A 63,088-nucleotide genomic window follows, 5' to 3' on the forward strand; every position below is an offset into this window, starting at 1 on the left:
ACCATAAAATTATACAAATACATACATTTATTTTTTTGTACACCAACGGTCATAAACGGTAACAAAACGGCTAGTTTTTGCCCAATAAATATGATCTCACAAACTCTTTTAATCACTCCAACTTTCTCCTATTATCTAACAATTATTCTTCATCGAATTTTCGAAGAAAAAAAAGATGGCTTTCTCAAGGTTATTTTTAATTATTTTGGTTATCATACTCACGTGTTTTTATTTATCGGAGAATATCCTCCTCGTGTGTTTTCTTTATTTTTACAAATGCTTGTACTTGTTGTTTATCCATTACTTTGTATTGCAATATTCATTAACTAATAAAATGCATCGTAATTTTTTTAGTACCACCATGTCAAATTTGACAAAGCTCGAATTCGTTGCGCTCGACATCACGGGAAAAAATTATATGCCATGGACTCTCGATGTAGAAATGCATTTTGAGTCATTGGGTCTAAGCGAGACCATTAAAGAAAATGATATATCTTCATCACAAGAAAAAGCAAAAGCTATAATATTTTTGCGTCGACATCTCGATGAAGGTTTAAAATGTGAATATCTCATCGAAAAAGATCTCATGGCTCTGTGGAAAGGATTGAAAGAAATATTTGAACATGCGAGGGAAGTTATACTTCCGACCGCCCGTGATGAATGGAATATGTTAGATTCCAAGATTTTAAGAAAGTCAGTGATTATAATTCAGCGATGTATCGAATAATCTCGCAGCTAAAATTTTGTGGACATGAGGTTACAGAATCGGAAATGCTTGAAAAAACATTTTCCACGTTTCACGCATCAAATATAACTTTACAACAACAATATAGAGTGTGTGGATTTGCGACATATTCTGAACTCATCGCCTGTCTTCTTGTGGCGGAAAAGAACAATGAGCTATTAATGAGAAATCATCAGTCCCGACCCACTGGATCAACAGCATTTCCAGAAGTAAATGATGTGAGTAAAAATGAATTTAAACCTGGAAACCAAAATCAAATCCAGAGACAAGGTTTTGGTCGAGGTCGAGGTCGTGGTCGTGGACGTGGACGTGGAATTGGTCGTGGTCGTGGTCGAGGCCGTGGTTTTGAAAATAATAGAGATAGTTATTTTTATAACTCATCTCAAAAGGGCGTCACGAACCATCCACAGAAAAGGCATCATGAAACATGAGTGTTAATGAAAATCACTCGAAAAGATTTGAAAGTTCTTGTTTCATATGCGGCACTTCAGGACATTGGTCTCGTATTTGTCGAGCCCCTGAGCACCTTTGCAAGCTCTATAAAAAATCGATAAAGAGGGAAAGAAAAAGAGACCAACTTCACTGAACGAAGTGACCGTTTGAGTGATTCAACTCATTTTGATGCTGCTGATTTTATGAATGATTTCTCTGGAAATGATCAATATGTTGGTGGGATAGAAATGAACAATATTGATGCTACAGATTTTCTCAATGATTTCTCTGAAAATGAACAATATAATGGTAGAATATAAATGTACAATAATTTATTTTTCATGTATTCATATAATAATGTTTTATTGTACAATTATGATATGTGTTATATTGTCAGTAATTTTATTTCATTGCATATTTTTTTTTGAAGTTCAAATATGGAAAATGCTATGAGCAAAGCTGAAGTTTGCATACCCGATAGTGGTACAACGCACACTATCCTCCTAGATAAAAGATATTTCTTGGAACTAAAACCAACAAAAACAACGGTGAATACAATATCAGGTCATGTAGACTTGATTAAAGGATGTGGTAAAGCACAATTTTTGTTACCTAATGATACAAAATTTTTGATCAATAATGCTTTATATTCACCACAATCGAAAAGAAATTTGTTGAGTTTTAATGATATATATTCCCATGGTTATGATACTCAAACAATGAATGAAGGGAATGAGAAATATATGTGTCTTATCACATATAAATCAGGAAAGAAATATGTGATTGAAAAACTACCAATGCCCCCTACTGGATTGCATTATACACATATAAGTCACATTGAATCAAACATGGTAGTTGATAATTCTTCAATATTAACCAATTGGCATGATCGATTAGGACATCCTGGTTCAACAATGATGCGAAGAATTATAGAAAAATACACATGGTCATCCGCTGAAAGACCAGAAGATCTTTCAGAATAATAAGTTTCAATATAAAACATGTTATCTTGGAAAACTTATTATAACACAATCACCACCCAAAATCCAAACTGAATCACCAATGTTTCTTGAACATATTCAGGGTGATATTTGTGGACCAATTCATCCACCATGTGGACCATTCAGATACTTTATGATATTGATTGATGCCTCCAACAGATGGTCACATGTATGTTTATTGTCAACTCGAAATGTTGCATTTGCAAGATTACTTGCTCAAATAATAAAATTGATGAATCAATTTCCCGATTATACAATCAAGAAAATTAGACTTGATAATGCTGGTGAATTTACTTCACAAACTTTCAATGATTATTGTATGTCTATGAGAATCATTGTTGAGCATCATGTTGCTCATGTACATACACAGAATGGATTGACTGAATCATTGATTAAACGTCTGCAAATGATTGCTAGACCAATGATTATGAAAACAAAGCTCCTTATTTCTATATGGGAACATGCAATTTTACATGCTGCTTCATTAATTCGCATCAGACCAAGTGCATATCATAAATACTCCCCATTGCAGCTTGCATTTGGTAAAGAACCAGACATTTCTCATCTGAGAATTTTTGGATGTATGGTGTATGTGCCTATTGCACCACCGCAACGAAAGAAAATGTGACCTCAAAGAAAGGTTGAAATTTATATCGGTTATGATAGTCCATCAATCATTCGATATCTTGAACCTCAGACAAGCGACGTGTTCACAGCACGTTTTGCTGATTCTCATTTTAATGAGAAAATCTTCCCAATGTTAGGGGGAGAACAGAAACATACCGAAAAAGAAATTACATGGTATGTATCATCATTGTTACATATGGATCCAAGAACAAAACAATGTGAAAAAGATGTACAGCAAATTTTGTACTTGCAAAGAATAGCAAATCAAATACCAGATGCATTTGTAGACACAAAAGGAGTAACTAAATCATATATACATGCTGCAAATGCCCCTGCTCGAATTGAAATTCCGAAGAAACAAATTGAAGATACTCATGATGTCATTAAACGCCTGAAGCGTGGAAGGTCAGTCGGTTACAAGTATAAAAATCCTCGAAAAAGAAAATTCATAGAGAAACACGATGATCACAAAATAAAGATTGATGTTCCTGAAGAAACACATGATGATCACAAAATAGAGAATGTTGTTCCTGAAGAAACACATGATGATGAAAATGTTCTGTCATAACCACAAACTGAGAGAATCATGAAATCTCTATCAATTATATTAATACTGGAAAAATATGGAACCGAAAAGATATAGATGAAATTGATGATATATTTTCTTATAATGTGGCAATCGACATCATAATGATAACTGAAGATCATGAACCAAAATCTTTTGGTGAATGTAAAAATCGGCAGGATTGGATAAAATGGAAAGAATGCCATCCAGGTTGAATTGAATTCGCTAAATAAACGTAATGTTTTTGGACCTATAGTCCTTACACCTGAAGGTGTAAAACCTGTTGGATACAAATGGGTTTTTATTCGAAAGCGAAATGAGAAAAATGAAATAGTAAGATATAAAGCTCGACTTGTTGCGCAAGGTTTTTCTCAAAGGCCTGGAATTGATTATGAAGAAACGTATTCTCCCGTGATGGATGCAATTACGTTTCGGTATTTGATTAGCTTGGCGGTATCTGAAAATTTAGAAATGCGTCTTATGGATGTTGTTACAGCTTACTTATATGGATCACTTGATAGTAATATATATATGAAAATCCCTGAAAGATTTAAGATGCCTGAAGCACAAAGTTCAATACCCAGAGAATGTTATTATGTGAAATTACAAAGATCATTATATGGGTTAAAGCAATCCGATCGAATGTGGTATAATCGACTAAGTGATCACTTGATGAAAAAGGGATATATAAATAATTCAATATGCACTTGTGTTTTCATTAAGAAAACAACATCCGGATGCGTAATTATTGCTGTATATGTTGATGATTTAAACATCATTGGAACGAATAAGGAAATTCAAGAAGTTGTGTCATACTTGAAGTAAGAATTTGAAATGAAGGATCTTGGAAAAACCAAGTATTGTCTGGGTTTACAAATTGAATAAAAAGAATGTGGAATATTTGTTCACCAGAAAAATTATACAGAAAAGATCCTTAAACGTTTTAATATGGATAAATCAAATCCTTTAAGTACTCTAATGATTGTTAGATCATTAAACATAGAAAAGGATCCATTCCGTCCACTGTGAAGATGATGAAGATATTCTTGGTCCAGAAGTACCATATCTAAGTGCTATCGGTGCCCTTATGTATCTTACAAATTGTACAAGGCCTGATATATCTTTTGCCGTAAATTTGTTGGCAAGATTTAGCACATATCCAACAAAGAGACATTGGAACGGAATTAAACATATATTCCGTTATCTACGAGGAACGACAGACTTGGGACTTTTGTATTCAAAAGATGCTAATCCAAGTATAATTGGTTATGCCGATGCTAGATACTTATCTGATCCACACAAGGCACGTTCCCAAACTGGATATGTATTTACTCGTGGAGGCACTGCAATTTCTTGGCGTTCACAGAAACAAACGCTTGTAACAACTTCATCAAATCATGCGAAGATTATTGCACTACATGAAGCAAGCTGTGAATGTGTGTGGTTAAAATCAATGAGCCAACATATCCAAATTTCATGCGGATTATCATCTGACGAGAAGCCTGTGATACTCTATGAAGATAATGCTGCATGTGTAGCTCAAATGAAAGAAGGATACATAAAAAGCGATAGAACTAAACATATTCCTCCTAAGTTCTTCGCATTCACCAAGGAGCTTGAGAAGAATAAATGTATTGATGTTCGTCACATTCAATCAAGTGAAAACTCATCAGATCTCTTCACAAAGGCACTTCCTACGACAATATTCAGAAAGCACATATATAATATTGGGATGCGCAATCTAAGAAATTTGTGAAGAATTGTTCATGTCAACATGAGGGGGAGTTTACGTGACTGCACTCTTTTTCCCTTACTATGGTTTTTATCCCAATGAGTTTTTTCTAGTAAGGTTTTTAACGAGGCAGTACAAAATCACGTAATGAAGACATCATCGTATCATGATCATCATCACAAGGGGGAGTGTTGAAAATATGAAAAATATTTGTGTTGAAAATTATAATGTTGAATGTTGAAAATTAGGTAAAATTAGGTGTTGAATATTGAAAATTAGTGTGTGATGATGTATGTAATGATAAATTGTTTTTGGATTGTTTTCCAAAGAAATCCTATAAATATGTCTCCATTTGTAAAGATTTGATACAATTGAGTAGAGAGAAAAATATTATAAAGTGCGTAGTTTGGTAAATTTTGAGAGTTTGAGATTTTTACTTTTTACCATAAATTTTTACTTTTTCACAACAGTATAGTCCTTTTTATAATTAATAATTGCTACTTTATTTAAAATCGTAAACACGTGCTTAATAGTTTTTATGGTCTGATGTGGTTAATATTCTAATATTTAACGTTGTAAAATCGTAAACACGTGCTTAATAGTTTTTATGGTCTGATGTGGTTAATATTCTAATATTTAACGTTGTATTTGGATTGAAAGATTTATATAAAAAGAGTTTCAAATGATTCAATTTCGTGGAAACTTGAAATCTATTACATAATCGATTGATAAATAAGTAATAAAATGTAGAGGAAAAGATTTCGTATCAATGGATTTCAAGAATGCCTAAACAAGTGCGAGTGATTTAAATCTTGGGAGTTGATATCCTTTTATTCGAAATCATATGAATTCGGAATTAAATGGTTTCAAATCTTTTGAAAAATTCAAACACAAGGATTGATTTGAGAAATATTTTAAAAGGTGAATTTGAAATAACATTCATCTTGGATGTATCTATTTAAATTACACATATATGTATTAGCAACTAATGAATTTGAAATCAAATCGATATATGAAAAAAGTCAAATACCCTCATAAAATTCATCAATGAAATCAATTTGATTTAAAATCTATGGATTTGAAACTCAGCTTCAAATCATCTCAATCAAGCATAACTCTAGTACACATTTTAATCACAATTTTGAATTTTAAATTCCTACTCCATCTAGTCATTTGAAATTGAATATGAAATACATGATGAATATATAAGCTTTAAGGAATGAAAATTAAGATGAGAAAATAAGGAAAAAAAACCTCAAAACAAAAGCATCATAAGAAATTTGGTGCTCCAAAGGCAGTATGGGAAAAAGAGGCGCTGGACACCCTTGCTCCCCAAGTGATGGTTTCGGGTGTCCCGGTGCCCCGGGTTCTGCCTAGAACTTCAAGGCAGAACATGGGAGGGTGGGTGGGTGTGCCCAAAATGGGCGCCCCTGCTCTCCAGCTTCTGTCCAAGAATTTTTGGAACATAGCAGGGAGTTCGGGGAAGCCCGCTGCATGGCGCGGGGCATCTCTGGTCCTGTTTCATGAACATGTGTGAATTTTCAGCATATTTTCTGAATCTTTTTAGTTCCAATGATGCCCTTTGATTATATTCTTAGGACTTTTGGACCAAGAGACACTTCGTATGATTGAAACAGACAAACAACACAAATAAGAGAATCAAACTTTGTTTTAAACACTTTTTCAGATTCTCTTAGATCTCATACTCATATTCATATTGAATTTCTTCTTAAAACAAAGAGAGTTTAATTATATCATTTTTTTGCTATTGAATTTGTGTTTTTCCGGGCAGTAATCACAAGTGAAGTTATTGTATCTTGACTAGAAGATTGCCAAATATCAAAGCATCGAGAGCTTAACATCCAAAAATATATATATTTTTTTAAAAAATATTGTTAAACATTAACCTGAAATTATTTTGATTATTATCATCTTCAAGATTTTCTACCAATAATCAAATCATCGGATACTAATAGAACCCAAAATATTAGTAAAGTCTCTCATAATTAATTAGTAACATAGATATAGATAAACTAAAATTCTGGAAAAATTTAGGATTTTGATACAGTAAGTCTATTTTGGAATTTGATCTTATAAATTATCAAAGTTTGATTTTGATCCAGTAATTTGCATTTTTTCGTTTAATTTTTCTCTGAAATACTAAATCAGATGAATATTTTTTGTTTAACATTGATTCTCTGTCACGTGACTCATATGACGCAAATAAAACGCATGATATACATTAAAATTCATCTAAGAAAAAATAAAAGAAAAAATAAAACAAAACGATACTTAATATTCAAAATGAGAGTAAATAAAGCTTTAGAGTAGATATATTTTAATATATATAATATAAATTTTATTATCGTCACTCGTGTCATGTAGGAGAGCATCAATGTCGAATATGTAATATTTGTTGGATTTAGTGATTTAAGACAAAAAATAACAAAAACAAATATAAAATTATTTTACTAAATGAAAATCAAATTTTGACAAGTTACAAAACTAAAATTCAAAGCATGTCAACTTAAACGACCAAAATCCTAATTTTCCCAAAATTATACTTTAAATTTATATTAAAATTTAATGTATTAGCATTCTTTACGTGCTGACAGGTACTTTGCCAGTAAAAATAACCTTCTACACTGAAGTAAATAATTATATATGTAACTTCAACAAAAATAATAATTGTATTTGTAAAGTTGAAATAAAATATTTGTGTATTCATAAAAACAAATTTTTTAAAGAAAATTGAACACTCAAAATTCCAAGCACATAAAAATGGAAATTATTATAATTTATTATACATATTAAAGTGAGGAGCAGGGTTTCACGTTAATCACAGGCGAAACAGTAGCAACATTTACAGAAAACAAGATAAATATTAATTAAATTTAAAAATGAAAAATTAATTCAAACTTAAAGTTGGGAAGCTTCGATAAATGGAAAAATGATTAAAAAGTCCCGACCTATCGCTATCAAGTCACCAAGTTATGTCACTAGGACGTCTTATTGTGTCCCGTACATATAATTCGTACATATTTCGTAAATTAAAAATAACAAATACTTAGAAAAAAGTTTGCTGCCAAAAATCAAATTATGATATTTGGACCGCTAAGATTCGAAATATTGAAATTCATACGCATCAAGACTGCGTTTGGTTGAAAGATAAAATAAACTAATGATTATTTATTAGTATGTAAATGATAAGAAAAATGATTGTGATAGAAATGTAATATATGATGTAAAATAGTATTATGTTTGATATGATTTTTAAGTACGAGATAATTTTGAATTTTTTGATTAAATGACAAAATTGTCTTTCCCCTTTGACGGCGGCGGCGCGAGTGGTGGTCGGCCGGCGGCAGCGGCCGGCCATAAATTGTTGGACGGCGCCGATTGCGGGATGCCGTCGGCGGTGGTTGGCCGGCATCGGTGATCGGCTGTTGGTCGGCTTGCGGCGGTCGGTGGCGGTGGTGGTTGGTGGGCGGTCGTGGCGGGAAGTGGTGGTGAGTTTGAATATAGGAAAAATGTAAAATTGGAAAAATATGATGAATTAAGAGTTGGATAAATAATCCTAGGGGTGAGGAATGATTATTTTATCCCATCTAATATAACTTAATCATTCATAGTAGAGATTGAATTGGTTAAATAATCAATCGTACCAAACAAGGGATAAGGTGGGTTAAAATTCATAAACCCACCTTATCACCCCTAACAAACACTGCCTAAAACATTTAACAATGTAATATATGATAATATTATTACAAATTTAACATAAAAATTAAATCCTCAAAATGAAGTATTTTAGGAGAAAAAAACTCCATATTCATCCATATCAAAAAATATCTCCTATTAACTAATAAAAATAAATAAATAAATAGATTTAAGAAAGAAATAAAAAAAATTACAAAAAATTTATTTCTACAAGTAAAATATTTCTAAAATTATATATTTATAAAATTGGTTTGGTTTTTATTTTAAACTTTGAACCAAACCAGTATTTTTCAATTTGATTAATTTTAAAATTGATCCAAATTGTGATCAACTAAAATTCAATTTGGTTTAGTTTATGTTCACTCTTGCCACAAGTTATAATTTCACAAAAACTCTCGTGAGACGGTCACATATCAATTTCGTGAGACGAATCTCTTATTTGTATCATTCATGAAAAAATATTACTTTTTATGCTAAGAGTATTACTTTTTATTGTGAATATCGGTAAAATTGACACGTCTCAAAGATAAAAATTCGTGAAATCGTTTCACAAGAGATTTACTCTTGTAATTTTTGACACACGGTTCTATAATTGATAAAAAGCTAATGTCATATATTTGTTTCTCATATGTGACAAGAAATGCAATTGGAAAGGATGGTGGAGCAGTAATTGCCCTACTGGATAACAATCAAGAAATTAAAAAAAGTGAATTTTTTTTTCTTGAGGACTAATTCACATATCCAGAAAATTTGATATTTGGTCAAAAATCCTATTTCTATATATATTTTTTCATAATTAAAATATAAAGTTAGGAATTTTTTTTTAAAAAAATTAATGATATAATGCAATGATTGTCCCAGTGTCCACGGGCTTGTTTGTATGAAAACAAACACCCAACGAATGAACAGCCTGTAATCCTGCATCTGTCCAACCTTCAATTTTGCTTTTTCGATATTTGACATCAATTTTCCACAAATTTTCTAACAACCAATTATTGCACTAAAATATATAAACCCATTTATGATTTTCAAAAGGTAATATTTTCCCACAATAATGATCTTTGATTCCTGCTAGCAATAATATGAATTATAAATCTCCACCCGACACACAATGCCGAAAAAGAAACCACCTTTTAAATTTCCCATCTTTCGAAATTTTCGTTTCTTGATTTTGCAATCCAGTTCATGTGTGCTGCAACATTGAATTTTTCTTGGTTTTCTCACTGGGTTTTGTTTATGAACCCCCGTTTTCTATGTGGTATTTACAGCTAGTTTGCTAAACTTGGGGGGTGCATCGGGCTTCGTATGTGGGGGAAATTTGACTTAGGATCGTGTTGCACCTCCATATAATGCGCGCGCGCGCGCGTATATATATCGGCAGCATTGTAGTGTTTCGCCACTAGTGTACTCCTAAAATCCCCAAAATACCACTTCACGCTTCACAAATCTCAATGCCCATTTGTTGAATTTTCAATCTTTTGTGGATTGTTTATTGTGAAGGTTGAATATTTTTGTACATTTATTTAAACCAAAGATTGCTTTCCTTAAGCTTGAAACATTTGGCAAGTCAAGATACAAAGAACTTGGAGGAGTATTCGGCTCTTGTGGTGGGGGCTGCTTTGTTTTGTTTATGCGTTAATATTAGTGTTATTTAGAGTTCTGGAGCCATAATCAAGGAATGGACGGTGATACTGTGAAGATTTGCTATTTATTTTACTAGGTGCACTACCAAATTTTCAACCATTTCAATTCCTCGGGTCTCCCTGTTTTCCATTGGTTTCCCATTATTTTATGGCTTAATGATTTGTTGGCACACCAAATTAGCTTAATTTGGAATCTTTTGGTGTTGGGTTTAGTGTGGTACCAAGTATAAAGACTTACTTATTTGAGTATAATATGTACCTTACTGTGGGTTATCCCCCTGTTTTGCATGGTTTAGGGAGCGAAACTAGGCCCGTGAAATTGGGTATTTGAGTTCATTTATAAAGGGTGGAACCATTCAGTTTGGGAGGATAGTTTACTTGTTTGATGTAGGATTCTTATTTCACGAAAGGGTAGCTTTTTCTGAAAAAGAAGAAATGGCCTGTGAGAAGTCGGAGTATGATATTTGGTTGAGGAAGCCGCTGAGTGTTAAGGAAAGAAGGGAAAATTTCTTATGGAAAATGGGATATATCGAGAGTTCTAGTGCTTTGGATGAATCTGAGGAAATGGGGTCGGAAAGGGTTACTGAATCTAGTGGAGCTGTTTCGAGTTCTTGTGGATTGTTCGATTCCAGGGATGGTGAAAATTTACCGTTTGAAGCACGAAGATCGAATAGCGAAGCAAGTTTTTCGGTGGATTATTCGGACCAGGATTGGTTGGATGATCTTGAAGAGCCCAATGCAAACATTGAATCTGTTAAAGAATGTGAAATGGATCAAATTCAGGCTAGTGTTGAAGAGGGTGGAATCATGGATAATAGAACGAAGAAAGCTATGAGGTGGTGGAGACATTTGACACAGAAGATGAAGAGAAGCCAAGCTGTTAAAGCATCAAATGAGTTTAAAACATTTGCTGATTCACGAAGCTCAAGTCAAGTTAAAATCAAACAGAACGGGAAGCGGTGTGTGGAATGCAGTGCTGTCTACGCAGGACAAGAGATTAATGCTCATAATGGCCTAATTTGGACCATGAAATTTAGTCCTGATGGCCAATACCTGGCTAGTGCAGGTCAAGATGGATTAGTTCGTATCTGGCGTGTTGGCTCTCTTGATGTTGATTCCAATACTGAGAAATGCAGATTTGGCAGCCAAGATGTCGACAAAAAGACCAATTCTATTAAGAAAATGTCGAGCCATTTATCAATCATCATCCCTGAAAAGACTTTCTTCATTGAAGAGAAGCCAGTGCGGACTTTCCGGGGACATAGCAGTGATGTTTTGGACCTTGCATGGTCTAATTCTAATGTAAGCGAATCGCTGATGTTCCAGTGTTGTACTTGATATTAATCTTATTTGTATCTTATAAAGATTTCTTATATTCTTTTTTCCTTATTGCAGTATCTTCTATCGTCATCAATGGACAGAACAGTTCGATTGTGGAGAGTAGACTCTGATGATTGCCTCGGTGTTTTCCATCACAGCAATTATGGTAATTATCTTCTATGCTTCTGTGATTCTTTTATTTTTTAAACTTATTATGTTCCATTGCTTGAGAAATTCTTGAATTTTTTCAGTGACTTGTGTTCAATTCAATCCTGTTGATGAGAACTACTTCGTCAGTGGTTCGATAGACGGTAAAATTCGAATTTGGGGAGTTACGAGTGGGAGAGTCGAGGATTGGATAAATGCTCATGATATCGTGACCGCGGTATCCTACCAACCTAGCGGAAAGGTGTGGTGCTATATACGTTGATCTTGAATTCTAATGAATTTTTCTACCTTCAAATTGTGTAAAAGTTTTCCCATTGTTTCTTACAGGGTTTTGTAGTTGGTTCAGTTTCCGGTACGTGTCGTTTCTACGAAACATCGGCGCCCGATGAGTTGCTGCTAAATGCTGAGATAAACTTTCTTGGAAGAAAGAAATCATCTGGCAACAAAATTACTGGCATCCAGGTGTGCATCATCGATCCCAATTTCCTGGTATTTTACATTTTTATGGTCCTTGTTATCGGCTAAGTTAACATATGCATCTTTCGTGTTCAGTTTCTTAAAGATGACCCTCGAAGAGTGATGATAACATCAGAGGACTCCAAGATTCGAATTCTTGATGGGCTTGAGGTTGTCCGAAAATACAGAGGTATAGAGCTCATTTGAACATATATATGATATTTGAGCTGGTTTTCAATTAAAAAAAATGAACTGCACTATTATTGCCAAGTATAGCCGCAGACGCTCGGTCTTATATTTACATATGATTTGATCGGTGAATCTTGATCATTACAGGCTTGGCAAAATCTGGTACTCAGATGTCGGCATCATTTACATCTGATGGAAGGCACATCATATCCGTGGGGGAGGACTCCCGCATCTATATGTGGAACAGTGATGATATATCCTTCCGAACATCGAAACAAGCCAAATCTATTCGTTCGTTTGAGCACTTCTTCTACGAAGGTGTGTCTGTGGCCATACCCTGGTCAGAGTTCCACACAGAGCAAAACCATGGCAGTTCTAATTCAGGTTTGGCAACAAAGAATAACCAAAGTTCCCCATCAAGGTTGTGGGATTCGGAACGGTTCTCCCTAGCAAATTGGTTTTCCATGGATGGTTCGTCCAAGGGCTCGATAACATGGCCCGAAGAGAAACTTCCACCATGGGATTTTTCCTCCGGCGAGCAGGATTGTAAGCCATGCAACGACTACGGTGATCATCATCTTCATCAGCACAAGGTTGACAACCATAGCTCAAGAATGATATCCTCTACATGGGGTCTCGTTTTCGTGACAGCCAATTGGGATGGCACGATCAGGACGTTCCACAACTACGGACTCCCAATTAGAACTTGAGAGTCGGTATTTTCATTGAAAATAAGACGACTGTTCATCCGTTCAAATTTTGACCGAGGGAGGATCAGTTGCAGAATAAATATGGAATTGCTTTGTATGATCCCCTGTTGGGAAGTTTGTTCAAAATGTTCTTCTGCATTTCAGTTATTTTATTTCTGTATCAGCAGAAGGCCATGAAGATTCTTGGCCATTGTACTTTTAGGTCATGGAAACAACAAGCTGTTCAGTTTTTTTTTTTTTTTTTTCCCAAAATTCAAATGTAAATGACATATTTAGCAGAAATGATAATAGTTAATTGCTTATATATATATTTCAAATATTTTAGTATAAATCCATTAATATTTTTTGACTTTGATGTTGTGATAAGTGCTTCATATACTTCTAAATGAGGATGGATGATCCCTAATGTTTGAGAATGGCTTTAAAATATGAGTAAATTAAATAATTATAAAAATATCTACCTTTTACAAAATTATTCATGTGGGGGCCTTCCTAAAATTCTGTAAAGCCGGAGTACCTTTATCTAAATAGGTACATATACACTTGGTCCACTTGATTATCTATCATAGACAAAGAAAGTATAGGCCAACATCCCATTCCAAGAACAAAAAATAACATTTGAACACAAAATGTTAGTCATGACATAACTTTTAACTTGTCGCGAGACGGCCCACGATTGCACGACATCGACTTATAACAAACACTCGGTATCCATCTATAATATCAAAATGATTAACTTAAATTGTTATAAACCATTTCAAATACCATTTGAAAACAATGTAGGACACGGATGACACATTTCTCTTGCACTTGTAGAAGTTTTCTACTTGAGAGTTGTTGGCTCTTTCATTTTGGTGAGGTTAATTCCTTAAGTCTTCCCTTATATTTACTAATATTTGACTAAATTTTTAATATGAAATAACCCCGGAAATTTGACTAATTGGACCACCGGTTTAAATAAAAGCCCATCAAATATTTTTGGGTATTTTATGGGACAATGACAATCCAGTTAATTAAACAACTCGGACCCGAGTATCACACGGTTCACTTCTCCAGTTTAACTGTCTGATTTTGAAAACTATGGTTCCGACAACTCTGTTGACTTGATATCTGTGTTTTCCCTACTGAATTTCTATGGGACATCCAGCATAACCTTGGTGGTGGATGGTGCATGTTGATCGTTGAGAGCCGAGGGTGCATGCAAAAATTGATAACGTGGAGCTCTGGATCTGACAGAAGCCGGATTCTTGGTCTTCAAAAGCAGCAGATTCGTTACCAATTATCATTTGGTGCTTTTAAATGAAATGATAGATGTTGGGAAAGCTTCCCATAATGAGTCTAACCTCACCCAACTTCTGATAAGTAACGACTGCACCTGAGGTTCAAAATACTACAAGAAAAGGCAGTAGAACCAATGCTTTAGACCTTTCAATCCCACAAATCGATCAAACACCACATAATTTGACTTGTTCTCAACCTGGAGATCAAAATTATTCCATGTACATTGGATCAAGCTCCTTGACGCCTGCCTAGAACCAAACTATGGAATTTGCCCATACCAAATCACAACACTTCGAATTCCCAATTTTGTCACTCCTACAAGCTCAAGGAGCTAGAAAAAGACAGTGGAACAAGAAAACTTGCTGGTACACAAGAAGGTTAATGCTTGCAGGACAAAACCGCATTGGTGAAGATCAAATTTCCAATTGTGATTTCAGTTGAGAAGAAACACATGCCATGTTTCAATGGTGATTTTGCTCCTGCATCAGAAGTCGTACAGGCTAGTGTGCATTGGAAAACTGCTAGTATATCTCTCCAAAACGTGATTACAGAATGTAAGGCTTTTACCAAGGTTTGTTCATGTTACTTGAATGATTAATTCATACTCATATACTAGATTTTTTATGAGTATTATTGGAAACTAAATGTAGAGCACATGAATCATGCTGTTGAATATAATGCTAACCAGGATCAAAAATAAGTATATGTCGCAAAAGGGATGGTTCATAAATGGAGAATGAAAACTAACTACAGGTCACAAACACCGGATTCAATATTGTGGCCAGCCGAGACAACCGACAATTAGATTAGATCTGATCATATGATGTAACAGTAATACTAATCTATGCATCTACTGGATATATACCTCTCCACAATGTTGACAGTCCATATTCCTTATCTTGCATGCTTAATGTTCTACTTGACTTGACTAGTGAATTCTTTCACTATCTCACATGTAGCACCTTTATAGGCCATAACCTAAAACATTTCCAACATTTCATAAGCGGTATTAAGTTTTCTAGGATCAATAATTGTACCCACTGGCGCAACAACATGGTTTTCTGAGGTATTGTGTGGTTAGAAGAAATATGAGTTGTACCGTTACTGTAAGATATAGCTTCTGAAAAATGACTAGTGTCTGATTCAAGAAATTTTAGCCTCCAACATTATCATCTTATATCAAAACTTAAGCCACGCACATTAATTAAGACATATAGTCTTCCAACAAGTACAAATTCTTCCATTGTAAACATTAGGACAGGTGAACATACAGTGTCTATCTCCCAATACCAGTTCAAAAATGGCATATGATTCAGAGACAATGATGTGATCATATTAAGAATATAATAGAATAGAATCTTTATGATTATAATTCCAACTAAACTGCAAATTTAACAATTGGTTAAATACAATTGAAAACATTTCCAACTAAACAATTTCGAGATTCATTTTTCCTCCCTGATCAAGAGTCAGCTCCAAGCAGTATACATGCTCCCAATTCCCAAATATTCCACTATCCCACTTTCTTGATCAAGAAAATTATGCTAAATTACATCAAAGTAATAATAAAAATAAATAAACAAATAAATAAAGAAGAGCGGGACAGAGACAATTCACTTATCTAAAAGTCAAAGAATGGATTGAAGAGATCGCAAGAAGATGGCGAAGGAGACACCATTGGAGCAGAAAACAGCGTCGATGGACTAGGTACGAACATGTTATTGTAACCCATCATCGAAAATGGGTCCGCCCCAGGAGAGAAAAATCCGGGCAATATAGGTTGCAGAGCTTCCGGCGCCGGAGATAGTATTCCGGGAACTGGACCCACTTCAACGTCGTCACTTTCAAGAATATGACACATGATATCATCAACACCAGTAGGATTACAGCTGTTAGCTGTGATTATTTCTCTATCTTTAGGAGATGCGCTTGTTTGCTCTATGGAAGCTATTCGAGCAGCCGGGGAGAGGTCCCCAGGTGCTCCGCCGGAATTTGCGGCTGAGTAAGCGTTCCCGGTTAGGCGCTGGACCAATTTCATGAAGTCGGTGACGGTGGTGTGTATGACTTTGGGAGAAACCGCGTAGATTATGACCGGCTGCCGGTCTTCCGGAAGAGAAGGTTCTTGCGGTGCTTGGCTGTGGGCTGGCGGCGGAACAGGAGGTTTTCTGATCTTGTGAGAGTCTTTGTTGACTTTGAGTACGGCGGGGCGAGGGCCCTGCAGCTCCTTTCTGGGCGGTGGCCTGTTCCCGCAGCCTGCGCTGGCGGAGAAAACCTCCGGAGGATCCATCAACTACGATGTGAGCTGGATTCAAAGAAATCAGCGTCGTCGCTTAGCGCAAGATCAGAGCATCATTGTGAAATATCGCTGTCATCTGAAAAGAAGGGAACAGTGTGAAACTCCAGCAAAGTCACCAGTTGCCACCGGCCACAATAAATCAAAATAAACCCACCTTTTTAAAAAGTTTTAACATAAATTTAGATTTTTATTTTCTAAAACATAATATATATATATTATATAACATAAATTTAGATTTTTATTTTCTAAACCATATATATATTATATATAATGTTGTTAGAGCACCCACAATGAAGTGTTAAATAGATGTTAAGAGTGGGCGTTAACGCCCACTCACAGGAGAGAGAGAGGCGTTCAGTTGTTTGAACGCCCCTCTGTCAGTTTATTTTTTTTAAAAAATTGGACAAATTGCGACGGTTTTTTAAAAACCGTCGCTAAACATCCGTCGCTACTTTGTTGACATTGAATTATTTTAATTTTGTTTTTAAAATTTTAAATTTTGACTTTTTTTTCGATTTCAATTTCATATATTTTTGCTATTTCAATTTCATATATTTTTAAAAAAGTTAATATTATTTATTAAAATTAATAAATTTATTTTATTAAAAATTAAGATGCTCGTTAAAACTAGAATAATGATTTAAATAATGTAAAAATATATTTAAAACATATTTATGTAATAAGTGGACTGTGGGACCCATATATAATGAGTTTGAATGTTAAAAAGAGTGTGAGTAAAAGAGATATGTTGTTATAATGTATGTGGCAGTGGACCTCACGCTTTTTGATGAGTTGATGAGTGTTATAACACCCACCCATTGTGGAAGCCCTTACAAAATATAATAGGTTTTTGTCAAAAAAAATTTATACTAAAAAAAATAAATGTCAATTAAATTATATTTAATAATGTTTCAAGTTCTAATATCATTAATTAATTTTTATAAAATAATAATATTTTTCATTATTTTATATATATTTATTTAAATATATTGATTTTGAAAGAGTATTAAACACAAATATATTAACATATTTATATATATGATTAAAATAATAATTTACAATAAAAGATAATACAAATATTTGTTATTTTACTAAAGATAAATTAATTCGAAAAAACTTAAATCTACGACGACATACAATAAATATAAATTATATAAATATTACAATTTATTAAATTAAATAAATATTATAAGTAAAAATTTAAAAATATTATTGGAAAAGAAAGAAATATTTTAAAATTTGCTATAATATATTTTTGAAGAAAAAAATACTAACAAAGTTATTATTTTACAATAATGTGTTACGATACTTAAATAAATGTTAGAAATAAATAATCTAATTAAGCTATTTGTCAACATATTTATGAAAAATTATCTAAAGCAGAAAAATAAATTTACCTAAATTAGTTTGAGTAATTCTCATGTGAGACGGTCTAATAAATCTATATTTACGGGACGAGTCGATTCGATCTATATTTTGAGTAAAAAATAATATTTTGATATAAAATAATATTTTTCATGAGTCGGTCGGGTAGAAGATTTGTCTTAAAATCGACTCACGAGATTGTCTCATAAGAGTTTTTATGAAATATTTTTAATATTTTCTTTTATTTAATAAAATAAAAATATATAAAAAGATATTATATGTTTATATCAATATTTTTTAAAATAATTTGAGGATATATTAAGCATTTTAGAGTAAAGAAATACATATTAAGTGTAATATATTTTTTTTAGATGAATGCATTAATCGTATCATTTAATTTAATTTCGGTTTCGATTTTAGATTTTATGTAACTTTAATATATTAAGTTCTTTATACTCTCTAAAATATAAAATAAACTATAATTTTTTTATATAATACTATATTTTTCAAATTTTTAGTGAAGAATGCCACCATGACTTTTTGGTATATTGAAGGTCTATACATCGATATTATTATAATTTAGTTAGAACTTATTGGGTTAAGTCTGGATGAGTTAGAGTAGAACTCAAATGAATGACTTTATGAGAAGTTTTCATGCTTCAAGATTTCGATGTTACGTCTCTTGATCTGGTTGATTAGATTAACCGTAAAAAAATGATGTTAGATCTTTACGGGTAATATTGTCTCTGTTGGAAACATGGCCAACGGTAAGAAAATTGTAAGACCGATCTCTCAGGTATATGAGACATCAATAGCAGATAGACACACGTCTCGAACTCATGGGCCTAAAAACGTGACCCATTAGCACCCAAATATGTGTGATGCAATCTACAATGCCACAAGTATAAGAAAATAAAGTTACTTCTTGGCTAACATTTATAGCTTCTGATCATAACAATTGATATCATAACGAGGTCATGAATTTAAGTCTCCGGGTTAGGAATATTGGGTTAAGCATGGATAAGTGAGAGTAGTACTGAGATGAATGACCTCTTGAGAAATTCTCATGCTTCAAGCTACTGACATTGCATCGCTTGATCTGGTTGGCATGTTGGCTGTAAAATAGTAACACCAAATCTTAACAAGTAACACTATCTATGCTGGGCATATGGCAGACAGTAGGGGAATGGTAAGACTGATCTATAAAAAATACGAGACAACACTAACAAATAGACATGTATCTTTCCGAGCTCATAGGCCTAATAGCCCAACCCATTAGCACTCAAGTAAGTGCACTATGCACTATCGCAATTATAAAGAAATAAAGTTGTTTCTTGGATAATAGCAATAAATTTTGACCTAATGATAATCATTTGATCCTAACAAAAAATAATTATGTTAAAAGAAAGAAACTATCTCGAAATTTTCTACAATATATTTTTGAAGAAAAATATTTAAAAACATTATTATTTAATAATAATTTGTTACAATACTTAACAAAATTTAAAAATTAATATTCCAATTAAATTGTTTGTCAACATATTTACGAAAAATTACTCAATGTAGAAAAAAATATATTTACTTACACTAATTTGAGTAAGACTTATGTGAAATGTTTCACAAATGAAACAATCTCATAAGTATTTTTGAGAATTAGTTTTAATATTTCTTATATTTAATAAAATAAAAATATATAAAAGAAATTATGTGTTTATATAGAATATATTGAAAAATTATTTGATGACACATAGATATTTTAGAGTAAAAAAAATATGAAGTTTATTTAAAAAAAAAAAGTGGAGTGTGAATAACAATGTCTTAAATGCTTGTATTGATTGTATTGTTTTATTTAATTTCGATTATGATTTTGAGTTTGCGTTAATTTTATATATTTAGTTCTTCATGCTCACTTAAAATATTAAATAAACCGTAACATAAAATTTTTGTATAATATTACGCTTTTCAACTTTTTAGTTGAAAAATGTCATTGTGAATTTTTGGTATATTGATTGTTCATACATTGATATTTTTATTATTTTTTATTAGCATTATTATTATTATTATTATTATTTAATTAGAACTTTAGTATAAATATTTTAAAAATGTTCAAAAAATAATTAAAATTTTAAGTCAAAATTTTTATCTAATAAACGATATTTTTTATTTTTTGAAAAATATTTCTTTATTCTTCAAAATTTTGATATACAAATACTATATGGTTCTTTAATATATATTTTTATTTTTATTAATAACAATCTCATTGAATCAATATATCGAATGCAATAATAAATAATTCAATTTGAATGCAATTTGTTATCCTTACTTATTAAATATGATATCAAATAATTTATTTTTTATATAATAATTAAATATATTCATTATATCAATAATTTTAAATAATTATTTAAACGATCATACTTGCTAATTTTAATATTTCACGATTGAATAAAATATTAATATATATAATACGGGAGGTTTTCTATAGAAAAAAATGTGGGGGTTTATATTCTTTAATCATTATTCCCATAGTATATATCTATACTTTTATATAGTATTTCTAAAAATGAATTATTTTCGTAAACGATGCTCTGATGCACGAGAACATCAGACAATTAGGTGTCAACATAAAAAATGTTTCTATAATCCATTGATGTTCATCTATGTAGTTAAGGAGCTTTGAACATCCTTCAATAATGTTGATCCATAATTATGGGGTAGTTTATGGGTAGCTTCGATGCTACATGTGGGGGCAATGCCCCACATGATTTGGATGGACAAGATTCACACACATTGTGATTTTAAAAAAATTAGTGGACCCATGTATGTATGGCTAAATTTGGGCCCTTGATTCTATCATGGAGATAGTGCTCCTACATGTAGGATGAAATCAACCTAGTTTATGCTATATTTGGAATATTTTTTCTCTTACGATGTTATTAATTATTAGTCTTTATATCATTAACATATATATCAACTTTCAAAAAAAAAAATTGAGAAACTCACATGATCCAATGATATTTGAATAGGTGCAGAAACACTCCCAATGTAGCGTACAAAGTGAAAAAAAGATGTGCTCGAGCTAAGTCCAGGAATTGTTGGGGATGGAGTCCGCTGGTCGCTGCTCACTTTTCTTATTACACTTGAAATCTATGATAAACCACTTGTATTGAATACTAGCTCACTCATTCATGATTTGGTTGATTTCTTGATATAGGTGTGCTTTAATGCTACTAATAGGCCTAATGCTTAGGTTACACAATAATTAGACTGATTGTTGTTTTTCTTCAATGAAGCCTGTTTTTCACAGTTTAGTCAGTAACATCAAGCCCATGAAATTTGGTATTACAACGTGAATATGATGAAATGTCCATATTACATGTCTTGCAGACTTTTGCTGTTGATTCTTAGGCCATCCATGCTTCCATCCGACTATCAAAATAATTGAGTCATACCCGAGCTCCGACATGTTCAATGAACAGAAAGTCTTGGCACCTTCGAGTCAAAGTTGCCTCCAGACATTTTTTATGGCATCAAATTTTACCACGAATCTTCTCCATTACTATCATTCAATTCACTCGGAATGCTGGCCGGTGTTGATGGGGTATGATTTCTGTTTTCTTGATTTGAAGGAGTCAAAATAAAGGGGATTATGGTGCTTTGTCCGACCAAAGTGTGTTTCACAATTGAACTCACGTGTTATTTAAGTTTGATCATCGCAGATATGATTAGCAGTGCCGTCGGATTTCTATTGGCACATGCATGTGGAAAGCCATTAGCATGCGTCTACACATTTTGTGCTGTGTAACACGGTCTTGAAGAAATTAACGTCATGTCCTTCACTTTTTTGAATCCGTTCGACCTTGTTATATGGCGAATGTGGTAAGTCAAGGTCGGAAATTGATTATTCTAGTCTATTTCAAAGTCATAATTTCAAAAATGGCTTTCTTTATTACACATTTTACATTATGTCTTATTTAATTTTAAAAAAATCTTAAAATACCCTTTTTCTATGAATACACATGTTTCATTTTCGTGATTCATTTGTTTAATTATCAATTATTTCTCTTTAACAGTTGATTTAATATTTGTTCTGTTTTATTTAATTTATAATATATTAATTTTTTAATACTACTTAATTATATCAATAAACATATTTTAATAAAATTATGAATTGTTAGTTTGAATTAGTGCATACGAAACCACCAAGGTTATAATATTTTAATTACGATTGTTGCTAATCTAAAATAATATAAACAAAATCACCAATCACCATGGTTATGAAACATAATAATTACATCAATGTGAGTTTATACAAATATAAACAAAAAATCTGATAGTCTCAATTAAGTCTCTACTTTATTCCATGCTAACAGTTTATGAGTATGCACAACAAACCTTCAAAAAATAAAATGCATAACAATGATACTCGACAAAAGAATTATCTCAAATTGTCACCACTCTATGTCCAAATGCATCAAATTCATAAGATTATTCGAGAAATTGCAAAAATCAAATAAAGGGTTTGAGATAAAGAAATTGATGGTCAATAGAATTTAAATGATAGGGGATATCTATGTAATTTGATATGATAAAAAGACTATTTTGATAAATTAATTTAACTGAAGACTAAAATTGATTACAATAATTATGTGAGGTCTATTTAAGAAAATCTCCCTTAATAATATTACAATACAAACGACACACTTATTTATAAGTGAAATTCTCCCATATGAACGAATGAAGCGATTTTCCTTTTTTACCGCCGCCCAAAAAATTTGACACGTTTTTGACAAAATGCATCGTTTTTCCATTAAATAAAGTGGTCCATAAGAACTAAATACATGCACGAGGACTAAAAAAGTAAAAAATGTGAAAGACGTGGGTTTCGGAAAGCAACTTTGCCACAGAAAAATATCTATATATATATATATGCATGTCACTGTGTAAATGAGAGCTGTAGATGGTGGATAAGTTCTTATATGTTTCTTTCAGAGTTCAACTAGGAACAACAAATTTCCAAAAATGACAAGGAATTCGAGTAAGAAGCCTTAATATACATCACAAATTTTTGGCATCTTTTATTATTGCCCATTTCTATAGAACATTGCCGATCATTTTTGTGCAGGTAATGGTAAGTCAAGTGGAGCAGGTTTTGGGATTGTGCCAGAGGAACTCACAGAGGACAACTATGATCACTGGAAACTGTGCCTTAAAAATTATCTAGTTGGCCACGATCTCTGGGGTGTTGTTTCAGGAAAAGAGGCTGAACCAGATAAGTCACAAAAACACGAACATGAGGAATGGAAGAAGAAAAATGCACTTGCCCTGCATGCTATCAAAATGTCGTCTGGACCGGGAGTGTATTCGAAGTTTAAAGAAGAACGTATTTCTGCACGTTATGCATGGAATCACTTGGCTGAAAAGACACAGAAGCCACATGCAGTACATTTTTCTGATCATGAAGATGATAGTTCTATGGAAGATCATGGTGGTAGGCTTAAATCATTTAACACCGAAAACTGTCAACAGTTTGAGCCTAATTGTTTCATGGTTCTCCTTTTCGTTCATATGATTCAGATATTTTGTTGAATCTCCTGTTATTTTAATTTGAAAATGAACCGCAACAGAGGATCTGAGAATGCCTAGCATGCTTCTATTTTGTTCATTTTTTCCTCTTCAACTCACTTTAGTAATGTTTTTTTTTTCTTCAGGAAGATGTGAATACCTTGAATACGAGTCCTTGTACAAGATAATTGAAGCAGGTGATTTGAATGCAACATTAGATTTCCTTCAACAAAGGCCACATGGTGTGAGGGCAAGAGTTTCATCGCATAACGATACAGCTCTTCACATTGCTATTTTATCTGGGCACATGAGAATCGCAGAAGAGTTGGTGAAGTTGATGGAACCGAAGGACTTGGAATTTATCAATGATTACGGTGCCACAGCACTGTCTCTAACTGCTATATCTGGTGCCGAGAAACTAGCAAAGGTAATGGTAAGCAAAAATCAGCACTTGCTTAGAATGTCAAATGAACATGAAGATGGGCACCTTCCGGTAATTGTTGCTGCACAGTATGGACAGAAACATATCGTCCATTATTTCTACGAAGTTACGCCAAAGGATGAACTAAGTCCTGAAAAGGGAGAGAATGGAGCCACGCTGCTTAATTGTCTTATTACTGCTGAAATTTATGGTAAGAAAACTCTTTCTTACATGTCTTGTTCAATGAATACACCCCAACTTAGAAAACTTCAGGCATTAGGTGCATTCAGACTCATAATAGGAAATGTAAAAATAATATATAAATTGCAGACGAAGGCTTTGCATTGCATCTTTGATTTGCCTTTTTAATTTTGAGCCTCTACTTACTTTAGATGTTGCTTCGATGCTATTAAAACGGTATCCACGATTGGGTGTAACCCCTGACCATAATGGAAACCAAACACTCAGAATATTGGCTCATAAGCCTTGTGCGTTCCCTAGTGGAAATAAGCTTCTAATATGGGAGAAATGGATCTACTCCTGTAAGTGTGACATATATGTATGTTATAATTTTATCACTAGCTTCTTGTATTTCAAAAGGCTTAAGATTTCTGATGAATGATTTATTGTAAAACAAGGTGCAAGGATACATTCACCATGGGAAGATGAACGTGTGTCGCAAATTAGAAGGTGGAGCACTTCCAAAGATTACCGTATTGAAATTCGTGAATCAAGTGATGAAGAAATCACTGAAATAGCGCATAGAGGCCTGAAAATGAAATCTCAAGGTGATATAACTTTTTAAAGATGATAAATGATTCAAATGTAAATATTTGATGCTTCTCTAACAACTACAAATCCCATTTCACCTGTAAAAAGAGCAGTAGTGAGATTGTTGCACGGACTGGGGTGGAGTATTTTACGATGTATTGGTATGTATAATCAAGAATGCCTTTTTGTGTGTGTTTCATATAAGAAAAAGCAAGTTTGATTTTATTGATATTTTCTTGATTCAGTTCCAGATATCAGGCATATACATCACAGGAAATTAGTGCATGATGAAGCTGTTAAGCTCCTAACTTGCGTTTTCAAGGAAATGAAAAAATTGGACGTGTCACAGCTTGAAAAGATGGACATCGACAAAATAATCTACGATGCTATCAACTACGGAATCGTAGAGTTCATTACGGAAATGATAAAATACCAACCTGAAATCATTTGGAGAAAAGATAAAAAAGGAAGAACAATATTTTCACATGCAATCATTCTGCGACAGGAGAAGATTTTTAGCCTCATTTATGATTTAGGGACAAAGAAGAGCATAATGGCTCGTAGACACGATATTTTTGGCAATAACTATCTACATTTAGCAGCAAAACTATCACCTGCTTCTCAACTTGAACGTGTATCAGGGGCAGCTCTTCAGATGCAAAGGGAACTTCAATGGTTTAAGGTAATTTTCTTGATCACTCACATAGGCATGAGAAACTCCCTCTTCACACAGTTTCTACTTTGTTCGTACAGGAAGTGGAAAAGATTGTACAGCCAAAGCTGAAAGAAGAAATGAACGAGAACAATCGAACACCAGAAATGCTATTCAGCGAAGAACACAAGAATCTGTTCAAAGACGCGGAAAGATGGATGAAGAACACAGCCGGATCAAGTTTGATTGTGGGTACCCTCATTGCTGCGGTTATGTTCACCACAGTTTTCACAGTACCAGGTAGCACAAATCCTAAGGGAGTACCAAATTTATTAATATCCGAAAGACGTATCTTTCTGTGCTTTATGGTTTCAAATGCAATATCAATGTTCAGTTCCTCAACTTCAGTGCTGATGTTCTTGGGAATTCTTACGGCAAGATATGCAGAAAAAGATTTTCTCAAGTCATTGCCAACAAAGCTGATTGCTGGGCTTATATGCTTGTTCTTCTCTTTAGTTACCATGATGGCATCGTTTGGATCTGCATTATACTTGATTTTGCACAAAGAATTGGCTTGGGTTACAGTTCCGATCATCGTGGTCTCCACCGTTCCGATAGCCCTTTTCTCGGGTCTGCAGTTTCCTCTCTTGCTCGAGATGATATATAGAACTTATGGATCAGGGATTTTCGATAAACCGAAGAAACACTTGCATCGTTATTCAAGCCTAGGCCAGGAATATTCTAGCTAACAAAAGACGCTTAGTTTGGTTCACAAATGACGTTTTACAAGATATATAATAAATTTGTCTGATTTTGTATTTTTAAAGATAATAATGAAAATATTTCCTTAAAAATCAAATCAGAGGTATATATATATATATATGTATATATATATATATATGTATGTATGTAGGATCGAGCAAGATTTCGGTTAAACCGAATTAACCGACCGAACCGAGCCAATTCGGAAATTCGGTTAAGTTATTTCGGAAATTCAGTTCGGTTATTTCGGAAATTCGGTTTTCAAATTAAAAAAATTCGGTTATATGGGTTAATTCGGTTCGTTACGATTTTCAAAATTTTGAAATTGGTTAATCAAATTAACCGATATACTAAATATTATTATTTAATAATTTTTTATTATTTATCAATTTTTATATATATTTTAATTTTTAATTTAAAATCGTATTAATTGTGTTCAAACAAAACTTATACATTTGTGATGTGTGTGATTTTATGTTTTTATGCATTTGTATAGATGGTAGTGTTTAAGAAAAATTATATATATAATTAAAGTTAAATCACAATTTTTATACAAACTAATAAGTTAATTCGGTTACTGTAATGCCCAGAATTTTATTGATAAATTGCGATTATTGATTTATAAATTACTGTTATTATGGACGGAAAGGATCGGACCTGGAAAGACGAGAAAATACATGAAATGTGTGCGAGGACAGTACCATTGACGCACATGCGCGAAATGGGCAGAAGACCTCGCGCATATGCGCGGAGTGAGGGTGCGCATATGCGTGAGCTGTGTGAGGAACAAGTGTGAAGTCCAGAGAACCTCGCGCATATGCGCGGCGAGGGTTCGCGCATATGCGCGAGCTGTCGAGAAGCTTATCGCCGAGACCAGTAGGTCTCGCGCATATGCGCCGGTTGAGGTCGCGCATATGCGCGAGACGTGCAGCGTGAAGGAAGAGCCACCTAGCCTTCTCATGCATGACCTATATATATATATATATGTACGAATCCTTCAGAATTTCAGAAAAGAAGAATCGAGAAAGGCTCCTGAGAACTTGTGAAAAATCCTTACGTCTTTATATTTCGATCCGTCCGTTAGATTTTGAATCCGACTTCAGTACCGGGTTGCTATCGACGAGAGCTTCAACTGGACATCAGTTTTGTTACGTTTGGTTATTATTTGAAATTATGATATGGAAGGAATCAGATATGATTCATATATGGTGTTTCTGATATGTTAGACATCGTATAATCGAAACCGGATTGAATAACGGATACCGTATAGAATTGTTATGATTTTCTGAGTTGAATTGATTGAGATATGATATCAAATTTGTATCGTTATTGATTATGAGATGTTGGGATTGATATCTGATTGAGACTGTATTGCTGGCTATATTGAGATTGTGCAGTTATGCTGTTGAAACAGAATTTGGTTCAGTTCTGATTATATCCAGTATTGATCTGAGTTGTATATTGATACGATACCTTCGATATTGTTATTGCCAGATTGATATTGACAGGCATTGAATCTGAGACTTCGACGGAGTCAGAGTGATAGAAAGAAAGGTATAAATCAATGTTGATTCGGGATTGCACAACTCGAGTTTTATTCAACTTGAGTTTCCCAAAATCACATACTGAACTATATTGCATTGATATTTGCAATTCTTGATATTGATATGCTTAGTCTATTGATTTATAGCAGAGCAGGTGTCGAGTCATAGGCTGATGTGCCTAGTCATTGGCTGATGTGCCAATTCTTCGGCAGATTCGTCGAGACACTGGATGTTGGTTTATATCGATGTCGCTTAGGAGTTGATTCATTCCTATCGCTGAAATTCGATATAGGTGCCCATATCCAGGTACCGGGATCCCTATATTAGAAATGAGCCGAGTCTGAGATGACGAGTCTAGAGTTTTATTTACAGCTTTATATCGATATATGTCTTCTGATTTGATACATGATATTGATATATGCTTCATGCTTTGATATATGATTTTATCTGATTGCATGTTTACATTGTTTATACTGGGATGTATTTCTCATCGGAGTTATCCGGCTGTTGTCTTGTTTGTATGCGTGCATGACAACAGGTGGGGCAGGATCAGGATCAGGAAAAGGATGAGAGATTACAAATAGCGTGGAGATCCGGACTTATAATAGATGGCTTTTCAGTACTTGAGATGGCTACTGAAATTTAGTTGAAATGAATAAATATTGTACGAGATTTGTACCATTATACCGACATGTATATTAGATTGAGTATATTACGTTTCCGCGCCTACATTTTAAAGAAAAAATTTTATGTCCCACATTTCTTAATTGTTATATTGATTCTTAATAATGATTAAGAAAACGAATTAGGTTCGGGTCCCCACAGCAAGTGGTATCAGAGCAGTATATACCTTAGACTTAGATAGGAGCTAGTGAGCGGGGTAGAATGAGTTTTCTTTCATTGCTTTTGATTGCTAGCATGTGTTACTGCTTTGAAATGCATGTTTGCCTGTTTATCTGATTTGATTTGGTAACGTGTGTTATTGAGAATGAATCATAACCGATTCTTGATCAGCAGTAAGATGATCAGAGGAGGGCTGAAACAGGTTTGTTATATTTGATTACTAATCCTTTTGGTAATTAGATATGCCTCCTCGAAGAATACCAGAACAGGGTAGCACTTCAAATCCTCCGATGGATGTTACCGCAACTCCGATGGAGACACTGTTAAAAAGGTTTCAGTCGTTCAAACCGTCAATCCTGAAAGGGACAGAGACTTTTGTTGACTGTGAGAGCTGGTTAGATGACATAGAAATGCTGTTTGATTCGTTGGATTATACAGATGAGCGACGAGTTCGACTGATAGGACACCAGTTGCATGAGGTTGCCAAGAACTGGTGGATTACAACAAAAAGAGCATTGGAGCATCGAGGTACGACTATTACCTGGAATGTATTTAGAACTGAGTTTTATCAGATATTCTTTCCAGTGTCGTACAGGAAGGATAAGGGAGCAGAATTTGCAAACTTGAGACAGGGTCAGTTGAACATTGAGGAATATGTGACCAAGTTCTCTACACTGCTACGATTTGCTCCACATGTGGCCGAGAATGAAGAAGCTATTGCTGATCAGTTCATCAATGGTTTGAATCCCGAGATCTTTACATTGGTGAACACCGGGCGACCGAATAATTTCACTGATGCCCTAAACAGAGCCAAAGGAGCAGAAGCTGGTCTGATGAGACAGAAGGAAGCTTCATATGTTCCTCCGGCATCGAGGCCACAGCAACCCTCCTCCCAGATTTGAGGGTGGCAGCAGCAATAGCGGAAAGAAGGATTTCTTGAAAGCTCGAGGAAAGCAGTTCAAGAAATCAGGGAGCAGTTCTTCTGGCTCCAGTGGATCCAAACAGAGTTATACTGGGGTTTATTGCGAGACTCGCGGAGGGAGACATCCCACAGAGCAATACCAAGGAGTATTTGGTAGTTGCTATATCTGCAGACAGTCCGGACACTTTGCTAGGGTGTGTCCACAGAGAGGTGCGAAGAAATCCCAGGGAGCGGAGTCATCTGGATCCGTGGCTCAGACAGGTGGACGATCATCCGCTGTACATTCCTTTCAGCCACCACCGACGACTCCTCAGTCACAGCCGAGGCCAGGAGGAAGCCAGACCGGGAGCCAGCCTCTGAGACAGCAGGCCCGAGTATTTGCTTTGACAGAGGAGCAAGCTCAGGAAGCACCAGATGACGTCGTCGCAGGTAACTGTTCTATTTCTGGTTACCCTGCTTATGTATTGATTGATACTGGTGCTTCTCATACGTTTATTTCTGAGAAATTTGCATTGAGTCATGCATTGCCTGTTGAGTCATTATCGTCTGTAGTGTCTGTCTCTTCTCCTTTGGGGACAGGTTTGATATCGGTGAATTCTGTGAAACATTGTATACTACAGTATGACGGGCATGAGATTGAGTTAGACTGTATTGTGCTTGGGTTGTCTGATTTTGACTGTATTATCGGTATCGATATGTTGACCAAGTACAGAGCGACTGTTGATTGTTTCCACAAGATTGCGAGATTCAGACCGGATATGGCTGATGAGTGGAAATTTTACGGTAAGGGTTCTTGATCTAGAATTCCTTTGATATCCGTATTGTCTATGACTAGATTGTTGCAGAAAAGAGCATAGGGATTCCTTGTCTATTCAGTTGATTTACTGAAATCGAGTCCATCATTGGCCGATTTGCCAGTGGTTTGCGAGTTTGCTGATGTCTTCCCAGATGAGATTCCTGGTTTGCCTCCGATTCGAGAGATCGACTTCAGCATTGAATTGATGCCAGGTACAGTTCCGATTTCGAGGGCTCCGTACAGAATGGCACCGATAGAACTGAAAGAGTTGAAAGAACAGTTGGAGGATCTACTGGCCAAGAGGTATATCAGACCGAGTGTGTCTCCTTGGGGTGCTCCAGTACTATTTGTATGGAAGAAAGACGGTTCTATGAGACTCTGTATTGACTACCGGCAACTGAACAAGGCTACGGTAAAGAACAAATACCCTTTGCCTCGTATTGATGATTTATTTGATCAGTTGAAGGGTTCTTTTGTATATTCCAAGATCGATCTGAGATCTGGATATCATCAGCTGAGAGTCAGGGATTCTGATATCTCGAAGACAGCGTTCAGAACCAGGTATGGACATTATGAGTTTATTGTTATGCCGTTTGGATTGACGAATGCTCCAGCTGTATTTATGGGTCTGATGAACCGTATATTCTAGAGATATCTTGATTATTTTGTTATTATATTCATTGATGATATATTGATTTATTCAAAGAATATGATTGAACATGCCGAGCATTTGAGAACTGTGTTGAGAATTCTGAGGACTGAGAAATTGTATGCAAAACTGTCGAAATGTGAATTCTGGCTGAGACAGGTTGTATTTTTGGGTCATATTATATCCGGAGACGGTATTTCTGTTGATCCTAGTAAGGTTGAGGCAGTGATCAGTTGGCCGAGACCGACATCTGTGCCAGAGATACGCAGTTTTATGGGTTTAGCCGGTTATTATCGTCGATTTATTAAAGATTTCTCGAGTATTGCTAAACCGATTACTCTGTTGACTCAGAAGAATGCTCCGTTTGTATGGTCAGAAGACTGTGAGTCCAGTTTTCTTGAGTTGAAGAAGAGACTGACCAGTGCACCGATACTGACTATTCCATCAGGTACTGGTGATTTTGTGGTTTATTGTGATGCATCTCACCGAGGATTGGGTTGTGTTCTGATGCAGCGAGTGCATGTTATTGCTTATGCTTCGAGACAGATAAAGCCACATGAGACTCGCTACCCAATTCATGATCTTGAATTGGCAGCCATCGTCTTTGCATTGAAGATATGGCGACATTATCTCTACGGTGAAAAGTTTGAGATTTATTCTGATCATAAAAGTCTGAAATATATGTTTTCACAGTCCGAATAGAATATGAGACAGCGAAGATGGCTTGATTTATTGAAGGATTTCGATTGTGAAATCAAGTACTATCCGGGGAAGTCCAATGCAGCAGATGCACTGAGTCGAAAGGTATGTTCTTTATCTTTATCGACGATTGGTGTTTCGAATATGATTGAAGACTGTTGTTTGTCTGGATTGCTATTTGAGACAGATTTCAGACTGATGAGATTATATGCTGTTCAAGTTGAACCAGAGCTGATTTTGAAAATTAAAGCGGCTCAGAAAAATGATCAAAATGTTCAGAATTCGGTTTCGATGGTCAGAGCAGGGCATCGATCTGAGTATCAGGTACGGGATAGTGTACTGTATGTGAATAATCGTCTTGTTGTGCCGAATGTTTTCGATTTGAAACGACAGATATTGTCCGAAGCGCATAGCAGTCGATTCAGTATTCATCCTGGTGGCAGAAAAATATACAATGATTTGAAAAGACAGTTTTGGTGGAAACAAATGAAAGCTAATATTGCTGAATTCGTATCCAAATGTCTGAATTGCCAGCAGGTGAAAGCAGAAAGAAAGAAACCAGGAGGACTGTTACAGAGTTTGTCTATTCCTGAATGGAAATGGGATCACATTTCCATGGATTTTGTGACGAAGCTACCGAGATCCTCCCGAGGTTGCGATGCGATTTGGGTCGTAATTGACAGATTGACCAAATCCGCATGTTTTATTCCGTACAAGATGATGTATCGACATGACCAGATGGCAGAGATTTATGTCAAATAGGTGGTCAGATTGCACGGAGTGCCGAAGTCGATTGTTTCGGACCGTGATCCTCGGTTTACTTCGCACTTCTGGCAGAGTTTGCAGCAGGCTCTAGGTACGAAGTTGCATCTGAGTACCGCATATCATCCACAGACCGACGGACAGTCGGAGCGGACTATCCAGACATTGAAAGATATGCTTAGAGCTGTAGTGCTTGATTTCAGCACTAGCTGGCAGGATGCATTGCCACTTTGCGAATTTTCGTACAACAACAGCTATCAGACGAGTATTGAGATGACACCATTTGAAGCGTTGTACGGAAAGAAATGCAGATCCCCTTTGTATTGGGACGATATCTCTGAGGTTCCTGAGATTGGACCTGACATGATCAGAGATATGACTGAGAAAGTGAAGTTGATACAGAAAAAAATGAAGGCAACTCAAGACAGACAGGCCAAATATGCCAATGTTCGACGTAGACCATTGGTATTTGAGGCAGGAAACCGAGTGTTCTTGAAGATTTCACCTTTCCGAGGAGTTGTCCGATTTGGCAAGAAAGGGAAACTATCTCCACAATATATTGGGTCGTATGAGATTCTCGAGAAGATAGGAGATCGTGCCTATCGACTAGCCCTACCACCTTCTTTATCAAGAATACATGATATCTTTCATGTATCGTTATTACGGAAATATCTTTCTGATGCTTCACATATTAATCAGCCAGACGAGGCCGAACTGGACGAGACACTGAGTTACTTCGAGAAACCGATTCAGATTCTCGATCGAAAGGAAAAACAACTCAGAACGAAGACTATTCCGCTTGTGAAAGTTCAGTGGAGTCGTCATGGCATCGAGGAAGCTACCTGGGAGACTGAGTCAGATATGAGACAGAAATTCCCAGAATTATTTCACTGATGTGAGTATTCTTATTTAGCTTCAATTCTCCATTCCTTATTGTATCTGATTTGATATCTGATGTGATTGCCTGTGATTTCGGCAACGAAATCAAATCTTAGGGGGGAGAAATGTAATGCCCGGAATTTTTATTGATAAATTGCGATTATTGATTTATAAATTACTGTTATTATAGACGGAAAGGATCGGACCGGGAAAGACGAGAAAATACATGAAATGTGTGCGAGGACAGTACCATTGACGCACATGCGCGACCCGATACGCGCACATGCGCGAAATGGGCAGAAGACCTCGCACATACCTCGCGCATATGCGCAGCGAGGGTTCGCGCATATGCGCGAGCTGTTGAGAAGCTTATCGCCGAGACCAGTAGGTCTCGCGCATATGCGCCGGTTGAGGGTCGCGCATATGCACGAGACGTGCAGCGTGAAGGAAGAGCCACCTAGCCTTCTCATGCATGACCTATATATATATATATATGTACGAATCCTTCAGAATTTCAGAAAAGAAGAATCGAGAAAGGCTCCTGAGAACTTGTGAAAGATCCTTACGTCTTTATATTTCGATCCGTCCGTTAGATTTTGAATCCGACTTCAGTACCGGGTTGCTATCGACGAGAGCTTCAACTGGACATCAGTTTTGTTACGTTTGGTTATTATTTGAAATTATGATATGGAAGGAATCAGATATGATTCATATATGGTGTTTCTGATATGTTAGACATCGTATAATCGAAACCGGATTGAATAACGGATACCGTATAGAATTGTTATGATTTTCTGAGTTGAATTGATTGAGATATGATATCAAATTTGTATCGTTATTGACTATGAGATGTTGGGATTGATATCTGATTGAGACTGTATTGCTGGCTATATTGAGATTGTGCAGTTATGCTGTTGAAACAGAATTTGGTTCAGTTCTGATTATATCCAGTATTGATCTGAGTTGTATATTGATACGATACCTTCGATATTGTTATTGCCAGATTGATATTGACAGGCATTGAATCTGAGACTTCGACGGAGTCAGAGTGATAGAAAGAAAGGTATAAATCAATGTTGATTCGGGATTGCACAACTCGAGTTTTATTCAACTTGAGTTTCCCAAAATCACATACTGAACTATATTGCATTGATATTTGCAATTCTTGATATTGATATGCTTAGTCTATTGATTTATAGCAGAGCAGGTGTCGAGTCATAGGCTGATGTGCCTAGTCATTGGCTGATGTGCCAATTCTTCGGCTGATTCGTCGAGACACTGGATGTTGGTTTATATCGATGTCGCTTAGGAGTTGATTCATTCCTATCGCTGAAATTCGATATAGGTGCCCATATCCAGGTACCGGGATCCCTAGATTAGAAATGAGCCGAGTCTGAGATGACGAGTCTAGAGTTTTATTTACAGCTTTATATCGATATATGTCTTCTGATTTGATACATGATATTGATATATGATTTTATCTGATTGCATGTTTACATTGTTTATACTGGGATGTATTTCTCATCGGAGTTATCCGGCTGTTGTCTTGTTTGTATGCGTGCATGACAACAGGTGGGGCAGGATCAGGATCAGGAAAAGGATGAGAGATTACAAATAGCGTGGAGATCCGGACTTAGAATAGATGGCTTTTCAGTACTTGAGATGGCTACTGAACTTTAGTTGAAATGAATAAATATTGTACGAGATTTGTACCATTATACCGACATGTATATTAGATTGAGTATATTACGTTTCCGCGCCTACATTTTAAAGAAAAAATTTTATGTCCCACATTTCTTAATTGTTATATTGATTCTTAATAATGATTAAGAAAACGAATTAGGTTCGGGTCCCCACAGTTACCAATTCGGTTACCGACCGAATTAATCGATTTTAATTCGGTTCGGTTTTCATCGGTTATGAAAATTAATTCGGTTGGTTCGATTATAACTAAATATTTCGGTTCGGTTCGGTTATGGCTAATTCGGTTCGGTCGGTAATCGAATCGACCGAATGCTCACCCCTATATATATGTTCACCTCCCTATTAATATCTCTTCCTCCAAAAAATGTTTTTTTTTTTACCGATGCACAAAGAAAATATTTTGTTGTGAATGGAAAAGATACTAAAGAATTGTCTATACTTAAAATCATAATTATTGATACAAGTCTTCTTCACATAAAAGGCGAATCTTATATTAGAATAGAAGCAGAAACGACTGAGTTACGGACGACCACCACAAACACATTTGTTCCCTAGGTGCGATCTATAGACTTGAGTCAGAATTTTTTTTATGGAAAATCATATTAATCCTTGTTTGTTTCCAAATCTTCTAAATTTAGAAAAAGCGTTCGGCTAATTATTTTCGAAAGAGCTTGAAAATTGGCACAAATACCATTTATTTGTTTAATAAATTTATTTAAAATAGTTTATAAGCTCTTACATTTTATAAGTTATTTATTTTAAAACTTAAAAATGTTAATGTGTTTTTTATTATAATATATTTTTTATTGTAAAAATTACAAGAAAAAAATATATAATGTGAGTTATTAGTTTTATATATATATATAGATATGAAAATAGTTTTATAATTTTAATATTAAAAAAATAAATCTATTTGAAATTTATATTTAGAAAAAATTATGTTCTTTGGTGAAAAATATTTGATATTATTTTTAATGTATGTAAATAATTGAAAAAATTGTAATTAATAATGTACTCAATAAATATTTAATTTTTTATATCATAATAAAAATATAGAACAAAACCGTATTTTAAATTTGATAAAAAATGTTATAAAGTGAGGATTTAAGAAGTGGAGATTAAGAAGATATATAAGGATGTTTTGGATAAATGAAATATAAAAATAAGATCTTTTTGAAAAAAGATGAGGTATCTAAACTTTTTTTAAACAACTTATAAGCTAATATGATCAAAGGAGAATAATCGTTGATCTACAATAGCTCGATTCTTAAAATATTGAATACCGATGAATTAAATCAAGTGTGGTTTTCAAACCAAGTGGAAGACAGTCAAAATAATCATTCTAATAATTCGAATAAATATTTTGGTAAAACATTTAAAAAATATGCAAGTTGAATGTATAAAAAAAATTTTGGTTGAAACATTTTATCAAGTATTTAGTATGCAATATTTTGGTATTTGAAATACACATAAAATGCTTCAACAATACATCTTTAAAACAGTATCAATAATAAGTAAATGCGATAAATAAATAAACAAGAATTTGTTTATGGATATTCGGATATTAACAACTCTTATGTTAGCCTTCTTCCCCCTATGAAGAATCCACGAGAAGAATTTGATTTATACAACTTTTTGTACAACTCATTTCAACTTAGGACTTATCTCTTGCCTAATTGAAACTCCTATCACACTCTGGATTGTAGGTCACAACCTCACAATCCGCATAATGTTTACTGTCTCTTATGCCAAGACTACAAACAAAATTCTTAATGTCTTTGTGTCAAGACTCGCTCATCTAAACTTTGAAATTCAACTCTTATTTATATATGTAAGTGATTTGTGTGAGGATTTTTACAATGTATGTATAGATATGTATTCTCTCATTTTGACTTGCTTTCATTCTAACTAATTTCTTCGTATAGGATGCTCATGCTTTGAATCATCTTCGAAAGCTTGTATTTGATTTTTAAGATGTTATATGTATAGGCTCAAAGAATGATATATACACTAGACACAAGAATATTACCGTTTGTAAAGTTTCTATATTGTTTCTGATATTGAAACTGTCATTTTCGTCTTGATGACCACTTTTTCCTGAGCTTAACTGATTTTGAGGTCCGCTACCAGTTGGAATCATAAGCTAGATTGATCATCCAATTGGGCTCGTTATCTAGACTGAACTAAACCAATGAGATCTTGCTGACTTCAGACTGCAAAAATCTTATATTTTCATCGTTATTTATCAGCATCTTAAACTTCGATTCAGATAATAACTTGTAAAATTTATTTGTAGATCATCGTCTTATTTTCATAATGCGTAATGAATCATTCCATTTGGATAATGAATCATTCCATTTTCAGGCAATTGTGTCCAAATTTTTACATAGATAATATGGACGATAAATGTAATTTTTCTTTATAAATTATAAAAAAAAATCTCATTAAATTTTATCATATTTCAAACAAATTCTTCAAACATTTTTAGGCTCCCTACTTTATTTATTCAAATATCTTAACAACTTGTTTTTAAATAAAATTTTACATCTATTAAAGTGTTATATCAACTTTTAAATCTACATTATTATATTAAAGTCGAGAGACTTATTGCTAAATTTGATGCAATGATATCCTAATAAAATATTTTCTTAAAACAATTTTTAATTTAACAAAAAAAATTAATATGTATGAGAATAGGTCAACAGTGAAATTACCTAAATACCACCAAAACATGAAAAATGTTCCCTGGCCTCATCCAACTAAATTCTCCGAAGAACAAACGGCTAAATTGCCCAAAATTCGAACAAAGCGAGGCCACCTGGTCTACGCACAGCCCGAGCCCCTCCACTTACGTATGGCCACGTCATCAAACGCCACCACCCGCGACCCCCCTCTTCTTCTTACAGCCTCACCACTGTGAAATTCACCAAAAAGTTGACGAAGCAACAATTTTGGGATTCCTATTCCGAATTCGTCCCTGGACAATCGGGTTAATTCCATCCCTGTCCCTGGAAAATGGCGCCGTCCTCAATCCCCTCGGCTCCCGGGAGCCAGCCGCAGCTCGGAGCTGCCGGGCTGGCGAGGGGGAGAAAGTTCAGGTCGATCAAGGAGATCATGAAGGTGGCCAAGCGTGTGGTGTTGGAGGAGAATGGCGAGGAATGTGGCGGCGGTAATTGCTACGGCCGAGTGGCTTGCGAGCAATGCGGCTCCGGCGAGCGAGATGATGAGCTGATGCTGTGCGACAGATGTGACAGAGGGTATCACATGCTCTGCCTCCGCCCGATCGTCGCCCGAATTCCTATCGGACCGTGGTTCTGCCCCGCCTGCTCCGACGATAACAATCGCCCGCTTAAAAGTAAAGAGAATAAGATAAAATAATCAATCTTTACATACATGCACATGCAAATGTATACACATGGCTGTGTGTTTTGCGAGCCCATTTATAATTATAATGTAGAAACAAGAAATGAGTAATGTGTACACACACACACACTATGTGTGTTTGTGTGTGAAAATGCGTGAAACGGGGTTTCTGAGTTGATTTATTCGGGATATTTCGTTTTGATGAAGAGCTAAAATGCAGGTTTTACGCAGAAGAAGATTGTTGAATTTTTTAGAATTCAGAAATGTGGGGAATCGACAGGGAAATGTGCCTCTCCTCAAGGTAGAGTTTTGTTTCGATTTTATTTTATAGAATCACGATGAAACAAATGTTTTGCCTGGATTATTTGTAATACAGTGAAAATGCTTTTGATAAAATGTTGATGAAGAGAGGTATTGGATAGGCAACTAAAACGATGATCAAGACGTTTATTTGCTGTACAGACAACTTCAACCAGTTATGAAGCAATTTATGGTTCAGTAAAGAAAAGATTCAATTTTCACTAGATTTCTGTGAGCTGGTTGAGAATTTAATCTGGATTTTCACTAGAGGAAAGCAGCGGTGACAGATGAAATACTGCTTAATAAAGTGGAGTAGGAGAAAAAGAAATCTGTATTGGTATGGTTTGAGTTCGATCTGATAAGGCGTTCGCTTCTCAGCTACTCTTATTTAGGAAGTAAACATGCTTCATTAGTTCTTTATCAACCGGATGAGAACCTATATTAGCCTAAATCAATCTGTAAAATCTGTTCATGTTGAGATTATGCTGCAAATTAGGTTTTGAATGTATTTGTTCATAAGATTGGTTGGAAGAATGTCTTATGATTCAAATGTACATTTTGACGTTATAAATGAATTTTGTTTCTTATTAATATAATAGCTAATTTCAGATGCTAAAAAGCGCCGAAGACGTTCTATAGTGTTTCACAAGAAGCGTAGGAGATTGTTGCCACATATTTCATCAGAAGATCCTGTAAGAAGGCTAGTTCAGATGAGATCTCTTGCCTCAGCTTTGACAGCATCGAGCATGGAATTCAGCAATGAACTTACTTACGCCCCTGGCATGGCGACTAAACTAGCTAATCAAGCTATATTTGAAGATGGTGGCATGCAGGTTTTGTTGAAACTTAAGAAGAAATAACCATTTCTTTTTAGCAATTACTCATTTCCATGTCTTTTTGGTTAGGTGCTTGCCAAAGAAGACATTGAAACATTAGAGTTGTGTAGGGCTATGTATAGTAGAGGCGAATGGCCCCCTCTTATTGTGACCTTTGATTCGTGTGAAGGGTATCAATTTGCTCTTTCTTGGTTGTGCGAATTGTAACCCTTAAACTATGTATTAATAGAATGCTACCTTGTCTAATGTTGCAGTTATACGGTAGAAGCCGATGGTCCCATAAAAGATATGACATTTATTGCAGAGTATACAGGGGACGTGGATTACATCAAGAATCGGGAGCAAGATGATTGTGATAGCATGATGACTCTTCTTTTAGCAACTGATCCACCTAAAAGCCTTGTTGTCTGCCCAGATAAGCGTGGAAATATTGCTCGCTTTATCAATGGCATAAACAATTACACGCCGTAAGCTTTTAAGCCACAGTGTTCCTTTATTACTCTACCATCTATCTTCTCTTGATCTTGTTCTATTTCTTCAAAAATCCTTCTACACTTTTTTCCTCCATTTACAGTGATAAATCAATTTGACATCATCTTTGGAAAGCTAAACTTATGAGAATGACCCAATGATAGCTTTATACTGATACACGCCCTCTTATGTTCAGCAAGATATCAGAAAATATGCACCCCCCCCCTCCCCCCCCCTCCCCCAAAATTAGTATTATAGATATACACATGAATGTTGGTTTGATATTGCACAACAAATACCCGAAATTAAGCACCCAAAACCAATTTACCTAATATAAAAGGGATTGGGCTCCATGGGTCTTGAACTTGTGATCCTGCTAGCTTTTGCGCTATGTTAAGATGAATTTTCCTAAAACTCAAACTCTTCAAGATGGCGCAACAAGAATTTCATAATTTAAATTCAAAATTCTCTCATTCATGGCAAATTGCCTACTAGTCTTGAAATGAATCAATATTTTGCAGGGAGGGCAGGAAGAAGCAGAATGTTAAATGCGTGAGATACAGTGTCAATGGTGAATGCCGAGTGCTTCTGGTTGCAACTCGTGATATTTCAAAAGGGGAGAGGCTATATTACGATTATAACGGATATGAAGAGGAGTACCCAACCCATAATTTTGTCTAGTTCTAGTCAGGAAAATTTTCTCGGACTATATACAGAATAGTGATTTTCCTATTCCTTTACACCCTCACAGTCGATAGGATACCAATTGTTTTACTTCTATTTATTTCATCGTGTAGTATTCTTCTTCATTTAAATGGCATGGAGAAGTTATAGTTGGCAGATGAATTTTCCTCTAGACAATGCATCTGAAAGATAGAAACATTCAGTTTGCATGCAGCATCCTTTAATGTACATGAGTTACATTAAACCACATGAGTTAATGTATTTGCACCAGGGTTCAATTGGCGTAGTTTATCTTTAAATGTTTTTGTCTATCTGTAATGTCGCCCTTTCTGTTTTCTTCTTTTTCTTTTTGAAAATGTCTACTTTAAGCTACTATCATTCCTTGAAAACGATGAATGTGCCGTGCCCCCTTCGATTAACTTTCATCTGTTTGTAATAATTTTGTGATGTTCTTAATGTGAACTCACATAAACTGGCTATTCTTTTACTTGTAAACTAGTACCGATTTTCAGGCTGACAATGAGATTTGTAATAACGATTGCACTGTGCTACTGCTGAACTTTAAGGGAAAACTTGTGTTGATTAGTTCATATGCTGGTGTGATCTGGAATTTTGGTATCGTCGAGTTTTGTGTTTCGCATTCTCATGTGCTCATTTATTCAGTCCACACCTTCTTGAATCGATGAATTCTTTACTTACAATGTGGACGAAATCTTGTGCTGTAGATTTAGTCAGTATTCTCGTGTAGATTTAATCATTATTCTTGTGCTTGAATGGTGGTATTTTATCAGCTCTTCAGTAAAAGTTTCTCTGTTCTTTGTATAACCATCATCAGTTATGTGCTCTAAAATCAATTGCTTTTAATCATTCTTCATTCTGTTTGTTTAGGAGTATTTAGAGTGGAGATTAGTTCATACTGTTACATGTCATTTATCGCCCTGATAAAGTAGCAAACGTTCGATGTTATCATATCGAATGTCATATATTCACCAACTTTCCTATCATTTTATAAAAGGTCACGCCTATTCGATCGCGTAACGTAGATTCCATCTGATAAACTTTGCTTAGCTACTTTGTATATGTATACGTGGTATTACGAAAATATCAACTCTAATAATAATAAAAAAAATCCCTTATATTTTCTTACAAGATAGTTGGCACATTAAATTGAATGGTACCATAGAGCTTTTGTTAAATAATTAAATTTTTGTACATAATTTAATTTATAAAATTGTTTTTACAAAATATTTTATAAAAGATTTTAAAAGTTGTTTAAGAACAAATATGTGTTTGGATAACTATTTTATATAAATGTTTTTACTGTTACAAAATAATATGGTTTGATTTTCATAATTGTCTTAAATTCTAAAAAAAAACACATTTTAATTATTCTTTAAAAACTATATTTGGAAAAAAAATTAAAATGGTTTACAAAAATATTAAAACACATTCTTTAAGTTTTTTCATTTATAAAGTACTTGTCCAACTAGAGTCAATACTTGGAGCATTAGTGCCGTAGAAAGCTCTAGTTATTGGAAGAAAAAAAAGGAATAATAATTCATTAATTTTGTGTTAATTTCATCTGAATATCGAGAGTGTATGATTTTTTTTCATTTGGAAATCCAATTTATAGTGGAATTATGCCAAAAATTTTGGAATACATATATCACACTGATACCTATGACAGAATCTTTGATAAAACAAATTTGTTGTTGGAAAAAAAATTGATATTAATTTATTTGTGTCTAAATACCGTTTCATAAATTTTTATATTTTCAGAAAAATAAATTACCTTGGGGAAGGTACATTTTTTTTTACGAGAAAGCTCGCAATTTTATTACTTGAGATCATCTACTATAAGCCTAACCAACCAAGAAGAAAACCCGTCATTCACCCAAACAAAGGATGATGGGGATGAAAAATCAAAATGATCAATATTATGAACTATTCTATTAACCTCTCTACGAACATGCACAATCTATGAAACCACATGCTCATTCAGGATGGGTATATTTCTATTGCACAAGTTCCAATGTAGCCATGGTTCTCTGGGTCGATATTGACGACTTGCACTGTCAAAAAAAAGTCTGTTGTCACCTGAACATCTCTAAAATTCATTTCATAAAGAAGACTGACACCCTCCTTAATTGCCAATAGTTCACCATGTACTACAGAGATTGATTGATCAATTTTCTTGCCAAAAACCATCAACAACCGACCTTGCTTGTCTCGGACAACTCCCCCTATGCTGAAGTGATTTAGTTCGGCATTGATTGCTGCATCTATGTTAAGTTTTAAAGTGCTAGCAATCGGCGGTGTCCAAGACTACTCCGGCCTGCCCATCTCATTCTTCATGCATAGCTTTCCCGATTCTCTTGCTTAACGGAAGTCGGCAAGGAAGTTTGAGATCCATGCCACATCCATAATAATCGAGCCCCTTTTCTCACCATGCAGAAAGTTTTGTTCAACTTTCCAGATAGTCCAAGCATGCGTCACAAAGTTCTCAAATTCCTCTTTAGATAGTTGTTCTTTCATGTACAAACATAGATCCATAGTATAAGCCCATTGCCCATCTATCAGCAGATACACAAATGCAGTGTTCTCTCATAGGTGTTTAATATAAGCACAGTAAAATAAAGAGTGGCATGTTGAATCATAAGAGAACTTGCATAAATCACATGCTTCATTTACCGGGACATGGTGTCTAGTCTTGGTAGCGATGCAATCATGGGAGATATTCCACCAGAATAGTCGAATCTTGGGTGGTAGCGAGAGACCCGAGAGAAATGACCACCATTTTTTTTGTTAGAAGGCACTGATTGATGCTCCAGCACTGAGTATAAACCACGTTGCAAACGACATCCATCTCGCACTGAGTACTTACCTTTAGTATCAAAACGCCAGAAAAGCAAATCTCTTATATCATATCGAGGAAGTGGAACTTTGAGAATTTCACCAGCTATATACAGATTAAAACCGGCATAGATTAAGTCAGCATCCCAGGCACCATCTTTGATTAAGGCACTCACTATTACCTCACGAACCCAAGGCACCAGCGGGGTCCCAATTTTAGACCATATACTGGTACGCATTTACCTGCAAAAATATTAATTGAGTGCCCATCTCCAAGTCTCCAAATCAGCCCACCGGTCAAAAAAAATCTTTACTCCATAACTGTAACGAACCGTACTCTTACTACTTAAAATTTGCGGAAAAATTAAAAATTTTCTTAAATATAAACATCCATACGGTCGTCATCTCATCAATCATAAAAATATCTTTGAAATCATCAATCACCAAATAAATTTACTACCCAAATACTTGCTCAAACCTCTTTCATCACAACATAAAATCAGAGTATTTTAAATTTGCATAAAAATATTAAAATAACGTGGGCGGTCCTCGGGTCTAGCCTCCCGCTCAGTCCAAGCCTGCTCCTTGGTCCCCACCTCCTGTCTCCTCATAGACATACTCACCTGCATCGATCAAGTCTAGTGATTCTAAAGACTCAACACGTATAAACTGGGAAATAACGAGTACTACATAATATAACCGCATGCAACTTTAAAATAGAACATACATACTTGAACTTGAATTTGCGTACTAAAACTTGAACATACGTACATAACATAGACGTGCCTTAACGTGAAAACTTGTCATAAACATACTGCATACTAGAACATACATAACTTCATCATTTTGCGTAGAGGATGTTTCAAAGCAAGTGACCCATAACATAATAAATGCCTGATCAGACAAACCACAGTACTGGGCTGACAGGGACGTATCCACTGCCACATACATGAGATCTCCGTTCATAATTTAACGGGCGGATTGGTCCCCGTTCATAATTTAACGCTTTCCAATCCTAAACATAAATTTGGTCACAAGACATTTAGCATACCTCAAAAACTTAAAATATTTTCTTGCACGTCAACATACTTACTTGGCGTTGAGGGATTCGTTGGACTTCGATCGGGGCCGTCGCTGCTGCACATACTAACATGAAACTGCATACTTAACTTACATAGCTTAGACGTATCAATCATACTTACTTACAAGTTCATTCAATTCCTTAGGACGTTCTAAAATTCCCATGACTCGACCTCATAAATCATTGTACTAAACCATGATGTCAAACCTCAAAGCATACTATAAGATTTTCCCCAAAATATGAAGGACACGGACCCCGTGCTCAGGTCCGGCCCCGGGTCCGTGTAGGCTCGGTAAAATGTGTGCGAAGGAAAAGGGGAGGCACGGACCCCGTGCTAAGGTCCGGGTAAGGGTCCGTGTACTCACTGTAATGGCGCACCAAGGGAAAAACAAAGACACGGACCCCGTGCCAGGGTCCGTGCTCGGGTCCGTGTGCTTGCGGGACAAGTGAAGTTACGAAAATTCTGTACATGTTTTGTTTAACGCTCTCGATTCGATTGTACGGACCATGAATCAGCACCACGAGACCATCTTAGGCTACTATATTGTTGACTCAAGCCTATACGATTGTCCCATCACAACCACATATCCCAAATAGCTCATCAAACTCATAAACGAAGCCTTTGACAGAAAAATGATTTACACGGCTACTCGTTCTCCCAAGGACCCAACAACATGAAACGACACATCAATAGCCATCCCAACAACACGCTAAACATACCTAGATGCAGCAACGATCACCCATCGATCCCCAACGAAGCCTGCAACAAATAAACTTCAAGAACGCGTCAATACATAGTTTTCTGAAAAACACAGTTTGAGCAGTCCCACGAAAAACGCCATAACTCACTCAATTTTTGTCCAAATATTTCGAATTTACTGTCAAACCGAAGGTATCAAAAAGTTCTACAATTTTCACGTTGAAAGTTTTCTCAGATTCACGACCTAAAAGTCGCAGTATTTAAAAAGACAGCAAAAACGAGTTTCAGAGCTAAAATTGTTTCAAAACTGATCCAAATCGTTTTCTGCTCAAACGACGAACGTCACACATATATTTTTACGCATAAAACAACGCAACACATAATATGACATGATCGATGCAGAAAGAACATATTATACGTGCCTTTGATGATAAACGTTACCGAAACGACGATACCGAAGCGGAGATGGCGCGAGGATTGATCCGGGACGAACTTGGCTCGATTTTCTTTGGAGGGAACCAACGAAATTTGCTGGAAATCTAAGGGAAAGGGGGCGGCTGCTTGAAGGAGTAAGAACCCTAGTTTTCTTTCAAATAAAATCTAAAGATGAGTGGTGTAGTGTGTGTTACACGATTTCTAGTGTGTGTAGAATGTGTGTGTGTGAGTTAAGGGGTAAAATGTGTATGTGTGTGTTTTACTTAGGGGGAAAGTTGTTAAATAAATGATTAACAACTTAATTAAAAGTTACTAAACCCCTAACTTTACAAAAGCCCTTAATAAAATACTCAAGAAGCAAATCTTTAAAGGTTAAAATTCTAAACTCCCATAATTAAAATAAATACACCCAATTTTATGAAATTCTCCTTGATTAAAATAACACCCACAAAATGCTAATTTTAAAAGTTCCAAACTCTTAAATTACTAAATACATAAATAAGGCTTTAAAATGCTAAAACTAAATAAATTATTAAAAACGCAACATCCTTAACTTAAAATAAAATACCGTCTTTTAAATTGCCAAAAATCGTCACCGGTCTTTTCCTCGTTCCCGCCTCGAATAATTGCCTGAAACATGAACTCGAAAAATATTTCAACGTGCATCAATTAAACCTAATATTAAAATAATGCAAATTCTTAAATCGTGAACTAAACCCAACTCAATGAATTAAGCATACATTAAAACCATTTAATAAAATATATGTGGAATTTAATAACGTGCACGCACGTGGTTCATGTGGAACTCAAATTTTCGGGACGTTACAATAACAACGATCTCCACATGTAAGATGGATTACTCCCCAAACTTGCTGGGAAAGTACATATTTTAATTGCTCAATGCGGTTATCTCGTGTATATATAACTAGTATGTTAAGCGGTTATTGCCACAATTAACTATAATAATTTATAGAAACTAGTGTTACTAATAAAATTCCATTAAAAATGATTAATGTATTGATTTAATTGTTGATGATTTAATAAAATAAATCTATAAATCATGTTATTAAGTCCATATATCACAAATGCCGTTAATTCATGTCGAATTATCAGAAAATATAAATAACAAGAAATACATACTAGAATCCATTGATTGATCTGGCGTCGGAGTTATGGATCTTCCAAAGCAACAAAGAACCGACCACCTTATTTTTTTCTTAGATGGGATAATGAGAGAAATCTAGAATATGTACGCCGTATATATTATGTGTTATTCTTTGTGCATTGAGGACCATAAACTTATATAACATTAACAGTCTTCGACTCATCATAGAAAACCGAATTGGGCCGGATTTCTACACATAAGGTGGATCATATCAATTTATTTAATACTTTGAAAACACATAATTAATTATATCACTTTATTGAATATTTTATTAGATAGCGTGTCCATATACAATTAATTAAATTATGTGAACCCACAAAATAATTCCAACATTAATACCTCATTTTATACCACATATATATATCACAAAACTCTCACGAGACGGTCTCACATGTCAATTTTGTGAGATGAATAATCTATTTGAGCCATCCATGAACTTTTTTTCATAAATATTACTTTTATTGTAAATATGAGTATGGTTGACTCGTCTCACGAATAAAGATTCATGAGAATGTCTAACAAAATGTTTATGCATTTTCAGAATTTTTTTTTAATGAATTATCTATTTTCTGAAATCTTTGGGTTGTGGATGTGTCTTAATTTTAGAAAATTCTTGGAAATGATGTGTTGGTGAAAAATAAAATTGTTATGTACTTAGAACATCAGTAAAGCTTTTATCGTAAAAGTTCCTTCCTTTATGATATAAAATGTTATTGTGATCAAAAAATATATAATCATACTATATTATTAAAAAATTATTAATTATTTTTATGTTTAAAAGATAGTGATAAATAGTATAACCGACAATTGAAAGGAATAAGTAATACAATTAATGATTAGGTGTTTAGTAAGTGAGCAATATATATAAATATATTTTTCTATCTTATTAATATTATATAATATGCACAAATGCGTGTGTAATAATGAGTCATACCTATGAAATAGGTGCATAGTAGCTTCTAGGAAATCCCAAGTTATTCGTTAAACTATTAATCAATTCATGTATATAATCAAAAATTTAATACTTTTAAAAATTGACATGAAAATATATTTTGAAGTTAAAATAAAAATTCAATCATAATATATATTTGGAATATAATAATCGAAGATGGAATTATCTTCATAATACATATTTGGAATATAGTTTTCGGGATGGAATTATCTTATGTTTAAAACCAAATATGAAAACAAGTTTTTGAGTAGGTCTTTTATGAGACGATCTCACGAATTTTTATCTGTGAGACGGGTCAACCCTACCGATATTCACAATAAAAAATAATACTCTTAGCACAAAAAGTAATACTTTTTCATGGATAACTCAAATAAGAGATCCGTCTCACAAAATACGACTCGTGAAATCGTCTCACACAAGTTTTTGCTCGAGATTTTTTATATCTCTAGAATTTTCAATGTGATGATTATTTAACTTAAAATCATTGCTCATGTAATAGTTTTTTATATGTATAAAGATTTGCACAAATATCGAAGCAAACTATTATTAAAAGAAACTTATGTCGTTAACTTATATCGTACTAATATTTAATTTCCCACGAGTATCACTAATTCATATTGAGTATAACTAAAAGAATTATTATTTTATTGTCAATAAATTCTTGACGTGGCATCATTTTGAATTAAAAATAATAATAGCTGTTGTATAATTTACACCTGTAAATTTATGTTTTTATTTCATTATCATATCATAAAAGTGATTTCATACAAATAATTGGCAGCAATATTATAATTAATTTAGTTAATGTCAACAAACAGTTGCATTGTTTGTTAGATTTAAAATATTATAAGTTTTGGTGACAATAAAGATGTTCGAATTGTTTCAGGGTCTAATTATTATTTGTATATATTCACAGGTTTTTATTTGGACGTCGTGATGTCAAGCCAGACTGCAATTATGTTGAAATGATTATATCAAGTCGTTCATGTTCAAGCTGCAATCCAACGTAACCGCACTACTGAGATCAAGCCACATGCTAATCATAGTTTGACATATCTATCAGCTATAATACATCGACAGATCATGCATAATATCTTACATTCCCGATTGACATGAATTTCTCTATATCAAATTTTCATAGCCAAAATCGTAAAAAGCAAAGAAATATTATATTAATATTAAATATAGTGAGAAGAGAAGTTGATAATGTCATCTTGTCGTATGTTAGTAAATGTGATCGTTGAAAAATTTTCGACCGTTTAAGAATTTTTTTATTATAAATAGCAGATTAAATATTCAAGAAACAACAAGATTGGAGCTTTTACGATCTCCTATATAAAAGAATTTGAGCATTTTTTCTTTCAAAGATTGAACTGCTCACCAGCACACACTTATTTTTAACATCAGATCGATAATCAAATTGTATTACTTCACCAATTCTAGTCATTCAACACTATGTTGAAGATATGTGTTGTATCTGTCTGAATTAGATGTATAAACGAATCGAATTGAGTCGAATATGATGAAAACTTGAAGGCTCGAGTTTTGCTCGAATTAGTTTTATTGGAGTTCGAGATCGATTCGAAGTTCGAAAATTTTGGCTCAAATTCGGTTATAATTAAAATTCAAGTTTGGGTAGAAAGATACAACCATGTTCGCGAACTATTACTTGAAAATAAGCTCTCGAAAAGCTCGAAATATATTTATTTAATATATAATTATATTGTATTAATAAATATTAAGATTTGCGACCGGCTCACGAATCATCAAAAAATAATTTTGACTCGAGTTCGGCTTGAAAAAAGTTTGAAAATGTTCGAGTTCGACTCAAATTCAATAAGCTTGAACACAAATAAAATATTTTTCGAGCCAACTCGAAAAGCCCATGAACCAACTCATTTTGTTTACATCTCTAGTCTGAATAAATGGTTTAAAAGATAGCCATATTTTAAGTATTGTTTAAATTGTCACTAAGAGTTTCGATTTATGTAGTTATAATATTTGTACAATGGTTATATAAATATAAGTCTTTTGTGGATTCCTTCCTAAGTGGAAAATGAGTGACGTAGAAGTTATTAATCTCCGAACATTCATAAAATATCGTGTCTCATTTACATTATATTTGTGTATGCTTTATTGCTTTTATCTAGCCGCATTATTAACTGTTTGCTTACATTGAATTTATTGCATCATTAGTAATGTCATACCGTTTTCGTACTCAAAAATTGTAATCGTTCAAGAAATGTATTTATAGCTAATAACTGTTAAAGTCAACTCGAGTTTTCGAGAAATTTTAAAGATTTCATTCATCCTTAAAAACTCTTTTTCGATCCCAATATTCGTGGTAATTTAAATATCACAAAAACTTTTATAAGACTATCTCACATGTTAAAATTATGAGACGAATTTCTAATCTGATCCGATTCATTAAAAAATATTATTTTTTAAATAATACAGCTAGATAATGTGGTTCATAAAATAAGTTTTTGTTCATTTACTGAGCTTTTTTCAAACACTCACCAACTTTCCTGATAATAAGAGTGAGAATGAAGTTTTGGACCATGAACAAACAAAATTTTCAAGATTTCTTGAGGGTTTTCACTATCATTTATTTTAACTTAATTTTAAAACATAGGTTTTTTTTAATGTTCCGTTGTTATTTCAAGATACGAGTATATGTTTTGGATTTGTAATAAAACAGACCAATTTTCTAGAATTTTAGTACCTTTTAGGCTTAAACATTTTTTAAAGTTTACTCATAAATTTTGAGGATGTTGTTGATCTCGCGTCTCAGACTCAGAGCATGCATCATGAGTACTTCTATTCAATAGCCACTATATGAAGAATTAAGAACAAACGTTTGTTGTTTTTATCAAAATTTATAATTTTTTTTTTTATAAAATGTGTATCATTTGATTTCATAATGGACATGAAAGTTAATGTGACTCTGATTTCTTGACTGCAAGAAGTTGAATTTACTTGGAGGGAAATGTCGGGGTCAATATCGGTCATGCTATAAAAACGATCAAAATATGACAATTTAGATGTATCATAAAAAGATTGATATTTTATCATTATCGACAATTATTGATTTTGATAAAGTGGAAAAATTCAATGGTTTAGTTATTATTTTATTATAAATCAATTATAGAATCATTATTTTTAATAAAAAAATAACCTACATCATGTGAATGACAGATGAAAATATATTATAAATTTTATTATAATATCGTAAAAAGTGATGATATATTTATTTTATATTGGAAAAACGTATAATAAGACATTTTTATGAGTGTCCATGAAACTTATTCTAAAATTATTCAATTTTTATTTTTTAGAGTGGAGTTAGTAAACGCCTATATTTTTTTTTGATGAATTTTTTTGATGACATTTGATCGAATGGTACACGCTTCAAACTGAAGCTTTGAAGCTAATAGTGAAAACCAAGAAAGGTATAACCCATTGATTAAAGCAAGCTAAAACATGTCAAGATCTCTTGTTTCAATTCAAGAATACAATCAACCCTTAATCTGCAATCCAAAGCATCTGTAACCATCCCATGAACTTACTTTTGTTGGGAAAATTTAAATCTTGGGATTAGATTAATCGCTGAAAGGGACAAGATTATGACAATATTTTGTTGGGATTGCAAAGCCTGTCAAGGGAATCAAGAAGGCAGCATTTTGATTGGCTGGTTTCCGCGGTCCCGTGCGTGCCTTAAACTTCACTTGAAATTTCTCATAGGCATATAATGGGCATGTTCTGGAATTGCTGCCTGAATCGAGCTTTGAAGCGTAGCCCACGATCACAGGTACCTCTGTTGTCTTGATGGTTTCTTAAAAATGTGTTTTTGCTCGAATTTTGTGGGAAATACAAGAAATTTTGAAATCCGTTTAGATTTCCTTGATGTAGACTCTTTCATTTGATCATTTGTTTTTTCACTTTAGGGGTCAAGAGACAATATGGAGACGCCATCCACTGGCAATGCCAATACTAACTCTAAATCCGAGGTAATAAAGGCGTTTTTTTTTGCAACTTCTGATGTTTTTATTTATTTGATTATTGCGTCGTTCTTGGACGTATTTAATTCATCTTTCGTTGGTTTTAGAAGATGCAATCCTGTGCCATTTATACTTGACTTAGTTGACCTTCATTAGTTTAAGTATTTTATCATCTCTTTTATTTTTCGATTCTTCATATTTTCTTGCTTGTTTTGCTTTTGCGAGATCAGTTCTTGATGGGTGAGCCTTGATGGCAACTGAAAAGCTCTGAGATTTGTGTAAATGATCAATAGGAAAATCCAACTTATGGAGCATTACAAGTTCTAAATTTTGTGAATATGGTGTTTGATAAGGGTCATGAGCCAAGTCGATGCATTTTGAAGCCTACAAAATGTCCTAAAGTTAGAAAAAAAAAATGAAGCTTTCTTGTTTGAAATGGTGTGATGTGATAATTTTGAAGTTTTATTTTGTCATTGTATTGCAGCTTCATCATAATTTTTTTATCAGACAGGGAGAATTTATCCAAACATTTTGTTTTGTTCACTCAACAAATTGCTGTTACTGTAAACGAGCTTTTCTCACTTTCATGAATCAAATTTGAATTCCCGCAGAATTTGAACGAGAAATTGAAGGATTCAATCAGCATACCTGCAACCAATATCATACATAACCATGATTTCTCTGGAGGGCTTCATTTATGGCATCCTAATTGCTGCAATGCCTTTGTTGTTTCGTCAGAATCCGGTTACCCTGAAGGATTATCAACTAAGTTAAGCGGCAGTTTTGCCGTTGTCACAAACCGAAAAGAATCATGGCAAGGCCTAGAGCAAGACATCACCAGCAGAGTTTCTGTAGGATCTAACTACACAGTCTGTGCTTGGGTTGGAGTATCAGGGGCTGTTCAAGGCGTTGCCAATGTTTTGGCCACTGTGAAACTAGAAAATCAGGATTCATCAGTTAGCTATTTGTTTATTGGAAGGTATATTTTTCTCTTTTTGGATGGTGTTCTAGCTTGGGGAAGCTATTACCAATTTGGATCTACGTAGGGAACCTGGAAGTAGTGGGGTGCCATCCATGACTGCCATTCAAATGAAAACACGTGAAATCTTATTTTTATATTTTTTATTTTTTTAAATATAATGTTTCTCCCTGATTTTGTTTAGTTTATTATTTGTGAACTTTATGTACTGGCTCCAACCCTGACCTTTGCAGAACCTCTGCTTCAACCGAACGTTGGGAGAAGGTAGAAGGTACATTTTGTCTGTCAACAATACCTCAGAGGGTCACGTTTTATCTGGAAGGGCCTTCATCTGGGATTGACCTACTCATAAGATCTGTACAGGTCTCTGGCCCCAGTTCCAATGAATGTGAGGTATTTTCGTGCCGAAAGTAACATATTCTCATTCAGCTTTGTAATTATTTATTTGTGAAAAGGTGTCAGTGAAAATAAACTTCATTCTTGCAATTGGAAATTGAGAAGGATGATAAAGAAAGTGTATGTACCTTTCCGTTGCTTTTAAATTTCTGATGTATTGTTGTTTTCTCACATCTGATAGAGTCAAAGCACTGGATCTTTGTCAGACGGTGATGAGAACATTGTACAGAACCCGACATTTGATGATGGACTAAATAATTGGTCTGGAAGAGGTTGTCAGATTGTTGTGCGTGATTCTATGGCTGATGGGAAAGTTCTTCCCATGTCTGGAAAGTTCTTTGCATCCACGGCGGATCGAACTCAGAACTGGAATGGGATTCAACAAGAGATTACCGGGAGAGTGCAGCGGAAGCTTGCGTATGAGGTTGTGGCTACAGTTCGAATATTAGGTAATAACATCACCGGTGCAAATGTTAGAGCTACACTGTGGGTTCAGGCAGCAAATCTCCCCGAGCAGTATATAGGGATTGGCAGGTTAATTTTATCTTATTGTCAACATTCAAATGCTGATATTTTCAGTTCTTTTGGTCTCGAGCTAACTTATTTTAAAGTTGAGATGGCTCTCTTTAAACAAGGTGCTGTGATTGTTAATACTAAATATGTGCACTCTTTATCCTTTTAAGGTTCTGGTGAACCTTGTCTCTTATTTACTTGATAGATCCTGACATATAAATCAAAACAGCGTGGCGTGACTAATGCACTTGTCTTTTTATGTTCTTGCGTTTTTTTCTTTTGAAATGGACATGGTTATGCAGGTGTATTTCATTTTTCCTGGTGAATTTAATATCATTTAACATGATACTGAACTATCGTCGTTGCTTGTGATGCATTCGAGTATACTATATGATTTTATGAATCTATTTTTCTGTAGTGTGCAGGCAACAGACAAAGATTGGGTGCAGCTGCAAGGAAAATTTCTTCTAAACGGCATCCCCTCACGAATAATTATTTTTTTAGAAGGACCACCTCCTGGAACTGATATCCTCCTCAATAATCTAATAGTAAAGCACGCTGCCAAAGCTCCACCTGCATCTCCACCAGTCATTGAGGTTGTTAAATTAGTAACTGGGAAGTGCCTGAAATATTTACCAGAGCTGCTTAATTTTCTTACACTCAAGTTGGTTTCTTTTTCTCAGAATGCTGCTTTTGGGGTCAATATTATTGTGAATAGCAACCTTAGTGACAGCACCAACGGATGGTTTCCCCTTGGAAATTGCACACTTAGTATCGGAAATGGTTCGCCACATATTCTTCCTCCCATGGCTAGAGATTCCCTTGGAGCCCACGAGCCTTTAAGTGGTCGCTACATCCTTGTAACCAATCGTACTCAAACATGGATGGGCCCAGCCCAGATGATAACAGATAATCTGAAACTATATTTGACATATCAAGTGTCAGCTTGGGTTCGAATTAGATCTGGGGTAACTGGACCACAAAATGTTAACGTTGCTCTTGGTGTGGACAGTCAATGGGTAAATGGTGGCCAAGTAGAGATTGGTGATGATAAATGGCATGAAATTGGTGGATCTTTTAGAATCGAGAAGCAACCAGCAAAAGTAATGGTTTATGTCCAAGGTCCTGATGCTGGTGTCGATTTGATGGTGGCCGGACTTCAAATCTTTCCTGTCGATAGACACATGAGATTTAAACACTTGAAAACTCTAACTGACAAGGTAAGTGGTGAAGGAGGTTCTTGATGTTCAATTATTGTATGCAAAGCAAGATTTGCTTTACTAAATGCATGTTAATCATGCAGATACGCAAGCGTGATATTACCTTAAAGTTTATTGCTTCTGAGTCGAGCTCTCTGGATGGTGTCTTTGTGAAAATCAGACAGACACAAAACAGTTTCCCAATTGGATCGTGCATGGAGAGATCAAACATTGAAAACGAAGATTTTGTCGATTTCTTCTCCAAAAACTTCAACTGGGCCGTCTTTGGAAACGAGTTGAAGTGGTACTGGACCGAGCCACAGAGAGGAAACTTAGACTACAAAGATGCTGATGATATGTTAAACTTTTGTACAAGCCGGAACATTCAACTTCGTGGGCACTGCATCTTTTGGGAAGTCGAGGATGCGGTTCAATCATGGATACGTTCTTTGAGCAAAGACGACATGATGTCAGCTGTTCAGAACCGTCTAACCAGTCTTCTGAACCGATATAAGGGTAAATTCAAGCACTACGATGTGAACAATGAAATGCTGCATGGTTCCTTTTTCCAAGATCATTTAGGAAAAGATATCAGAGCCAACATGTTCAAGATTGCAAATCAACTTGACCCCTCTGCCACCCTTTTTGTTAACGACTACCACATAGAAGATGGCTGTGATACACGGTCATCACCAGAGAAATACATTCAACACATTCTAGACCTCCAAGAACAAGGAGCACCAGTTGGAGGAATAGGCTTACAGGGGCACATAGAGAATCCAATCGGCCCCATCGTTTGTTCCGCACTCGATAAGTTGGGTATTCTTGGCCTTCCAATCTGGTTCACAGAAGTCGACATCTCTTCAGACAACGAGTATGTTAGAGCTGATGATTTGGAAGTCATGCTTCGAGAGGCATTTGCTCACCCTGCGGTCGAGGGCGTAATGTTTTGGGGATTCTGGGAGCTGTTTATGAGTCGTAACAATGCTCACTTAGTGAACGCAGAAGGTGATGTTAATGAAGCTGGTAAAAGGTACCTTGCACTTAAGAAAGAATGGCTGACTCGTGCTCATGGACATGTAAATGAAAAAGGTGAATTCGAGTTCAGAGGATTTCATGGTTCGTATGAAGTCGAGCTCGTTTCAGTTTGTAGGAAGAAATTGGCATTTAAAACATTTGAGGTTGATCAAGGTCTGGATCCAGTTGTGGTATCCGTAAATTTATAGTTGTCGATGACTTATGCTTCACAGACTGAATTAAGGGATTATTAAACTTGTCTGTCCAAACCGATGATGATGATCAATGTAAATGAAATAATGTGTTGGTGACTTGTGGAAATGTGACGGTGATTATACAATGGATGTGTCTTAGTTTTCTGCTATTATTACAGGGTTCAAGACATTAATAGATGGACGGCTGCGATCATATTATTAATAGATTTGAGGCTAAGCTTGAATTTATGAATTAATGCTTGAATTATCTTCCTAAGCTTGGGTTCTGTCCAAGTTTGGAATGGTTCGAGACCCAATTATAATTTGTAAAATGTGTCTAGTTCAACTCAGAAAAAAGAAAAAAAGAACTCTTGAACCGGCAATCAATATATATCATATCAAGTGGATTGAGTTGCACACAAATTTAATATATTCATCTTGCTTCGAATTCAATAATTTATGTGCAAAAAATACAAAATACTACTCAAATACTCTCAACAATATTATAAGTAAAAAAATAGCTTCACTAATCATGATTTCCTCTAATCTAACTTCGTTCAATAACCGATAATGAATCTTGTTTTTGTCTTCTCAGTTTCAACAAATTTCTATATCCAAATTTCAAAATAAGAATATTTCAATCTCTGTATTACTTCATCACTACTATATCATCTACATTCTACAAGTTCTGTTAATCAAGAAGACAAAACAGGAATCCACTGATCCCCTTGAATGAAACTCTGGATTGAGTACGAATCTACGTGCTCGGCCGGAATCATACTACTCCAATTAACACGTTTCGATGTATCAGATCCAGTTCCAGTATTCTCAAACTCCCCATAATATAACGTATTCAATGCGAAATCGCCACTCCAAGGCATCCATCCATCTGCTGCGATGAGAGCCTCCAATGTACATCGAATGAAAACCGTCCTCGAGTACTCCTTCCATGGCCTGCCAAGATAATTCTTGTGCACACTGGGTTTACTATGGTACAAAGCCATGTATGCATCAGTGCCATTGATGACACAGTTCTGAAAAACAAAGCCTGTGGATTGGCCGGGGTCGATCCTACCATGTGCCGTTACAGCATTCTTCTCGCCTTTTTCGGGATTGAGTTGCCGGGGGGCAACCAGGATGAGGCAGTCTTGGAAGAATGCAGCTGATTGTCCGAATATGAAGTCGACGTTTCCTTGGATTCGGCATGATTTGAAGTACTGGCGGAGTGAGTGGGCGTAGAGGGTGTCTTGATTACCGATGAATTCGCAGTTTTCGAAGATGGAGAGGTCGCTGTCGGATCGGAAAGCTACTGCTTGATGAGCTTCAGGGCCTGCTGTGTTTCGGATTGTGAGATTAGTTGCCATAAATCCATCGCCCAGAACTCCTGCATGTACAGCAGGTTCAAAAGTTAAAATCTAAATAGTAAATTCGTCTAAGTAAAATTGAAAATGTCTCGTAAAATTGAAAATTATCACGAGTGATATAAATAACAAATTCGTCACATAAAACTTAATGTTTGAATTTTCATTTCCAATTAAAAGAAAAAAAATTACTTAGATTATATGACCTCCTCAGTCTTACCAACGGTGGCGGATTCATAGGTGGTCATCCCTGGCTGGCCTACATTCATGGAACCTGAAATGACCGTTTTGCCCATCCCGTCCCCGATGAACACCACGTTCTTCTTCTCCAATGGCACCCGAACCGTCTCCTCGTAAACCCCTTCCTTGATCCATATCACGAACCGTTTTCCCGGCCCGGGGTTATCCGGTCCCGCATTCACCGCTTCCTGCACTGCATTGTAATCGCACGCGCCGCCCTTGCATACCGTCACATCAGCCTTGAGAGCAGGCGGCACCCCGCCTACCAAACTGGAGCCCGAGCCGGTTTCCCAGAACCCGTCGCGCTCTGTCTTTGGCGGGGCCCAATACTCCGTTTGGTCCGCGAAAACGTCGTAATTCGCGAGCATTGCTAGTGCATTGCTGGTGGATACGAGCAATGAGGAATTAAAGAACGCCATTGTGGGCTGGACGAGAGCCGTGTCGGAGTCGTTGGCATATAGCTTCAGCCCGGACCAGCAGCCGTACTGGTACGCCAACGCCGCGCTAACCCATGCACGCGCGTCCTTAATACTGCCACCTACCAACGCGCCACCCGTCAGATTCAAACGGTAATCGGAGTAACGCAGAATATTGAGGCAAGTAGTTGCGGCGTAGGACCTGTTCTGGTTCCCCACGGACGCGTCCAGGATATTCTGAACCATGCCCCGACCCGTTTCAAGATTTCGGGAGGAAACCTTCACGGCGGATTGAATAACATCCAGAACCGCGGCGTTTGCGGGGGCTGTATTGGAATGGGACAGCCATGCTTCGCAAGTTTGAGGGTCAAGCGAGGCCTTGCAGGTCTCGCGAATGACGTATATGTTGTCAGAAGACGAGCCGTCGGCGGTGGACAATGGCTGGTGGTTGCGCTGGTGGGAGACGGCGGAGAGGGTGAAGAACAGAAGAGGTAATAGAATCACGGAAGACAGGAGAACCGCCATTGAAATGATGCAGAATTTCAATCTCCGGGATTTCTTGGGATTGTTTGCAGCAAAGGTGGGTGAAGTTTGGGGAGAGTTCACATGTTTTTGGTACTGTATCATTGTCGAATTTAATGAAAGATTCTGAAAACTACGTGACAAATCAAGAGATTAACAGATAATGATGTAAGCGGGAAGAATAGTTTAAGCAACGCTGTTAACTTTCGTCTGATACAATCTAGGAGGATGGCGATTGGAAGTGGAGTCACGGGTTTGGAAACCGAAGGAAATGGGAGGGGAGTGGGGTGGGTGTTTGATTTAGGCAGTTGCCAGTTTGTGAATTGTGAGGCTATATTTATGAATTGTGGGGGTGGTTGGCTTGCTACAATTAAATGGGCTAAATTATGTCATCTATTATTGTAAAAAAAAAAAGGAAGAAAAATTCCCCAAATTAAATTCATAATAACATCTTAAAAGTCTATATATTTTGAGTAGGTATTTATCCGTGAGACAGTCTTACGAATCTTTATATGTGAAATGAGTCAAGCTTTTACCGACATTCACAATAAAAAGTAATACTCTACATAAAAAGTAATAATTTTTCATGGATGACCCAAATAAGAGATAAGTCTCACAAAATACGACTCGTGAGACCGCCTTATACAAGTTTTTGTCATATATTTTTATTTATTTGATCACAAAGTACACAGAACATACCAGACAAAGAAAATAACAAGTTGAAATGTCTCGAAACTCGAAAGAAAGATCTCGAGGGATAGATTCATAGCGGTATTATCAAAAAGCCTAAAGTTCTATATCATTCTACATCCTACTCAATTTTTTTTAATGACTACAACATTACTTATCATATCCAATGCCATCAAACTAAGTAAACGCACCATTAGTTTACTCCAAGCTTAGGTTTGGAGGGAAGAAAACATAAGTCGTAGTGGGGACCAATTTCATAGGAAAAAGAGAGAAATAAATTGATAAATGCCGAACACTCTTGGTTTTTACATGTCATGTGCATTTAGGGACATACAAAGACGTGCGTGTGTGCGTGTATATATCTAATCTAAGATACATATAAATATACCAATTTCAATTGTGAATTTCCTTATATGTCTTTGTTCATTTAAGTTGGTCAATTAAATTATTAAGTTATCTTAAGGTTTTTTTTGTAATTCATTGTCCATCTTAAATGAATTTGGACATTAATACACATTCATCTTTATTTCTTAAATTTTATGGCAAACAAATTATTTTTTTACATTTTCTTGTTCATTTAAGTTAACAAATTAAATTAATATGTCTTTTAAGGGTTTTTTTGTGATTCATTGTCTATCTTAGATAGATTTGGACATTAATTCACATTCTTCTTTATTTTCTAAACTTTATGTAAAAAAATTATTTATTTACATTTCTTAGTCAATTTTTGTGATTCATTGTCCATTGTCTATGTGTACTCCATTTAAAAGTAAATTTTAGTTTTGATTTTGGTAAAATTCACTATTCTGTTAATTTTATTTTTATTGTTTTTTCCGTTTTGAATGATATTTGAATGAAAAATATTTTTGCTGGTTTATCATTTAAGAGAGCTGTATTATGTCGCGGATTGAAAAATGCCATATAAATAAATAAATATATATGATTTATTGTCATGATGTATTTTTATGTATTGTGTTTTGATATATTTAGATTGATAAATACTTATAAACATGATATTATTCAAACGACTTTAAACATTATCTAATTCTCGTGATTATATATTTCATTATTAGTCACCTACGTGCATCGCACGTGTACATTACTAGTGTATATATATATAAGGGTGGAACCACATGTGAGCTTTTATATATATATATATATATAAAAGGTTGGAACCACATGTGAGCCCCACCCATGTTGTAGTCTCTGCTGGCCGATTTGTTCGCACATGGCGGAAACGTATAGTGCATGTGAATTGGGCATATACAATGTTAGACAACTTCAAAAACTTTAGACAGGTGTATGCTTCTGTTGAATCTATTGTGCACCAGAATCCAGATTCTTCATGGACGCCTCTGTTACCAACTCAATACAGATTAGATGTCGACGCAAGCTATGATATTAACAGAAACATGTATAGTGTTGGGGTAGTAGTACGAGATGCATATGAAATGGTGTGCGGGGCAAACGCTTGTCCTATTCGATTTCCAGGTTCATTGGTAGGTGCGGAGCTATTGACTTTACATTTCGGTGTGGATTTTTGCTTGCATCTTGAGTTGGACAATGTGTGCATTTACTCGGATTCCCTCGATGCATTACGAAATTTTAATCTCGAGCTTGGTCTAGCTGGAGGATTAACCTCATAAATTCTATCGATATGTTAGATCTTGCCACGCTCACTTCAATTAATCTAATGGTGCGGCCTGATAGCACATAAGGCTGGTGTATTCCCAACGTCGCTATTGAATATTGTAACTCGGGATTGTCCGGTTTAATGTTATAGCAAGTTTATCTTAAAAAAAAAGAGAGAAGATTGGTTAAAAATATTTAGGATGACATAATTGTAGAAAGGACACAAACTTTAGATGGGCAAAATAAGTTGTATACAATTTTTACACTATTTTTTATTTGGTAAAAAACGAGAAAAAAAAAATACATAACTTTTGGCAAAGAGTTGATTAATTCTATTACAAAGATTTAACCAAAATAAATTTTTTATTTGGTAAAAAACGAGAAAAAAAAAATACATAACTTTTGGCAAAGAGTTGATTAATTCTATTACAAAGATTTAACCAAAATTATTTTGGTTTATTAAATCGGTCATATTTGTTTATTTTTGTTTGTTCGTTTGTTCATTTTTTTGGGTAATTTTGATACTTTTCTCATATAATACTGACATATACGTATCATATTAACTTTTTTAATAAAATATTACAGCATATATATGTGTGTGTCTATATATATATATATATATCACAAAAAAGCTTATTCATTTTTGAAATGACTTAGAGGCACAAAATATCTTTTACAAACAAAAACTAAGAATTTAAATTAACATTAAAAAGACCAAATTTAAATTATTTAATTATAAATTTCTGATTATAAAATTATAAATGGTCAATAAATTCTAGATTTTTTGTAATGGTAAATTATAAATATTGCAAGTATATTATAGATTACAAATAGATATAAATTAGAGTGACTCTATACAAATAATCCGTTAATAAACTATCCACATTTAAAGATTGAGTCCAAAATATGAAATCCACGATTATAAATTTACTAACCGGTTATAAAGTAAAATGTATAGATTATATATATATATATATATATATATATATATATATTTTCTGAGATATGACATTTTAATTTTATTCAAAAACTCAATAGCAAACAAATTTTTTTCCCACACGCATATATACATGTCATTAGAATAAATTATATATTTTTGGGATGACTTAGAGCTAGGCACAAAATAATTTTTTATAACAAAAACTAAGTATCATAATTAACGACAAAAAATTTTATTACCCAATTTTAATAATATAAAAACTCATATGAGCATATGTTTAACTCCATCCATCCATGAAAATATATTATTTTTTATTAAATTTATCATTTTTCATCTATATTATATTATTAAGTGTGAGACCCTTAGAGTAATTACTTTATTGGACACCAATATATTTAATTTCATAATTATTTTTCCCACCCTACTAAAAATCTTTTCAAATCACTCCATATTTTATATAGAAAAAAATCTAAACAAAACTTCTTTTTAAATCGAATAACTCTCTAAATTGAAATTAATTTCGTGTTAATTGTTTAATATTATTTGATCAAATTAAAAATAATAATAATAAAACATGCAACGCGTGTGCATCTTTTACTAGTTGTAATTATGGATCTGGTCAATCTTTCTCACGAATATACACCCGTAAGACCATAAATATTATAGATTACGAGTGACCATAAATACTCAAATCAATAAAATATCTAACCTTACTTCAAAAAAAAAAAAAATCTAACCTAAAGAATTTGTCCTAAATATGAAATTCATTTTAAATTTTCATTCCAAATTTTATAACATAGATTTGATATATTTTTCATCCACGGTGTTTATCTCGTATCCACCGTCAATGAGGTTTCGCTCATATATTTGATATATAATTTTGATATGTTTCATTATATTTAATAGATGATTGTCACTTCAATAGTATACAA

General features: G+C 34.7%; 6 protein-coding genes across 8 annotated transcripts; 4 read left to right on the forward strand and 2 right to left on the reverse strand.

Annotated features, from left to right (window-relative positions):
- Positions 1–9,726: 9,726 nt before the first annotated feature.
- On the forward strand, positions 9,727–13,586 carry LOC142549542 (uncharacterized). Its single transcript, XM_075658531.1, has 6 exons — positions 9,727–11,764; positions 11,858–11,948; positions 12,034–12,191; positions 12,278–12,412; positions 12,503–12,596; positions 12,743–13,586. The coding sequence occupies exons 1-6, from the start codon at positions 10,898–10,900 to the stop codon at positions 13,303–13,305; spliced, it is 1,908 nt and encodes a 635-aa protein (XP_075514646.1). The 5' UTR covers positions 9,727–10,897; the 3' UTR covers positions 13,306–13,586.
- A 2,421-nt stretch (positions 13,587–16,007) lies between these two features.
- Positions 16,008–17,031, reverse strand: LOC142549543 (protein MKS1-like). The gene has a single exon (XM_075658532.1). The coding sequence runs from the start codon at positions 16,871–16,873 to the stop codon at positions 16,208–16,210; it is 666 nt and encodes a 221-aa protein (XP_075514647.1). The 5' UTR covers positions 16,874–17,031; the 3' UTR covers positions 16,008–16,207.
- A 6,136-nt stretch (positions 17,032–23,167) lies between these two features.
- On the forward strand, positions 23,168–26,550 carry LOC142549544 (uncharacterized). Of its 2 annotated transcripts, none has more exons than XM_075658534.1 (8): positions 23,168–23,285; positions 23,373–23,738; positions 23,959–24,444; positions 24,626–24,775; positions 24,872–25,021; positions 25,118–25,165; positions 25,250–25,686; positions 25,758–26,550. In XM_075658534.1, exons 1-8 carry the CDS (start codon positions 23,270–23,272, stop codon positions 26,403–26,405), a joined length of 2,301 nt encoding a protein of 766 aa, XP_075514649.1. In that variant the 5' UTR covers positions 23,168–23,269; the 3' UTR covers positions 26,406–26,550. The 2 variants fall into 2 exon arrangements, with proteins under 2 accessions (XP_075514649.1, XP_075514648.1); XM_075658533.1 differs by having other exon boundaries at positions 24,872–25,020; positions 25,105–25,165.
- Positions 26,551–37,970: 11,420 nt separating this feature from the next.
- On the forward strand, positions 37,971–41,148 carry LOC142549545 (putative Histone-lysine N-methyltransferase ATXR5). Its single transcript, XM_075658535.1, has 6 exons — positions 37,971–38,571; positions 38,800–38,880; positions 39,489–39,712; positions 39,785–39,885; positions 39,970–40,182; positions 40,708–41,148. The coding sequence occupies exons 1-6, from the start codon at positions 38,232–38,234 to the stop codon at positions 40,865–40,867; spliced, it is 1,119 nt and encodes a 372-aa protein (XP_075514650.1). The 5' UTR covers positions 37,971–38,231; the 3' UTR covers positions 40,868–41,148.
- Positions 41,149–51,449: 10,301 nt separating this feature from the next.
- Positions 51,450–56,576, forward strand: LOC142549546 (endo-1,4-beta-xylanase 1). 2 transcript variants are annotated; one of them, XM_075658536.1, is made up of 8 exons: positions 51,450–51,867; positions 52,004–52,065; positions 52,665–53,036; positions 53,270–53,429; positions 53,614–53,966; positions 54,364–54,541; positions 54,629–55,165; positions 55,249–56,576. In XM_075658536.1, exons 1-8 carry the CDS (start codon positions 51,808–51,810, stop codon positions 56,368–56,370), a joined length of 2,844 nt encoding a protein of 947 aa, XP_075514651.1. In that variant the 5' UTR covers positions 51,450–51,807; the 3' UTR covers positions 56,371–56,576. The 2 variants fall into 2 exon arrangements, with proteins under 2 accessions (XP_075514651.1, XP_075514652.1); XM_075658537.1 differs by having other exon boundaries at positions 51,451–51,867; positions 52,004–52,066; positions 52,669–53,036.
- Positions 56,577–56,974: 398 nt separating this feature from the next.
- LOC142549548 (putative pectinesterase/pectinesterase inhibitor 51) lies at positions 56,975–59,170 on the reverse strand. The gene is made up of 2 exons (XM_075658538.1): positions 57,937–59,170; positions 56,975–57,739 (listed from the first exon to the last, which is right to left on the reverse strand). The coding sequence occupies exons 1-2, from the start codon at positions 58,997–58,999 to the stop codon at positions 57,051–57,053; spliced, it is 1,752 nt and encodes a 583-aa protein (XP_075514653.1). The 5' UTR covers positions 59,000–59,170; the 3' UTR covers positions 56,975–57,050.
- Between the last annotated feature and the right edge of the window lie 3,918 nt (positions 59,171–63,088).

Source organism: Primulina tabacum, chromosome 6 (genome assembly GCF_025594145.1).
Source record: "Primulina tabacum isolate GXHZ01 chromosome 6, ASM2559414v2, whole genome shotgun sequence".
Taxonomy (NCBI): Eukaryota; Viridiplantae; Streptophyta; class Magnoliopsida; order Lamiales; family Gesneriaceae; genus Primulina; species Primulina tabacum.

Coding starts and splice junctions, on each gene's coding strand:
- LOC142549542 (XM_075658531.1), top strand. CDS start 10,898: ATGGCCTGTGAGAAGTCGGAGTATGATATTTGGTTGAGGAAGCCGCTG. Junction 11,765..11,857: donor TTGCATGGTCTAATTCTAAT/GTAAGCGAATCG, acceptor TCCTTATTGCAG/TATCTTCTATCGTCATCAAT. Junction 11,949..12,033: donor TTTCCATCACAGCAATTATG/GTAATTATCTTC, acceptor GAATTTTTTCAG/TGACTTGTGTTCAATTCAAT.
- LOC142549543 (XM_075658532.1), bottom strand. CDS start 16,873: ATGGATCCTCCGGAGGTTTTCTCCGCCAGCGCAGGCTGCGGGAACAGG.
- LOC142549544 (XM_075658533.1), top strand. Junction 24,445..24,625: donor TATTACTGCTGAAATTTATG/GTAAGAAAACTC, acceptor TACTTACTTTAG/ATGTTGCTTCGATGCTATTA. Junction 25,021..25,104: donor GCCTGAAAATGAAATCTCAA/GGTGATATAACT, acceptor CCCATTTCACCT/GTAAAAAGAGCAGTAGTGAG.
- LOC142549545 (XM_075658535.1), top strand. CDS start 38,232: ATGGCGCCGTCCTCAATCCCCTCGGCTCCCGGGAGCCAGCCGCAGCTC. Junction 38,881..39,488: donor GAAATGTGCCTCTCCTCAAG/GTAGAGTTTTGT, acceptor AGCTAATTTCAG/ATGCTAAAAAGCGCCGAAGA. Junction 39,713..39,784: donor TTGAAGATGGTGGCATGCAG/GTTTTGTTGAAA, acceptor CTTTTTGGTTAG/GTGCTTGCCAAAGAAGACAT.
- LOC142549546 (XM_075658536.1), top strand. CDS start 51,808: ATGGGCATGTTCTGGAATTGCTGCCTGAATCGAGCTTTGAAGCGTAGC. Junction 51,868..52,003: donor AGCGTAGCCCACGATCACAG/GTACCTCTGTTG, acceptor TTTTCACTTTAG/GGGTCAAGAGACAATATGGA. Junction 53,967..54,363: donor CAGTATATAGGGATTGGCAG/GTTAATTTTATC, acceptor ATTTTTCTGTAG/TGTGCAGGCAACAGACAAAG.
- LOC142549548 (XM_075658538.1), bottom strand. CDS start 58,999: ATGATACAGTACCAAAAACATGTGAACTCTCCCCAAACTTCACCCACC. Junction 57,740..57,936: donor CTATGAATCCGCCACCGTTG/GTAAGACTGAGG, acceptor CTGTACATGCAG/GAGTTCTGGGCGATGGATTT.